The sequence below is a fragment of the Arvicanthis niloticus genome, chromosome X (genome assembly GCF_011762505.2).
Source record: "Arvicanthis niloticus isolate mArvNil1 chromosome X, mArvNil1.pat.X, whole genome shotgun sequence".
Lineage (NCBI taxonomy): Eukaryota > Metazoa > Chordata > Mammalia > Rodentia > Muridae > Arvicanthis > Arvicanthis niloticus.
In genome coordinates this window covers 45,295,272-45,367,360 of record NC_047679.1, presented here as the reverse complement: position 1 = coordinate 45,367,360, position 72,089 = coordinate 45,295,272, and positions in this window count along the sequence as shown.

The window sequence follows — 72,089 nt, the reverse complement described above, 5'->3', positions numbered from 1 at the left end:
AAAGTGAACTAGGGGAGAAAATTATGTACTTTGTCTTACAACTGCCAGGACTTACTCTGTCACCAAGTAAAGTCTGGGAAGAAACTCAGAAGAAGTTTAATCAGAGACCATAAAGAAGTGATGCTTACTGGCTTATACAACAAGGTTTCTTCAGCATGTTTTCTTATACAATCCAGGGACATCCAATTCTAATGGAGGAATTTTCTCACTTGATGGGTTGTTCCTCTTTCCAGATTCCTCTAGATTGTGTGTTAAGTTGACAAAAAAACTAACCAAAAGAGTGGTTCATCTTCATAAATGTGTTGAAGATGTATTATTGTACATTGATGAAAGAGAAAAAGGAAAAGTGAAAAATAGCAAAATAAACACAGGGCTTTTTTTCAAATGTCTTTGCTTAATGTAAATGAAATGAGTAAATTTTATGTAACCTAAAATAAAGTATAGTTTTCATTTCACCTGACTTTCTAAGAGAGATATATTGAATAAATGACTTAAATAGTATTATGATCATTGGTAATTGACATGTACATAAATTTATATACATATTGGTAAAGTAGCAATCAAAAATTTAAATTGTATTATTATGTTTATAGACTACTATATGATTACTAATGACTACCTAGAAAGTATAGGAAAGAATTTTAACTTGCTGAAAATAATTGATGACAGTGATCTTTTATTTTTGGATTAAAAATAGGAAGCTGGAAAGATATGTCGTAATGGTGTCCAGAACCAACTGCTCTTATAAATGACCAGGGTTTAGTTTCCAAGACCCATATGGGGTGTGTGTAATGCCTGCAATTTCAGTTTTATAGATTCTGGTATCAACAAGTACCTACATATATGTGGTACACATACTCAGGCATACATATATACACAATAAATAAAAGGTCTTTTATTGGATATTTTCTTTATTTACATTTCAAATGTTAACTCCTTTCCCATTGCCACCTCCCGAAGCTCCGCATCCTATCCCACCTCCCGGCTTCTATGAGGGAGTTCCCCCACCAACCCTCCCAATCTTGCCTCCAGGAGTTCACATTATCCTACACTGGGGCATTGAGCCTTAACAAGAGCAAGGACCTCTTCTCCCATTGATGCCCGACAAGGCCATCCTCTACTACGTATTCAACTGGAGCCATGGGTCCCTCCATGCATACTCCTTGGTTAGTGGTTTAATTCCTGGGAGCTCTGGCTGGTAGACATTGTTGTTCTTGCTATGGTGTTGCAAACCCCTTCAGTTCCTTCAGTCCTTTTTCTAACTCCACCATTGGGACCCATTTTTCAGTCTAATAGTTGGCTGCTAGCATCCACCTCTGTATTTGTCAGGCTCTGGCAGATTCTCTCAGGAGACAGCTGTATCAGGCTCCTGTCAGTGTATACATTTTGGCATTCACAATAGTATCCAGGTTTGGTGACTGTATATGGGATAGATCCCCAAGTAGTACAGTCTCTGGATGGCCTTTCTTTCAGTCTCTGCTCCACATTGTGTCTCATTATGACCTCCTGTGGGTATTTTGTTCCCCTTCTAAGAAGGACCAAAGCACCTACACTTTCGTCTTCCTTCTTTTTGAGCTTCACGTCTGTGAATTGTATCTTGGGTATTCTAAACTTTTGGGCTAATATCCACTTATCAGTAAGTGCATATCATCTGTGTTCTTTTGTGATTGGGTTACTTTACTCAGGATGATATTTTCTAATTCCTTCCATTTGCTTAAGAATTTCACAAATTCATTGTTGTTAATAGCTGAGTAGTACTCCACTGTGTGAATGTACCATATTTTCTGTATCCATACCTCTGTTGAAGAACATCTGGGTTCTTTCCAGATTCTTGCTATTATAAATGAACATAGAGGATCATGTGTCTTTGATATATGTTGGAGCATCTTTTGGATATATGCCCAGGAGTGGTATAGCTGGGTCCTCGGGTAATACTATGTCCAATTTTCTGAGGAACTGCTATACTGTTTTCCAGAGTAGTTGTACCAGCTTCCAATCCCACCAAAAATGGAGAAGTGTACCTCTTTTTTCACCCTCACCAGCATCTGCTGTCACCTGAGTTGATTTGCATTTCCATGATGACTAAGGATGTCAAACAATTCTTTAGGTATTTATTGGCCATTCGAGATATCTCTTTATAGAAGGCTTTGTTTAGCTCTGTAACCCATTTTTCATAAGGTTATTTGATTGTCTGGAGTCTAACTTCTTGAGTTCTTTGTATATATTGGATATTAGCCCCCTATCAGATGTAGGATTGGTAAAGATCTTTTCCCAATCTGCTAGTTGCCGTTTTGTCCTATTGACAGTGCCCTTTGCTACAGAAGCTTTACAATTTTATGAGGTCCCATTTGTCTATTGATTATCTTAGCACATTCTTAGCCATTGGTGTTCTGTTCATGAAATTTTCTCCTGTGCCCATGTGTTTGAGTCTCTTCCTCACTTTCTCTTTTATTAGTTTCAGCATACCTGGTTTTATATGGTGGTCCTTGATCTACTTGAACTTGAGATTTGTATAAAGAGATAAGAATGGATCAATTTGCATTCTTCTACATGCTGACCACCAGTTGACCCAGCACCATTTGTTGAAAATGCTGTCTTTTTTCCACTGGTTGGTTTTAGCTCCTTTGTCAAATAAAACGCCTTTACAAATTTAAATGTTACTATGACGTTGCCATATCCTATACCAAGTTTTTTTCTGCTTGAAACAATCTATAGATTACAATTATTTAACTACAGATTATAGAACTGAGAATGTACCTCAGTTAGTATAGATCTGGTCTGGTATGTATAAGAACCCATTTCATCCTCATGATTGTGTAAACTAAGTTTAGTCATGAATACCTGTAATTCCAGCACATGGAAAGTAACAGAAATATGAGAAGTTCATCCTTAGCTACATGGTGATCTTGAATTTAGCCTGGGATAACTGAAACCATGCTCCAGAGCAAAAAGTAACTTATATATTTAAAAATTTCAAGGCAAAAATTACACTCAAATATTTTTAAAATGGGCGATGACATTGCTATTATCTGGAGTCAAATGTTCTGCCATGTTTTAAGGTTTACCGTTTTTTAAAAATAATTTGTGAGGTTTTTGAGTAAGAAGTCTATTCTATATTAATTGAAATTTAATATGAAATGAAAATAGTACTATGTATAGTGGCTGTATAATAAAAATAATAGTAACAAATTGTCAACATTTGCAATTTTCTTTATCTCTGTTTCTTTGTTTTTCTCTTTCTCTGTCTTTCTTTGTCTCTCTCTGTCTGTCTTTCTATCTCTTTTGCTAATGTGTGTGTGTGTGTGTGTGTGTGTGTGCGTGTGTGTGCGCGCGCGTGTGCATACATGTATGCCCATAAGTGCTTGCATGTGTGTGCGTTCCTGCATGGAAGTATGGAATAGAGGCATTAATGTTTGAATTCCTCTTCAATCACTCACTACCTTATTTTTGTGACTGGGTCTCTTAATCTGGACATCAATATAAATTATTGGAGGGAAGTTGGCCAGTTAGCCCCTGAGGTACTCTTGTCTATGCCTCCCATAGCTGGGATTACAATTGTATGGTACTACATCTAAATTTTTACCTGGGTGTTGGGGATCAGAACTCAAGTCCTCATGTTTGTACAATAAGCACATTACATACCAATAAATCTCAACAAATGGCATTATTCTCTTTCTTTTAAAAGTATAAATCCAGAAACTATTATCTTAAACACTGTTTTATATTATTAAAATTTAGAAAATAACAGAGCAAAAATTTAATTATTGTGTGTGAATAATTGAGCAATGTCTAGGTAAGTAGTAAAATAAAAATATACTTAATGAATTGTTTATTATATTAAAAATTCATTCCTGCCTTTAAAGTAGGGAATAACTAGGTGTGTTAATTTAACTACATTTTCAAATAATTAGTATTATAGTGTATGAGTATATTAAGTAATTATATTCACAGTATAAATAATTGGAAATATTTTCAGCAAAAGAATAATAAAAATATAAAAATGAAAATTAGTTATAGTTATTGCTTGATATGTAGTTTTGCCTCAATAAATTCAAAATTATCAATTGAGGTAAAAACAAGCTGTACATTTCATCCTGAAAATATCAAAATTATTTAAAGATGCTACAGTTTTAATTTTATTTTTGCAAACAATTACATTTTTATTATACATTTCGTGTTTTATTTTTTGAGGCATGGTCTTTCTATACAGGTCAGGTTAGTTTTGCTTTCATTACATACTGCAGATTATCCTCAATTTTTGTTCCTTCTTTTCTACCATCTTGTGAATGCTGGAATTACGGACATGCTCCACAATGTCTGCCTTGTCCTATCCTGTTTATAACAGCAAAATTACAAGCCATAAAAACTTACGTATGATCTTAAAAGGTATGATTAATTTTTATTTATTTGGAGGTTCCAGAGTGCAAATACCTTGGTTTATTTATTAGTAGAATATATACTAGATTTCTATTGTCTTCAGTGTCTTTTATCATTTTTCCATTTTCCTGTAAATTCTTTTTCTGAAACTGTTTCCTTGATGAACCTTCATCATTATGTTTGGGAAGTGGATGTCAACCTTCAAACATTTCAACACATATAATTTTTGGTTTATACAAAAGCTTAGGAATTTTAAGTGCCCAGGGAGTATATTTAAAATGCATCATTCTAGCTATTCCCTTATTCTCCTTTAGATGTCTCTTATTCTACCACAGTGAATTATTCATAGCTTACATTATGAAGTTCAAAATGATATGAAATCACACAAAATGCATTTTGAGACTTTAACTCAAGCAGAGGGACCAGAGACATATATCATTTAGTGGAGATTTTGCCACAAATGTTTAGATAGCTAAAAGCAGATATCATAAAACAAGACATGTTATTACAGCCCTACAACATGTATAAAACATAATTCTTAAATCCAGTAGACTGGAACAAAATCATTTCAGTCATATATCAATCAACACAGATAGTTATGGGTCTGCATTTTTACTTTGTTTTAACAAGATATGAATTGAGTGTTGTTATCCCTTGGTGGCTTAGCAGGCTTGACAGCTTTAAAAACTATAGAACTTTAAGAAGGACTCTATTCCCAATATTTTATCTATTGTCATGTATGGAGATTTGTATTGGAATTTTCTTCATCCTTTAACACATAAAACAATTAAGAAGCTGTATCTTGATTTTCACATCTTTTCCTAAATGTGATGGTTAGTGTAAATTGTCAGCTTTACATGTTACAATTAGCTGAGCATCATGTATGACAGCAGCAGTATATTTTTACCCAATGTTTCCAAGAAGCAAAGTTTTACTCTGCATTAAAACATTTTTTTTTCTCTTAGGCTATTTTATACTTTCAAAACATTGGCTATGAAGATTATGAATTCTTTTTTTTTTTTTTTTTTTTTTGGTCTTTTGAGACAGGGTTTCTCTGTGTAGCCCTGGCTGTCCTGGAACTCACTCTGTAGACCAGGCTGGCCTCAAACTCGGAAATTCGCCTGCCTCTGCCTCCCAAGTGCTGGGATTAAAGGCGTGCGCCACCACCGCCCTGCACAAGATTATGAATTCTTAGTGCAGTAAAACTATGGCCTTGTTCTTCTTTAATTGTCATCCATAGTGGACTACTGCACACCATATTTGGAGATGAATTTCCATGCATAATATTGTTACAGAGATTAGTATGTTAATCTGTCAATCAAGTATAACCCTTCTTATATATGAGCTATGGGAATAGGACATTTCTAATTTTTACACCATGTTCATATTCTGATCTGCAATTCCCATTTACTCTAACCTAACACAGCTGTCATTGTCTTCATAAGTCAAAAATGTGCTGTTGAAAAGTGCAGAGAACAGATTATATAGCTCAGTTCATTAAATCCACTCCCTTTAGTTCCTGGAATGGAGGTAAGCAAATTGTTAAACTCTGGGAAAAAACAATTGGATAACCATCCAATGAATAAAAAACGTGATGAATAAAAATCATATGATAAAATCTGAGAAACACAAGAAAAAATATGTTTAGAAATTTGTTTCTAACTGGTATGACAAATGGAGAATTCTTACTGTTCAATAACTTTTCTATGGATATTGTAAGGAACTACTAAACTGAGCCAAGGTTACTTACTGTCTTACTTGCTACTTACTGCTCCAAACAACTGTTAATTCCAATAAGATCTTATGAAGCACATAGACAAGGACAGAAATTTAAAAACAATATGATGGTAAAAATACAAACAAGATGATCATAGAGTAGAAACAAACTTACAGAGGTGTTTCCTTTAGTTTTATAAATACAAAAAAGGTGAATACGGGGAAGTTTAGTAAGTATTATTAGGGTATATTATTTGGGAAGCATTATAATACAAAGCTTCTTTTACATTTTCAACTTGTTTAATTTCTATACACAAAGCTACAAACATAAACGGGGTATCACATGATATTTTGATGCATTTATATATCAGATAGTCCTTAAAAGTAGTAGTAATATACTCATCTTTATTTTTAATATCTTTGTATGGAAACATTCAACATCTCCTTTATGTAACTTAAAAACATTATTTTTCAATTTTGTTTATATGCATATAAGTGTTTTTCCTGCATGTATGTTCATGTGTCATGTGCAAGAAATGTCTGTAGATGCCAGAAAAGAATGTATAATTCTTAGGAACTGGATCAAATGTTAAGCCACCATGTGGGTTCTGGAAATTGAACATAGGTCCTCTGCAAAAAAAGCCAGTGACTTTTACCAATAAGCATGTCTCTCGTGCCAAAAACTTTATAAATGTACAGTATACTATTATCTATAGTCACTGTCTTGGCAATAAAAGGCAATTATTGTTGTGTAAATGACAGGAAGGTGTGTGTGTGTGTGTGTGTGTGTGTGTGTGTGTGTGTGTATTACCATTGTCTGAGGAACTAAGAATTCTTCAGATTTGACAATGTAGAAGCAGATTCTTCTTTAAAGAATATGGTGAGCTGAATCTAGGATATGTGAGTTAAATTCTTCCTTGTACAACTATCAACATAGTGAATATTTTGTCCTCATCTATTCATATCAGTCATTGCTGTATTTGTCAGAGTTTAGGAAAGTACTCAAATGGTCCTAATCCTTAAGGGTACTCTTCATAATTAGGAATTATTGAATTATTTTATACTCTATTTCAAAGTAAAGTGAAATACTTACATGGGTTATATTGGTGAGACTACTTACAAAGTAAAAAAAAATGTGTCAGGAATAGGGATATTCAAAGCAGTTGTTAAGTATTATCTATGGAAATTATTATTTACCTACCTCAAACTCTCGACTATAACCTATGTGACAAATGGTTGGAGTTAGGTCTGTATTCTAGTATATTTCATATATATTATTATATGGATATGTAGGAGGGGATACACATTGGTCCAGAAGAGAGTGTTGGATTCCCTTGAGCTGGAACTGTGAGCCCTGTAAAATGAGAGGATGTACTGATTCCTCCTAAAGAGCACAGATCCTTAACTACTGAGGCACCATTTCTCTTGCCCTTCTGATATTTTTCTTGATTTGATAGAAAAATGTTGATGGTCCCAGAGTAAGTTAATTTGGCACCTACTCCTGGATTCATGTTCTAGTAGATGAGTAAAAGAGGGTTTGTTCTTTCAGTAAACAAAGTCACTGAAGAGATTAAATAGTCTTTTGAAATCCTCTTTTTTTATTAGATATTTTATTTACACTTCAGATGGCATCCCCTATCCCCATTCCACACCCCCACGCCTTAGGAAACCCCTATCCCATGCCCCCTTTTCCTTTTTGCATTTATACATTTTTAAAAATAATGTTAATCATAGGCTTTATAAGTTTTGGAATTATTGTTCAGTGGGTTACAGAGGTGTAACCCACTGACCTACCTAGATATAACAACTATCTTTGAATGGTGGAGATACATGAATATCTGCCTCCTTGTCTCCCCCCTCTTTCTCTCTTTCATCACCTAGCTTCTCCTCTCCTTCTTCTTCTCCTCTTCTTACTCCTTTTTTTCCTCTCAGTATTTCTCCTACCTTAGCTCCTCCTACACATCACCCTTCCTGTTAAAATGAAACTTTTCTCTCAAAATACAATTAGAGCATAATAATGCCAATTTGTACCAGTGAGGTAAAGGATAGTCCTAATACCCAGTCCATCCTTTTGTTGACTAAACAGTTCCTCTGTCATCTCTTCTAACTAAAACATTTAGTTCTGAACCTGGCTTTAGGATGAAGGTCATCTGACGACCATCCACTCAAATCTTTTCTCTTAAGGTCAATAGCTATATGTTTTCAACCCCATCAGAAATCCAGAATGACTGAGTTAACTATAATTGTGGGAAGCACAAAGCATAGTTTCTAAAACTTAGCCAATTTATAGAGACCTCTGAACACTTGGACACCCACTCTACTTCAAAACGTTGGAGCATCTATTCTTCTGCCTTCTGGCCCAGGATCATCTGACAGACCTTAGTGCTGCAGAATTATTAAGAGCTGATTACTCTGTCTAGGCAGATATAATCAGTCGACTATTCTGCAAGTGTGTCCTTTTCTGGACAGTAATTTGTCTGTAGAAGGAAAGTGGCAATTCTTGCCTAGTGGCTGTCTCACCACAACTGGAGTAACTCCAAGGATGCTCAATTTCTTCTTAGAATTCAATATAGGAAGCTGTCCGGAGCAGACAGGTCTCTAATGAAAATGAACATTAATACTGAAATGTTTGTCATGTCAATTCTAAGGATTTCTGATGTTTTGAAAACCAGCTATCCATGTAAGGTAATCTGGACTGTTGCCTGTTAACTCCACTCAGCTATTTCTAAATAAAACATAGAGAACACCCTTATAATAAACTCCAAGTCATGAATTTGCTATAGTCCCTTAACTCACAGGCTAACCATCTCAAATCGGTTAAAAAATGTTAAAGAAGGACTGGGTCTAAGCTTTGTATTCCTAAATGTGTTATACTGGTACAATGCCTATGAGAGTAACAATATTCATCTCACTCTTATATCACTAAGAAGCTCATGCCAATGAAAACCTTAAAATTTGTAAACAAAGCAAATTGGTGCCATTTAAGAATTTATATCTTCATCTTGATATTAATTGTACAGATTTCTACTAATAGGTTATGGCTATGCAATAAACCCTAGCTAATCCTCTCTATTCTGACAAAACCAGTACTTTTCCCTAGAGAGACAGCCCAACATTTACCACCTTAGTCCCCAAGCCCAGGGAATAGGGGCGCTGACACATCATTAGGTTCTTCAAGCTGATTATGGGCATTGAGATATTAGAAGAGGAGTGGGGGGGAGAGCAAATTGACAATCCTCTGATGCTATGTCTTCGCTGCCTCCAGATGGAATTCCCGAACCTCAGAGGTTTGAGCAGGTCTGCCCAGCTTGCTTGTTGAGTAGATACCCCAAGGCTGATCATTCTGCAATATACAATTCTCAAAACAAATTTTAGTATCAAGATAGTTTTTTTTTTTTTTAAGAGGGCTGACATTTTATTGAGAATGTTGGTTCTAACCGCTTTTCTATTTTTTCCCCTCTTTTATTGGATGTAATATTTACATTTCAAACTTTATCCCCTTACCATATTTCCCCCACCACCCTGGAACCCCTTATCCCATCCCCCCTCCTCCTGCTTCTATGAAGGTGTTTACCCACCTACCCCCAGCCCCCCTCCTCACCCTCAGATTCCCCCCTCCTCTGTGCTCAGCCTTCAGGGTACCAATGACCTTGTCTCCCACCTATGCCCAACAAGGCCATCCTCCCCTACATATACAGCTGGAGTCATGTGTCTCTCCATGTGTGCTCCTAGGCTGGTGGTTTAGACCCTGGGGAGCTCTGGCTGGTTGGTACTGTTGCTCTCCTCACGGGGCCACCAGCAATTAAGGTTCCTTCAATTTACTCTCTAACTCCTCCATTGGGAACCTTTGATCAGATTAATGGATAGCTGTGGGTATCTGTCTCTGGGTATGTCCGACTCTGGGGGACCTCTAAGGAGACAGCCTTATCAGGCTGCTGTCAGCTTTCCCATCCTGACATCCCTATCAGCGTCTATTTTTGGTGACTGCCCATGGAATGAATACCCAGATGGAATGGTCTCCCTACAACCCCCCCTTCAGATTCTGTCCCACACTTTGTCTCCATATTTGCTCCCTTGGGAATTTCATTACTCCTTCTAAGAAAGACCTAGGCATCCTCACTTGTTCTTTCTTCTTCATGAGCTTCATGTCATCTGGTAGTTGAATCTTTGTTGTTTCAAAGTTTTGGGCTAATCTCTGCTTATCAGTGAGCAAATACCATGTGTGTTCTTTTGTGATTGGGTTACCTCACTCAGGATGATATTTTCTAGTTCCATCCATTTACCTAAGAATTTCTCGAACTCATTATTTTTAATAGCTGAGTAATATTCCATTGTGTAAATGTACCACATTTTTTGTATTCATTCCTCTGTTGAAGGGCATCTGGGTTCTTTCCAGCTTCTGGCTATTATAAATAAGGCTTCTATGAACATAATGGAGCATATGTCTTTGTTATTTGTTGGGGCATTTTCTGGGTATATGCCCAGGAGTGGTATAGCTGGGTCCTCAGGTAGTGCTATGTCCAATTTTCTGAGGAACCACCAGACTGACTTCCAAAGTGGTTGTACCAGCTTGCAACCCCACCAACAATGCAGGAGTGTTCCTCTTTCTTCACATCCTCGCCAGCATCTACTATCACCTGAGTTTTTGATCTTAGCCATTCTGACTGGTGTGAGGTGGTATCTCAGTGTTGTTTTGATTTGCATTTCCCTGATGACTAAGGATGTTGAGCATTTCTTAAGGTGCTTCTCGGCCATTCGAGTTTCCTCAGTTGAGAATTCTTTGTTTAGCTCTGTACCCCATTTTTTAATGAGGTTATTTTGTTGTTTGGCGTCTAATTTCTTGAGTTCTTTGTAAATATTCGATATTAGCCCCCTATCGGATGTAGGATTGGTAATGATCTTTTTCCAATCTGTTGGTTGACATATTGTCTTGTTGACAGTGTCCTTTGCCTTACAGAAGCTTTGCAATTTGATGAGGTCCCATTTGTCGATTCTTGATCTTAGAGCATAAGCCACTGGTCTTCTGTTCAGGAACTTTTCCCCTGTGCCTAGGTATTCGAGGGTCTTCCCCAACTTCTCTTCTAATAGTTTCAGTGTATCTGGCTTTATGTGAAGGTCCTTTATCCACTTGGAGTTGAGCTTTGTGCAAGGGGATAAGAATGGATTAATTTGCATTCTTCTACATGTTGACTTCCAGTTGAGCCAGCACCACTTGTTGAAAATGCTGTCCTTTTTCCACTGGATGGATTTAGCTCCCTTGTCAAAGATCAAGTGACCATAGGTGTGCGGGTTCATTTCTGGGTCTTCAATTCTATTCCATTGATCATTTTGTCTGTCTCTGTACCAATACCATGCAGTTTTTATCACTACTGCTCTGTAGTACAGTTTGAGGACCGGAATGGTGATTCCCCCAGAGGTTCTTTTATTGTTGAGAATAGTTCTCGCTATCCTAGGTTTTTTGTTATTCCAAATGAATTTGTAAATTGCTCTTTCTATCTCTATGAAGAATTTATTTGGAATTTTGATGGGTATTACATTGAATCTGTAGATTGCTTTTGGCAGGATAGCCATTTTTACTAAGTTAATCCTGCCAATCCAGGAGCATGGGAGATCTTTCCATCTTCTGAGATCTTCTACAATTTCTTTCTTCAGAGACTTGAAGTTCTTGTCATACAGATCCTTCACTTGCTTTGTTAGATTCAATCCAAGATAATTTATTTTATTTGTGGCTATTGTGAAGGGTGTCATTGCCCTAATTTCTTTCTCTGCCTGTTTATCCTTTGAATAGAGGAAGGCTACTGATTTGTTTGAGTTGATTTTATATCCAGCCACATTGCTAAAGTTGTTTATCAGGTTTAGGTGTTCTCTGGTGGAAGTTTTAGGTTCACTTAAGTATACAATCATATCATCTGCAAATAGTGAAATTTTGACTTCTTCCTTTCCTATCTGTATCCCTTTGACTTCCTTTTGTTGTCTAATTGCTCTAGCTAAGTCTTCCAGTACTATATTGAATAGGTAAGGTGAGAGTGGGCAGCCTTGCCTAGTCCCTGATCTTAGTGGGATTGCTTCAAGTTTCTCTCCATTTAGTTTGATGTTGGCTACTGGCTTGCTGTATATTGCTTTTACTATGTTTAGATATGGGCCTTGAATTCCTGATCTTTCCAAGACATTTAACATGAAGGGATGTTGAATGCTTTCTCAGTGTCTAGTGAGATGAACATGTGGTTTTTCTCTTTGAGTTTATTTATGTAGTGGATTACATTGATGGATTTCCGAATATTGAACCATCCCTGCATTCCTGGGATAAAGCCTACTTGATCTTGATGGATAATTGTTTTGATGTGAGTAGATCACTGTTCAGTTGCCAAGTGTATGTGGGCTTTCTGTTGTTTTTGTCCATGTCAAAGACAAGTCTTAATCCATGGTGGTCTGATAAGGTACTAGGGATTATTTCAATCTTTTTGTATCTGTTGAGGCCTGTTTTGTGACCAATTATATGGTCTATTTTGGAGAAGGTACCATGAGGTGCTGAGAAGAAGGTATAGTCTTTTTTTTTTTTTTAAGGATGAAATATTCTATAGATGTCAGTTAAGTCCAATTGGTTCATAACTTCTGTTAGTTTCATTGTGTCTCGATTTAGTTTCTGTTTCCATGATCTGTCCATAGCTGAGAGTGGGGTGTTGAAATCTCCCACTATTATTGTGTAGTGTGCAATGTATGCTTTAAGTTTTAGTAAAGTGTCTTTTATGTATGTGGGTGCCCTTACATTTGGGGCATAGATGTTGAGAATTTCGAGTTCCTCTTGGTACATTTTTCCTTTGATGAATATGAAGTGTCCTTGTTTATCTTTTTTGATTACTTCTGGTTGAAAACTGATTTTATTTGATATTAGAATCGCTACTCCAGCTTGTTTCTTGGGACCATTTGCTTGGAAGATTATTTTCCAACCTTTTACTCTGAGGTAGTGTCTGTTCTTTCCACAGAGGTGCGTTTCCTGAATGCAGCAAAATTTTGGGTCCTGTTTATGTATCCAGTCTGATAGTCTATGTCTTTTTACTGGAGAATTGAGTCCATTGATATTAATCGATATTATGGAAAAATGAGTGTTGTTTCCTGTTAATTTTGTTATTGGCAGTGGAGATATGTTTGTGTAGCTACCTTCTTTTAAGGTTTTTGGAAGATTACTTTCCTGCTTTTTCTAGGTTGTAGTTTCCCTCCTTGTGATGGAATTTTCCACCAATTATCCTTTGAAGTGCTGGTTTTGTGTTGAGATACTGTGTAAATTTGGATTTGTCATGGAATATTTTGGTTTCTCCATCAATAATGATTGACAGTTTTGCTGGTTATAGTAGTCTGGGGTGACATTTATGTTCTTTTAGGGTCTGTATGATATCGGTCCAGGATCTTCTGGCTTTTATGGTCTCTGGTGAGAAGTCTGGTGTAATTCTTATAGGTCTGCCTTTATATGTTACTTTGCCTTTTTCCCTTACTGCTTTTAGTATTTTTTCTTTGTTTTGTACATTTGATGTTTTGACTATTATGTGGCGGGAAGTATTTCTTTTCTGGTCTAAACTATTTGGAGTTCTGTAGGCTTCTTGTATTTTTATGGACAGCTCTTTCTTTAGGTTAGGGAAGTTTTCCTCTATAATTTTGTTGAGGATATTTACTGGTCCTTTAAGTTGGGAGTCTTCCCCTCATCTATTCCTATTATCCTTAGGTTTGGCCTTCTCATTGTGTCTTGGATTTATTGTATATTTTGGGTTAGTAGCTTTTTGTATTTTGCATTTTTTTGACAGTTGTGTCAATGTTTTCCATGGTATCTTCTGCACATGAGATTCTCTCTTCCATCTCTTGTATTCTGTTGGTAATACTTGTGACTATGACTCCTGATCGTTTTTTTAAGTTTTCTATCTCCAGGGTATTCTCCCTTTGTGATTTCTTTATTGTTTCTACTTCCATTTTTAGATCCTGCATGGTTTTGTTTAATTCCTTCTCCCGTTTGGGTGCATTTTCTTGCAATTCCTTAAGGGATTTTTGTGTTTCCTCTTTAAGGGTTTCTATCTGTTCTTTGAGAGTGTTAGTTATATCTTCTTAAAGTCCTCTATCATCATCATGAGAAGTGATTTTAATTCTGAATCCTGCTTTTCTGGTTTGATGGGGTGTTCAGGGCTTGCTATGATGGGGGAACTGGGTTCTGATGATGCCATGTAACTTTGGTTTCTGTTGCTTACGTTCTTGCGCCTGCCTTTTGCCATCTGGTTAAATCTAGTGCTACCTGTACTTCTGTCTCTGATTGTAGCCTGCCTTTCCAGTTGTCTCGCTTGTGTTTGGTCTTCTAGGGGTCCAGATGTCTCTGTGATTTTTTCCAGATGCACTGATTATGGTGGTATCTCTAGGATGCCTCAGGATATGGTGCCTCCAAGGTAGCAGTCCAGCTAGTTGTCTGCTGTTCTGGGTGCAGTGTATCCTCTTTGATATCTCAGGATATGTTGTCTGACACTCTGAGTTCAGTTGTTCTTCTGTGGCTCTGGGTTGAGTGGCCCTTCCAGTATGTCTCAGGCGGAATCTGGGGTCCACACAACTGCAGACCTGGCAGAGGTCTGGTCCAGGCCTCAGACCCGGGAGATGGGCAGAAAGGGGGTGCTAGCCAGCAGGGGCGGGGGGGGTGTATATGATGGAGTCTGAGCACTCAGGGCACCCAGCTATGAGCTCAGGGTAGTATGTGGGTTTTCCTACCTAAAGCTGTTTGTGGGATCTGTGGAGCCCCCAGAATGTGTCTGGTGGCGGTAACCAGGGTGCACCCACCAGCAGGCCTCAGACTGGAAGAGGGGTGAGTGGCGGAAGGGGAGGGCTAGCGCTGGCTATGGGTTCTATGGATCCCCCAAAAGTGTCTGGCGGTATCCGGGGTACACTCACTAGCTGGCCGGGCAGAGGTCTGGCCCAAGCCTCAGACCGGAGGAGGAGGGACAGAGGAGGGACAAGTGGCAGAACGGGAGTGCTAGCGCTGGCTATGGGTTCTATGGAGCCCCCAGAATGTGTCTGGAGGTATCCGGGGTTGAAATCCTCTTTTTCAAAAGATACATAAACACCGATTGTTCTAAAATTGTCATAGGCTCATGTGCATTGCATATATTATTATACTGTGGTAGGTGGTATCTAATTCATTGATAAGAACTGTTGAATATTTTCAATTTCCAGTAATGTATATTCAGGGTTTAAATGTTTTGTGTCAATTTAATTTTAAAATTTTGGTAAATTATTTTCTCCATAAGCACATCATAACCCCATTTATTTTATGTAAGCTATTCCCAATCAAATATATATTCCCAATCAATATAAAATTTGACATTGATCCCTAAGCACTCAAAATATATCCTGTTTAGTTATTTTTCCTGCCTTTATTTTTCATTGAAAAAACCTTGCAGACCCTGAAAGACAGTACCAATACTTATATACCATGCATGATTTTACTTAAAGTAGCTCAGATTTTATTGTGTGAACTATAACATATTAGAGACACAAAATTAGAGGATGGAGAAACCTTTAGCAGCAGGAATACACCCTAAATGTATGATAATTGATACTGTAATATCTAGGAGGCATATTATTTTACAAAATGAAGTTGATAACAAAGCAAGCTAAAATCAACACAGCTGATAGTATTTGTAAATTATAGAAAATGCTACTTTACTCATCCTGTTTCTTGAGACAGTAAAGAGGATGAATTAAGCAGCTTAGAATATAAAGCAGGTAATGTGCATTTGATTTTTTCATAAAAACAATGCAGCTATCTTAAAATATACGGTATTATATATTCTATATTTCTGCAGGATACAAGAAAGTATGAGAAATATTTAGATAATGTTTTCATGGATTCATTCCTATGTGGGATTACTCAATTTTATATGAGATTCATTCTTCTTATTTTCTAGAACACTGTTCCAGTAGTCTCCGTGGTTATCATTATTTTTCATAAGAGTGTTCTAATAGGGTCTAAATCTCTTGAACAGGACCTACGGTTATTTAACTAAGAATTATTTTATTTATTTCTGAGTTTTATTTCATTTTCCCATTAAACACTAAGCTACTCTGACAGAAGCAATATGCAGTTCACATGCTGCATGTGAACCACATGTTTTTTAAGTTAGTGTAAGTTATCTTCTACACATTTTACCACAAATAATCATAACTTCCTTGCTATACAGAATTTAATATTCTGTTTTAAGCCCAACTTCTGTAGTTCTTTTGCACAATTATGTTTATTAATTTTTCAATATGTAGTTCTTTTTACTTTTTGTTGCAATGCTTATTCACTGTGTGTTAGGCAACACTTAAAGATAAAACCAACTCCACTAAAATAATGCATTGTAAAACTGAGCATAATATAAATACTCTAAACTCAAACTTAAAATTTGAAGAGCTAAATCAATTATAATATTAATATGATTAATAAATTACACCATAATTATTGGACTCTATAGGAAAATAATATTGTTCATATGAGTTACAAAGAATGATTTAACATAAAACTCTTGATATTTTTCCAGTAAATTAATAGATAAATTCAGTATATATTTTAATTTTTTGTTTTTGAAAATAATATTTATTGAATATATTATTTTTATTTTTTCTTAAATTATTTTATTTGTTTACATTTCCAAAGTTGGCCCCTTTCCCATTCCTCCCTCCTTGAGTTCTTCACTACATCCTCCCCACCTCTGACAGAGTGCTTCCCCACCTGCTCACCCATCCCCATCTTACCTACACCAGCATCCCTCTTCCATGGGGCATCAAGTTTCCATAGTATTAAGCCCAGCCTCTCAAACTGAGGTCATGCAAGGCAGTCAGTCCTCTGCTACACATGTGCCCTGGGCCATGAACCAGCCGATGTATGCTCCTTGGTTTTTGGATTAGACTTTTGGAGCTCTGAGGGATCTGGGTTAGTTGCCATTGTTGTTGTTCTTATGGGATTACAATCCCCTTCAGCTCTTTCAGTCCTTCCTCTATATTTTAAGCAGTTATAATGTTATTTATTAACATTTCAAGTAAAATACTTTATTTTGGTCTTAATTTCTGAGAATATAATTTATTTTAATGTTTCTTATTTACTTAGATATATGAATGAGGAACTGAGGAGTGTTACAAGAATGTTGCATGTAATACTTTATCATAATGATCACAAGAAACATTGATATAATGTCATAATAAAATAAAATACAAGTAATTTCAAACATTATTCTTATGAATAATATAAATTGTGGACCATTATTTCATATATTACTTTGCTTAAATATCTTTTAAATGCACATAGTTCAGGAGAACTAAAGCCAGTTTAAACATATATTCATATATATATATATATATATATATATATATATATTCATTCTTGGCTTTCTCCTAAAATTCAGAGAAAGCCAGCATATAAGAATTCAGGCACAGGAACATTAGAGACATGCAGGAAACATTCCCTTGCTAGTGTTTTTGCTTCTCTATCTGATTCACTGTTATTATCCTGAACATCTTTTTTTCTCTCCAACTTTTTACAAAATAAGACAGAAAAAGCTCTTTCTCTTTTTAAGATTTATGAGTCCCTCTATCCTAGCCTTCATGGAGCTGCATGGCAATTTCACATTCCTAAGAGAGAGAGAATCTGATTAACTCAGCTCAGGCCTGTGTCCCACACTGGTCCAATCAATAGTGAACAGAATGACATTTTGCACTGTTGCTATGGTTTCTGCCGCCCACATGACTAGATACAGGGATGGGGCAATGTTTTATTTAGGCAATGGGTTCTCTTAAACTGAACTGACATCCCCAAAGTTATAAGCATGCCTCTATTGTTATCGTTGTTAATCAGAAGGAACAATGATACTGAAAATTTGACAAGCATTGAGCTTCTGTCATGTGCCAGGAACTATGGTCAAAAGCATCCCATCCATTATTACATTTTTTTCATTGCTAGGGCTTTATCTCTATTTTATAGATGAAGAAACTAAGAATTCCTAGAGGATAAATATTTTGCAAAGCTTTCAGAATATTATAAATGAATGTAACCAATTCATGGGATGCATATTTCTTCAATGGATGAAAAGAAAATAAACTAAATCTAAGCAGAGTATATAAATGATACCTCAAAGGAATTTTACTTCCCAGGTCTCTGAACATTCTTTTTAGGGAGGAAAAACTGCCACATACACCATTGGAGTTACTAGTGTCATTCTCTGAGCAATTTTATAGTATTCATATCCCTGGTAATTATTAAATATTCTTCTGATCCTGTTTACATGTCATTACATCATTAAGACACAAAACAGTTAATATGAAATAAACTACTACATGTATACCTATGTGCCCAGTGAAAATTTGGGAGAAACAATAGGCAGTTTGTCTTTGAATGTTTAATAGTCCATCAATAGGATTTTCATGTTAAGGGACTTAATCTCCTGCCAAATGTCAACCTTCTCTTGGTAGAAGTATCAAAGCTTATAGCAACAACAAACCAATGTTCTGTTATGCAATACAGGTTTTTGTCTAGCCTACAACTTAAAATAAAAGAATGCAGAAACCTTACAGCTAAATTTAATTATGTTGTCTGATAGCAGATTGTTATATTTTGTCATCAATTCAATTTTGCTTCTAACAACATAATACTTGATTGTCCTGTATTGCAAACTCTTCATTATTTATTTTTTAAAGACTCAATAGTTGATTTTGTACTCTGTCACAACAAATCATTCCCACACAGCTAATGTAACATTAAGCTGAATTCAAGCTTGCAGTATTCTTCAGCCATATCTTTTAAACTGTTTGGGTAGGTAGCTCAGACCTAGGATTCCAGAAATGTCTAAAAGCTTGCTTTACATTGAAACATATTTATTGAATGACTCAGGCTTTATAAGGCTATGATAGTATTCTGGTGCTGTAAATGGTAGAAAAATCAGACAATAAATGTGTGTGTTCTTTATATATTTTGTGGGGTTTTGCTTGTTTTCTTTTAGATATAGTCTTGCTAAGTCAAGACTATAATTCTTTTGCCTCAAGATGACAGTCATATGTACCATATATGGCTTAAAATTTTCAACACTATCCCTAAGAGCCTACATAAATTTGCTTAATTTTGGACTTGAAATTACAATAATTCACTACCTTTTGTGTAAATTTGGTGTTACAACAAGCATTAATATGTGCTTACTCTCACTTTTTAGAAAACAGTCTACAATGAAACATATAGATGGTGCATGATTTTCAAGATGCACACATACACAAATACACACACACACACACACACACATATATATATATATATATATATATATATATTTACTATAGTAAAAGAAAGGGGATGCTCAACATATTTGACAGGAAAATATTTTAAAGTAGGATGATTAGTTTACTAGCATGGTGATAGTCATAGAATTAAAATAATTTAATATTTATTTTGAAAGTTTGAATTTGGTATGTTTTTGAAGTACATAACACTGTAGTGCGAAAAGCCAAATTAAAGCTGCTAGGATAGTCTATTTTAATTTGCCAAAAGAGTCTATCAAAAATATTAACTTATTGCAAAGGGGTACTAGAAAGTAATAGTAGCCTTAAAAACATCAGGCTGAAAGGATAGCTCTGTTGCATTTCATGTAAATTTATCATCAATCTGGTTTCATGATGCAATGTAAAGGAATCAAGAAGTATCATGAATTGCAATTGGGCTTAGTTATCACTGTTAAAAACTGATGAATGGGGCCTGGAATACATGTTCTGTTGTAATTGACTTAGAAAATGTGTTGTTTTGTATTTAATGAGGTGGCTGGAGGAAAGATTAATACCACTTTTAATCTATATTGGAGAGACTAATGATGTCATTAATGTTTTCTCTTGATTCTGTACTAACTCTACTATTCTCTGTTATAATAATGTTTGAATATATCTGGACAACCACAACTAACATATTGATCAAAGAAATTCATGCTATCATAATTAAGCAGGATGATTACAACCAATACAATGTTAAGACATGTCTACTCTAATACAAATTTGAGGTATATTCATAGTAAAGCCATCTCTAAATGATTTTACATTGTTTTATATTTATTTATCTACCCCGGCACTTATGTATGGGTGAGCATGTTAATGAAAGTTAACAACAGCTCATGTGTAGGCCAGAGGACAATTTTCAGGAGTTGATTTTGTCCTTCTACTGTACGGTTTGTAGAGTTAGATCAAACTCAGCTCATTGACCTTGGCACCAAACACCTTTAGCAATTAAGTCATGTCACTGGCCCTCTATATGATAGGTTAAAATTTAACTTTATGGCATTTATTATATATTCATTTTGTGGATGTTTTCATATGCATGGAATCACAGTATACCACAGGCATGTTTGGAAGTCAGAGAATAACTCTGGGGAGTTGGTTCTCACTCCTTCCAACTTGTGGGTCCATAGAACTAAGTCATGTTATTTGTCAGCATGTGCCTTAACCAGACAAGGCAGCTCACTGAACCCACTAAAATTTTATTTCTGTACTCTATGATTGAAAACCTAATAGGAACAATGTATGGTGGGTACCCTGTTATGAAAATGGGAATATATAATCTAGTGAACTTTTGCAGATTCTATAGGAAACATATTTCATTCAAAAGAACATGGCATTGACTTGCATAATAAGAGATGCATAATGGTGCACAGAGCAATACTTTATTGTTCAGCAACTGAAAACTAGTGTATAGACATCTCGTTTTCTAGAGTTTTATGGTTTAATGGAATCTATGAGATATGAGATGCCACTAGTGGGAAAAGGTATGTAAATGAGAAGAAAGGCATGATCTTCTAGAAAAGAAGTTGAAATGTTGCTAGTCTATAAATAAAAAACAGATGCTAGAAATAAAAGGGCAAATTGATATCCTGTATTGGAATCACTGCTTGTTGGAGATATCTGACTTTCGATTATTTTATAGCTAAAAGTCAAAATGTTATTATTAAATGTGTGCTTCTGAAAAGTTCAAACACATTTGAACATAACTTGTCAAAAAAGTTTTATAGGCATATATAAGCAAATAAAGTTTAAATCAATATAAATTGTAAACATGTATTTATATTATGTGCAAGGGTAAATGACTCTGTGTGTGTATGTGAACCACATGAATGTGCTTGGAAACCAAGGAAGACAGAAGAGCAAAATTCTAATAAAAACAAAACTTTTATTGATTACCACATTTAAGGTTTTCTCCCAGACTGTGAACAGAACCACTGATGTACATACATGTCAGATGAGAATATTAAATTACTAAGTTCCTAATCACCTAATTCTATAATATTCAAAGATCTACATACATCATTAAAAAGTCTTAAAATTTTATGAACTTCAAAAATCAGTAATATACTAAAAGTCACTTTTAGAATTTCATCTTTCATATCCCACATGTCCAGCAATGTTATTTCTAAAATGAAATTAAATCATGTATGAAAACTGTTTTAAATTTTCTGCTATAATACTTTATGAAAATTATATTTTATATAAGAAATTTTCATAAGACATTTTATTGCTAAGTATACTATTGTTGTTATTTCTGATATTATTGTATTAAATTATTTCCTGTGGATTTTCTTACTGTCCTTAAGTGATGCAATTTCATTTCCATGTTGGCCTTTACAACAGTGAATGATACAATTTTACAAAGAATATATTTTTTGGAATTAATTTTTATAATTTGTTAGTAAACTTGAAAATTTCATAAATGATCCCTAATTTAGAAATATCTTTTTTTATGTAGGAAAATTATAAAAATTAATTCCAAATTCAAAAAATGGGAGTAGCAGAATGATTTGGTCATTGTTGCACTGTCGTTTAAGAATAGGAAATTGAAAGTTAAATTATTTAAGATGGTATAAAATTTTATCCATAGTATACAAAGGAAATGTGGACATGACTTCTGTTATTACTAAATGTAAATCTTAAACAAGGTTATTAGTGATTTCTGATCACAGACTCCAACTCTTTCTATTGCTTCTTTTATATTAATTATCTCCTAAAAAAAGAACATACTAATTGTAGCTGCAGCATCCTGGTTTTCATGCCCCCATTAGACAAAAGATCTCTGTTCATACCTTTGGGGAACTATGCTAGTGAAAATGTACTGGCTATGTTTGACCTGACAGTAATAGCTCAAACTGCTATTATTGCACAAGAAGTAGAGAAAAAAGTGTTAAAACAGAATTGGTTATGAAAATAATTTTTCATAAGGAAATATAATTAATAGTAATTATTATGAAGAAGAAAAGTAAAATTCTGAAATTCTGAACAAGTGAGAAATAAAAGCCAAACATGTCTTACAGTACAATTCAGAATGCACCATTTTTCTGTGTAAGCTGTGGAATAATCTTCAAACCACATTGAGTAAATATCAAGACAACAGTGGAATTAAACTCCGTTTTCATTCCAATAGCATAAAAAGGTGACATGTTTATTCAGAGTAAAACCATCAAAGTTACAGGTTGCTATCAGAAATCTCTAATTTCTAACAAGGACAGTTCCAATTAAGGGAGTTCCTCTGTTACTTTGTAACAGTTTTCCACTCACCCACATGAAAAATAAATGCATATTTAACAGGTTGGTAGGAAGCCTGCTCATGTGTACTCAATTATGGCTTGTGCAGATCTATGACCAATCTTCAATGTGAGAACATGTGGAGTATATGGATATGTATGGGCTTTACCACTCCCCTGTTTATAATGTTTTTCTAAAGAATTTTTCAGTTATTATATATGGTGTTTTGACTCACATGCTTTGAATACTTTCTTCTGTGAAATCTTAAAAGCTATAAACTGAATCACATGATATAGTATTTTCAGTCAGAAATCCATGGACTTCCTGTATTTGATTTGCAGAAGAACAATATATTTGGGAAAATAAATATGACAAAAAGAGTATTCCACTTTCAAAATCTTTTTGTTATTAATGCTGTTTTTTTAAGGTTTCTAGTTTTTGTAAATCATTACAAAAGTTTTCATATTCTCAAAATATTCAGTTGCCTGCCACCTAGTGTATCATCTGCATGTTTTAAGTGATAATTTATTAAATATTTCCACTTAGAGACTTTTGAAGGACACTGCCTTTTCTAACTTTTAACAATAAAGAGAATACCACTTTTTATGAAACATTAGAGTTTCATAATTATGTTTAGAAATGCCTAAAAAACAATTCTATTTCAAAAATGTAAAATACAGTCAACATTTTAAAATAAAACAATTGTACACAACTCCTATCATTTATACACCTAACATAGTAACATTATTTATTATATTATGTTCTTTGTAATTATCACAGAAAATTCTTAAGTGCATCCTTTTATATCACATTTAGTTAGGAAGAAAATTATGCTTAGAAAAATAGCCAATATAATATATGGAATCAACTTTAAAAATAAAACTATTAATAAATTTAAAATTGCATATATAATAACTCCAGAGCAGAGGATTTTATTTTTTTTAAAGTGAGCACACTAAGTAATCAGTATCCTTGTAGAATTTTTATACTTCCTTTGTTATGGATCTTCCCTTTTCTATCTGCCTGCTCCTCATACTGACAGCCCTACACTCTCCTCCTGTTCCTCTTATTGCTAGTCACTTTCCTCCATCTTGTATCACCTATCAGATTTCATATCACTTTATAGAGACATTTATTTTCTGTTTATTATGTTGAAATCATTCTTATGATTTTTTAATATACAAGAAAGCAGATGCAAATAATAAAATAACATGACATGATGAATTATAGTGCATGGAAGAAACAGACTAAGGACACATTTTTTTCTCTCTTTTTTAGAACACAATTCATTTAATGGGAGATAATTAAATGCAGCTTGGACTCAGATTACTTGTGAGATTATGAGCAGATTATTTGGTGTCCACAAAGTGCAATGTATTGTAACTAACAAAATGAAAATAATAATGAAACTTTCCTAAATAGTTTAGATACCTTAGATACAGAGAAACTCTTTGTTATGGTTCAATATAAACAGAACTCCAGGTGTGCATGTCCCAGTAGTCAGAATCTTGGTGCACAGATGGATACTTTGTGCTAATTAGAAAAGACATTGCCTACTCCCAGAATACACAGATCTTTCCCAAGAAGCAATGACATTTAGAAGAGCTTGGAATTGATTTCATTCCCCACTTGCTTTCTTGGCTTTTTGTCATGTAAAGTGAACAATTGGAACACATGTTCAGTACCTAACCCTTCTATTTATTGTGAGTTCTATTAATACTAATGAAAAATGAGAGGCAAATTAATAGTGCTTACTTTATCAGCTTTATTTATCACTAACTTAAAGGGATAATCCATTAGGGAAAAGTATAGTTTTATTAGTAACAACCAAAATCTAACAACAAACCAAACTAACCTAAGAAAACAACTACCCAAAATAATTAAACAAATTTATAGCTTTTGTATTCAGTGTTGAAATATGAACCATTTAAACCTGCTGTGTTTGGATCAGAATTATATACATATATACATAGATAGATAGATAGATAGATAGATAATAGATAGATAGATATTTGCATGTATATAGGTTTATACATATATATGACAAAATTATTTATGTATAAAACTAGATCTGTATGATATAAATAAATTTCATGTAAAATATTTCAGCAATAAGCCAAGGTCATAATGAATATAATCATAAATTTCTTTATTTGAGTTTTTATAGAAATGTAATTATAACACCATATCTTTAAATCATCAAACAGAACAAGAGTTTTCCTGCAGCATTTCCTTCAAATAATTTACTCATGAAAACACTTCCTACCTATGAATGTTTATTCTAAAAAGAAGGTGAATGGAAGACTAGAATACAGATAGATATGCAGACAGGCTTTCCCAATTTTAGGAGCTGGAAGTTTTTCAAAAAAAACCTTTTCCTTGTTTGCAGCTTTAGTTTCAAGATCAATTAACTAGTCAGAAAGAGGCAGAGATTTATCAGCAACTTCACATTCTCATAAGAATAAGTTGATCCAGGAGTCAGAATAAAAATATTAAAAAATTAAAAGAAGTTATAGAAGATTTAGAGCTGATTTGTACCAATGGTACTGCCAACGTTCAGTATTTGTAATTACAACTTGTTGAGAAAATAATGCTTTAGTAGCCTACCCAAAATCATATAGATTGACTGTCTTCTCTAGAATCCAAAGCCCAGAAATAGTGAGAGAATGGTAAAATTCTACTGTGTAAAATGACGGGAGGATGAGAAGTGGGAGAGACAATAAAGAAGACAGAGATGAGTCAACAAAAGACACCGGAAATGTAACTGGAATAATATTTAAATAAAACTATCACATGCAACATTCATGTTCTAATTTGAATTTCTGAGAGAAATGGCACACTAAACTGCAGATGAGTTAATGTTCAAGAGAAGACAGAAAGACATTTTATAAAAAAAAAACTTAATCTTTTGTTTATACTCCAGATTTTATCCCCCTCTTGGTCCACCCTCTTTTTAATGCTAGAAAATAGATAGTCCATAATGGGTGGCAAAGAGATGTCTAAACAGTGCATGCAGGAACCTAAAGTTGCTTTCTCTTATTAAACTTTGAATAATCTGAACAGGAAATACTAGTAATAAACGTGACCCATGGAATGGAGTAAAGATCTTAGAGTCTTTAATTACATGCAGTGTAGTAAGTCAGACATTGTGAAACATACACAATAACAAATTATAGTTACATATATCTTACCATAACCATAATAATGAATAGAACCTAGATCTGTTTTTGGTAGATTAATTCTTTCTCTTTAATGTAACATAAAAAACAAGTACAAATAAACTATAATGTTTGAGAATGTGTGCTTATGAGATGAAACCATAGAGAACAAAGAACACTATAAAATATAGGCTTTTTTTTTTTTAAGCAAAATGTTGTACCTATGAATCTGAGGGAAATAAATATGTTTTTAGTTTTGTTTGATTCCTTTTTCTGGAAAGTTTATGATACTTTAATTAAAATTTCTTTTGGTCCTGGAATAAAAACCAGGACCTTGAACATACTGGGTAAAAGGTCAAGCACTGAGTCAACCCCAATCTCTAAGAAGTATGAGAAAGGATTGTACTACACTCCCTTGCTTTGTAAATTTACCTCAACTTACCATAAAAACTTAAGTGAAATGAAACACAGTTGGTCAAACATAATTCTATATTATTAGGATATATGTTTGCTTAGAGCAAAATATTATGGATGTACTTGCTGATGAAAAAAGACAGGCCTCACTGACAAGTTACTGAAATACAAGCTGTAAACTAGAATCCCTTTGCTCATAGTACACTCTATATTTCATTCCAGTTCATTTTGGGAATTTATAAAGGGGTACCTCAGTTTCAACAGAGATACAAAAGTGCCCAGACTCTTTCCCATTGCTGTTTAGAGACAACAAAAGTCATGGGAATGACAGAATGAATATTTTAGTGAGGTTTGCTATGCATTAGGCTGTGGTTATCTAATAGAAAAATATATCCATGGCACAAGCTCTGAGAAAATAGCAATATAGATTGAAGCACATATAACCCTTTTCCATAAATCTTGTATGGGGGCTGCCAATTAGATGACGCTCTAATAGTGAAACGTTCAACAAGAAAGTTGCCTCCTAAAATGAAGGAAGAAAAACCTTTGGCAGTCTTTTGAATATTCGAGACTTTTTTGCTAGATGTTTTCTATGTACAGTTACTTTAGTTATCTCATTCAATATTTATGATCAAGCAGTGGAATTGGAATTCTTTCCTAAGCTGCAGAGATGAGGCTATTGAAACTCAAAAATATTAGCAAATTTTCTAGCTGCATACTAATAAAATAATGTATTTGAAATTTAGATACCATCTTTCTGGCTATAAATCCATTTGCTTCTAAGCCTGTGTATTCTCTTTAAATACCAAGCTAGCTATCAGGGATTGTCAGTCACAGCATAGTCAGAAAAAAAAAACAGACCCATGTACCTTCAATGGGAAGAGAGTTTTCTATAGCAAGTTAGTCAGAAACTGTTAGAATAGCTCACAAAATAGCAAGGTAACAGTAGATAACAATGAGGTCATCAAATGTAAGAAGTTACTACCATTACTGGGCCTGTAGAAAAAATAGCTGAAACTGTTTTGTACAATACAGCCTGCTACTGTCCTTCACAGGAGCTGATAACTTCAAAGATAATCTGTTTGAAAGAATACTCATCTATCCTGGGATGGGGCAGAAGGGATCTACAACTAACAAGGAGTGTCCATTCTGCTGGGACACTTGTTGGAAGAACTATTTTTTGGACTGGATTCAGTTTCTATAAATCGTAATAAAGATTACTCCCAAGGCAGTTACATGAGAATACATATTCTAGCTCCTCAACCTCAAACTCTAGTCATCACTTCCCTGATGACTAGATGCAAAGGAAGGGAAATCAACAGGGCTCTAGTAATTGCAGTTTGAAGGATGCATTACTCAGTGGTATGTAACACAGCAAGGAAGGAAAAATAAAATTCAAACCAAAGAGACAAATGATCAAATGACAAAGAAAACTTAAAAGCCCACCTAGACAAGTCTAAACAATTAGCAATGCACTAAAATGAGCAGAAAACAAGCCAAAATTTAAGAGACAAAGAAAACTGCCTTCTATGATACAAGACAGGCAGAAAGTAGAGGAATGAAGAAATAAGTCTAAAAATAAAGCTACATCTTCACATTGCCTATTAATGCTCATAAGGGACACTGATTTGAATGATAATTCCAATTGTTGGTTTTTCTTACGTCTGAATAGCGCTTTCAGAAATCAATTCCTTTGTTATATAAAGTAGCAGCAGCTTATAATTAGAGAGGGTAACACACATTTTAAACAAAAGAATTGATGTCTAATTCTAGATAGTGAGAAAATAGCACCAAAAATGCATGACCAAAAAAGAGGGGGAATAAAGACAAATTCAAAGGAAATAGGAAAAATACACGGCTAATATAGTCATTAGACAATGTAAGTAATACAAAATTTGTGCCCTCTTTCCTATTATGTTTCTGTAATTATCAGAAGATTATAAAATCTAGAAAGAAGGATATCAGAGATGTCTGGCAAAATTTTAAAATATTATGCTCCTTACAAGTCTCTAGTTAAGGCTTTTGAATAGAATTTTCTGTAGTAGAATAATTTTCTTTTGTTAATGCTTTATTGAGAGAGATTGACACACAAAGTCCATGCATGTGTAATGGCCAAGATGGCTCATCTTGTAAAAGTAATTGCTGTTAAGCCTCAAGACCCGAGCTGCTTTCCCAGGATCCAAAGTGGAAGTAGGTACCTGACTCTGAAAAGATGTCCTCTGATCTCCACATGTGCACCAGGGAATGCATACATGAACACACACAAATACAGAGAGAGAGAGAGAGAGAGAGAGAGAGAGAGAGAGAGAGAGAGAGAGAGAGAGAGAGAGAGAGAAAGAAAAGAAAGAGAGGAGAATCACAGAATCTCCATACTCAAAATGTTTTCAACACTCTCAAGGTATCTTCTCTTCCTATTTTGTGATTAACAATTTTCCTTTTTGCTTCTGGTGTGTATATGTCATAAAGATGCTTAATAGTTACTATTAACAAATTTTAAAGAACAGGATATTGTTTAGTATAGGTACTACATTATACAGATGACCTTCATAACTTAGAATGATTGAAATTTCATATCAATTGAATGCCCACTATTTATGCCTCATAATTGGGGCAATTGCTACAGTATACACTTTCTGTGAGTCTATCATAGGTAGCTTCTATGAATCTCCCTATATATTGCATATTTCACTTAGACTAGTATCCTCTAGATTCTTATATATAGTTACAAATGTTAAAATTTGTATATTGTTCTGTTAACTAACATGAGCTGTTTTCTCCTATTTACTATTTTGAATAATGCTGTACCAGTATTGAGGTGGAATAATCTTTTTTTTGAGATTCATTTATTTTGGTTGTGTATATAGCAGAAGACAGGTGGGTCATTTGGTAGTTTTAATTCTTACATTTATTAATAGCCCCATGTTGGTTTTTTGCAATAACACTGCCTGTTTCCCTTCTGGGTGTATTTTTTTATCCATTCTGTAGGTAGGTTGCTTTCTCTTCTTGTTGAGTACTTCTCTGTGAAAGCTTTTTAGATTGATACACTAATGCTTGTCAATTAGTTGCTTATGCTTATGGGGTAATGTTCAAACATTTTTCACCAAAACAAATACTAAGACGCTTTCCTTTAATTTTTGTTTCTAGGAGTTCCCAGTTGTATTTTACTTATGGCAGCATAGTAAGCTTTCCAATATATAAATTTATTTTTAAATTTATTCCCCTTTTAATTTACTTCATCATTATTTTGTATTTTTCAAGTGTATGTCTTAGCATTTTAATTTTTCTGAAATACTTTCTTATTTTGCTGCGAATATGAATGAAATTCTCTTAATTTTATTTTCAGTAGTTCTTTTTTAAATGGTATATAGAAATAAAATAAATTTCTATGTAGATTTTTTGTCTTGAAATTTCAAAAAGAATGTTTTTCTTTAAAGTTTTATTCATATAACATCAAAGCAAAATTAATTAAAAGGCAGAGAGAAAGAATATCCAAGTGACCAAATTAGTGATAAAAATGATATATAACAACACAAGGCAAAGATATCCAGAGAATCATAAGAATATACTTTTAAATATCTGTACTTCAAGAAATTGAAAAACATACTATTCACCAAGGTAAATAAACATTAAATAAGCAATTTAAACAGGCCTCTAACCCCTAATGGGATAGAAGCAGAAATTAAAAATCAATCAACCAAAAACCAAGGAAAGATGGGTTCAACACAAACTTCTACCAGATTTTCAAAGAAGAATTAACATCAATACTCCTCATTTTTTTCTGTAAACTAGAAGCAGAAGGAAAATTGTCCAATTCTCTTTGTGAGACCATAATTATCCTGACAACAAAATCACATAAAGATAAAAACACAAGAAAGAAAGCATGTAACAGACCAATTTCCTCTGTGAATATAATTGCAAAAATTCTCAAGAAATACTTGCAAACTGAATCCAAAAATATTTCAAAAAGATCATCCACCATGATCAAGTAGACTTCATTCATCCCAGTGATAGAGGGATGGTTCAATATACGTAAATAAATAAGTGTAATCTATGATATAAACAGACACAAAGGGAAAAACATTGATTAGCTCACAAAACATGGAAAAGAACTTACAAAATTCCACATTTCATGATGATAAAAGTCCGGGAGGGACAAGTGATACAAGGAACCTACCCAAACATAATGAAGACAAAGAAAGATCATCATAGAAAACATCAACTGAAATAGAAATAAACTAAATGTAATTCCACTAAAATCAAGACCAAGAGAAGTTTGCCCACTTGCTCCATATCTATTCAATATAGTACTATATAGCTAGAACCATGGGACTGCTGAATGAGATCAAGAGAATACAAGTTGGAAGAGAAGAAGTCAAAGTAGCTGTATTTGCAGATGATATGATTGTATTCCTAAGTGATACTAAATTCCCACCAGGAAACTCCTACATCTTGTTTCAGCAAAGGAACTGGAAAAAATTAACACACACACACAAACACACACACACACACACACACACACACACACACACACAGCCCTATATACAAACAACAAAAGGGCTGAGAAAAAAAATAGGGAAACAGTGCTGTTTTTTAATTGGATATTTTATTTATTTATGGTTTACATGTTATCCCCTTTCCTAGTTTCCCCACCAGAAACCCCCTATACTATCCTCCTCACACTGCTTCTTTGAGGGTGCTCCCCCCACCCACCCATCTGCCCACCCCACCTACCCACCCTGGCATTCCCCTACACTGGGGCATTGAGCCTTCACAGGAACAGGGGCTTCTCTTCTCATTGATGCCAGATAAGCCTATCATCTGCTATATATGCAGCTGGAGCCATGGTTCCCTACATGTGTACTCTTTGGTTGGTGGTTTAGTCTCTGGGAGCTCTGGAGGACCTAGTTGGCTAATATTGCTGTTGTTCCTATGGGGTTGCAAATCCCTTCAGCTCCTTCAGTCCTTTCCTTAACTCCTCCATTGCTGTCCCCATGCTCAGTCCAATGGTTGACTGTGAGCATCTAACTTTTTATTTGTCAGGCTCTGGCAGAGCCTCTCAAGAAACAGCTACATCAGGCTTCTGTCAGCAAGCACTTCTTGGCATCAGTAATAGTGTCTGGGTTTGGTGTCTGTATATGGGATGGATCCCTAGGTGGGGCAGTGTGTGGATGGCCTTTCCTTCAGTCTCTTCTCCACTCTTTGTCCCTGTAATTATTTTAGACAGGAGCAATTCTGGATTAAAAATTGGAGGTCAGAGGGTGGCCCCATTCCCCAACAGGGAAATGGGCCTAACCTCTGGATATGGTCTCTACAGATTCTCCCTATCCTTTGTTGAGTATTTCAGCTAATGTCCTTCTCATGGGGTCCTGAGAGCCTCTAGCTTTCCTGTCATCTGGGACTTTCTGGTGGCTACCCCCAGTCCCCATCCCCATTTCTACACACATCTTTTCAATTTCCTGACTCACTCTGTATCTCTTCCCATCTCTTCCGATACCTGATCCTGCTCCACCTTTTTTCCCTAGCCCTCCTTTCTTCCTTCCAAATCCCTCACACAATCTACCTCCTGTCTTTTGTTTCCCCTTCTAAGAAGGACTGAAACATCCACATTTTGGTCTTCCTTATTCTTGAGCTTCATATTGTCTGTGAGTTGTATCGTGGGTATTCTGAGCTTTGTCTAATATTCATTTATCAGTGTGTATACACCATATATGTTCTTTTGTGTCTGGATTACCTAACTCAGGATGATATTTTCTAGTTCCATTCATTTACCTGTGAATTTCATGAAGTCATTGTTTTTGATACCTGTTTTTAATAGTACTTCATTATGTAGATGTGCCACATTTTCGGTATCCATTCTTATGTTGAGGGACATCTGGGTTGTTTTTCAGCTTCTGGCTATTATAAATAAGGCGACTATGAACATAGTGGAGCACATGTCCTTGTTACATGTAGGAGCATCTTTTGGGCATATGCCTAGGAATAGTATGGCTGGGTCAAATTTTCTGAAGAACTGCTAGACTGATTCCCAGAGTGGTTGTACCAGCAGCCTACCAACAATAGAGGAGTGTTCCTCTTTATCCACATCCTCACCTATATGAGATCATGTGAAAGCATCACATAAACTAGAAGGGGCTGTGTACAAGTTTGATATCACTTCCATAGTTGCCATATCTTGGGTTATTGGTATGCAAAAGCCAGACAATGCACTGGATTCATTTGGACTGTAATTATAAGAAGTTGAGAGTCAGTGTGAGTGTTGAGAAGCAAAATCGTGATCATCTGAAAAAGCAGTATGTTTTCTTAAACAATGAACTAGCTTTTCAGCCCCTCTTACACTATCTCTATTTTTTAATGTAATATCATTTTCAGAAGATAAATTTCAAATTAATGAATCATTTTCCATTTTGTCTAGTATGGTTCCAATGAAAATCATAAAGGCATGTTTGTTTCTATTTGATGTCTAACAGTATTCCCCTTTCAAAATGTGTTCACAGTAAGTTAGTTGCTTTTTGCTAAGAATGATTAATTTTGCTTATCAAAATACTATAAAATATACTCATTACTTATAATAGATGCATAGAAATAATATATAATAAATGTGAAGGTGGGAAATATGGAAGACAAATGCATTAAGTTTTGAGTCCATTTTTCAGTTGGAATGAAAATGAAAATGATTGCCTTCTGGTTTCCATGCACACTCTGGAGTTAACCCTGTTAACCCTGTACCACAACTCTTTCTACCCAAATCCTTCCCAGAGAGACCTGGTCTCCCAGGAGTCCTGACACACTTAATTAAGATCACAAACTCAAAGGTTCAGAGGCTCAGAGGCTCAGAGGCTCACAGGAGGTACAAGCTCCACTGAAAGACAGCAAGGCCAGCTAACACCAAAGATAACTGGATGGCAAAAGGCAAGCACAAAAACATAAGCAACATACACCAAGGCTACTTGGCATCATCAGAACCCAGTTGTCCCACCACAGCAAGCTCTGGGTAACCCAACACACTGGAAAAGCAAGATTGATTTAAAATCAATCTTATGATGTTGGTAGAGAACTTTAAGAAGAATATAAATAACTCCCTTAAAGAAATACAGGAGAACACAAGTAAACAGGTAGAAGCCCTTAAAGAGGAAACAGTGCTTTTTGCAATATCCTCAAATCATATAAAGTATATTTGAGTAACTCTACCCAAGCAAGAGAAAGACTCCTATGATCCTATGATGAAAAAATATTTAATACATTAAAGAAAGAAATAGAAGATGTCAAAAGATAGAAAGATATCCCATGCTCATGGATTGGTGGGACTGACAAAATAAAAATGGCCATCTTACCAAAGCAGATTCTACAGATTCAATGCACTCCCCATCAAAATTCCAACACAATTCTTTTAATCTTCAAAGGATAATTTTCAGCTTTATATGGAAACACAAAAAAATCTCTGGAGAGCTAAAAGAAAGCAAAAAGAAAAACAGAAGCATAACAAACAAATAAAACTACCTACATAGTAAAAGTAGCAGAGGTTTGACCATCCCCAATCTCAAAATGTACTACAGAGCTAAAGCAATAAAACCACCATGGTATTGCTATAAAATCAGATACATTGTTTAGTAATATCTAGTAGAAGATCCAAAAATAAATCGAATGATATTTTGAATTTATTTATTTATTTATTTATTTATGTCCCAAATGATGCCCAATTTCAGGTTCCTCCCATTATAGAGTTCCTACATTTCTTTCCCTCTAAGACAGGGGTTGGGGCATAGGTATCCACCCACCCTGTCTCATTAAGACACAGCAGGATTATGCTTTTTTCCTGCTGAGTCATGACAAGTAAACCCTCTACTATATATGCCAGGGGCCTTTGTCTAGCCCATGTATGCTATTTGGTTTTTGACTCAGTCTTTGAGAGCTCTCAGGGATCCTGGATAGCTCGCACTGTTGGTTTTCCTGTAGAGTTCCCATCCCCTTTAGGGCCTTCAGTTCTTTCCTGAACTCTTCCATAAGGGTCTCTGACATCAGTCCAATGTTTAGCTGTAGGAATGTGCACTTATTTCAGTTAGCAGCAGAGTAGAGCCTCTCAGAGGAGAGTTATGCTAAGCTTCTGTCTGTAGGCATAGTAGAATATTATTAATAATATCAAGGATTGGTACTTAGCCATGAGATGGATATCAATATGGGCCAATTATTGGTTGTCCATTCCTTCAGTCTCTGCTCCATCTACTTCTTTTAGACAGGACAAAATTTGGGTTGAAAGATTTATGGATAGTTGGTGTCTTTATCACTCAAATGGGGAACCTGCCTTACTTCAGGGGATGGCCTGTTCAAGTTCCATGTCCCTATTGTTAGACTTCTTGGCTAAGAACACCTGTATTGACACCTAGGAGCCTCCCCCATCCCATGTCTCAGCAACTGCCTAGAGATTTCCCCCACAGCCACCCCTACCACCTAACCCTAACAGCTGAAGATTTCCATTTATTATGTGGGCCTAACAGGCCTCTCTCCTATCTATAAAAAAGCCAAAAATATACAGCATAAACATCATCTTTAATAAATGATCCTGTTCAAAGTTGATGGTAACATGTAGAAGAATGCAAATAGATCCATACTTATCCCTCTGTACAAAACTCAATTCCAAATGGATTAAGGACCTCAACATAAGACAAGATATTCTAAATATAATAGAAGATAAAATAGAAAATAGTCTTGCCCTCATTTTAAAAGCAAAAGATTTTCTGAACAGATCACTTACAGCACAGGCACAAAGAACAATTAATAAATGAGACCTTATGGCTCTGAAAAGGTTCTATACGGCAAAGGATACTGTCATACAGAAAAAGTGTCAGGATACAGTATGGGGCCAACTTTTATCAATTACACATGAAGTAGAGAGTAACTAAAATACATAAGAACTCAACATCAAGAAAGCAAATAACCCAATTAAAAACTGAAGCATAAATATAAGCAGAGAAATCACAATAGGGGAATCTTAAATGGCTGAGAAACTCAAAGAAATTGCAACATTCTTAGTCATTGTAGAAATGGAAATCAAAACTACTTTGATATTTCCTCTTATACCAGTCAGAATGTTCAAGATCAATCAAACACGTGCCAACTCATGCCTGCAACGGTGTAGAGCAAAGGGAATACTCCTCCATTGCTGGTGGGAATGAAAACCTGTACTGGCATTATAGAAATCAGTATGACAATTTTTCAAAAAATTGAAAATAGATCTATGTCAAAAGACAACTATACCATAACTCTTGGGCACATACCCAAAGGACTCTATAACCTACTATAAAGACACATTTCCAAGTTCATTGCTGCTCTAATTCATAATATTTGGAAATTAGAAACATCCTAGGTGTCTGTCAGAGGTTAAATGGATAAAGAAAATGTGACACACTTATACAGTGGAATATTATTCAGGTGTTAAAAAAATCAATGATATGAAATTCATAGGGATGCAGCTAGAAAAAAAAATCATCCTGAGTTAGTAACCCAGATCCATAAAGACAAATACTGCATGTGTTTGCTTATATATGTAGATGTTATCTTTTCAAGCCTTTTATCAGTAGGCTTCAGTCTGTATAATTGCAGATATTAGGTATAAAATAAAGGATTGGACAGGTAGAATAAATAGACCAAGGAAGAGAAAGATTTGTATAGAACAGATGGGAGACACCAAGGAAATAAGAATTTCTAAACATTATAAAACTGATGCATATATGAACTCACAGATATCAAGAAGCATGCACAAGGCCTGTAACAGGACTAATCCAGATAGGGTCTCAGCAGCAAGACAAAGCCAGATAAGGTCTCAGTACTGAGAGGAGAAATAAATAGAAAACCCTACACCTAACACAGAAGTTGTCTCCTCTTGACAACTACTCTCAAAGAAAAACTGATATTTCTGCAATATTTTGCTGAGTATTCAAATCATATTTAAGGGCAGGCTCCATGCCCAACAGTAAATCACCAACAAATTTGACTATTTTTGCCTTTTTGTGGTTCTAAATTGAGATGGATATCAAAGGATAATAATTACAATAATAGTTTCAGCATGTAAAATCTAGTGGGCAAATGCTGACCATTGTGGAGGGAAAGTATTTTATACTATGAGAACAAACATGGGAGAAAGTTACAGGACTTTAGAAAACATATGGGAACTGCTGAGAGATGGAATGAAACAAAACTTTGTCAGAGTCTCTGTTCAAAGGATAAGAGGGACCCAGTTCTGTGTCCTTTCCCAGGAGCAGACTTGGCACAGGAAGTCTAGTGCTGAGAACAAGGGCATCAAGGGAATTAAGGTTTTGGCTCTTGTAAACTTGAATCTCCCTTCCCCCTAAAGAGACTGAAGTTAACAGTCTCAAGGCCACTATGTACTCAATCCATAATGGTCTTAAGATACTCTTTGTTCTCTTGATGCAACATTGTTTAATTACATTCCTGCTGACTTTGTCATTGACAAACATTGTAAAATTGATTTTGCTGTTTTCTATTCATTTTTCTCTTGGAAAGAGTATATAAGATGCTGTACTTCTTAGTAAACTTGTTTGGCATAAGACATAGTTTGTGCAACACCTCCCAATCCCAAACTTCCTTAATCTATTTTCTTTTTCTTCTAATCTCCTGATATTCTGAATCAGGACCCTGTACAGGTCAAAAAACAATTATATTTATTGAGGTTAATACAAAAAGTTGTCTTTAGGTTTTGGACCAGTTTTATTCAGAGATTGAAAGCTTTCATTCTGTAGAGAAGATCATTAAGCAAAAAGGTAAACAACTCAAACTAGTGTTCAGAAGTCCCTGAAACTTAATACATTCACTAGGGCCCTCCTTATTAAGAAGATTCTCAGACAATACAAGCTACAAAAAAAATTTAAAAAATAACTGAAATCAGACCAGTTGCCTGGAAGACACAGACACCAGCCAAGCTTACCTGAAGAGGTTTCAAGAAGACCAAGATATACACCTGGAAGGGACTTTATCTAGCATTTCAAGCTGACTTAAAGTTTCCAGATTTTTCCAAGTTGACACCTGTGCTGGCATGATCTGCAATTCTGCTGTCTTTGAGTCATTTTTGCTCCTGTAAGTAACCCTTCATCCATATTCCTTTAAGTAATTCCATTCATTGATTCATAACAAGATAATAACCATAATAGTTTTTCATTTCTGACTTTTATTCTAGAGAATATCATAAATATGCAGACAAAAATCATAAGGAAATAAAAATATGAATGAATCATTAAAGAAAGGAGACTGAACATAGAGCAGCACATGTCCTTGTTACATGTTGGAGCATCTTTTGGGTATATGCCCAGGAGTGGTGGATCTGGGTCCTTAGGTAGTAGTACTATGTCCAATTTTCTGAGGAACTGCCAAACTGGATTCCACAGTTGAATCTGCTTGCAGTCCCACAAGCATTGGAGGAGTGTTCCTGTTTCTCCACATCCTTGCCATTATCTACTATCACCTGAGTTTTGATCTTAGCCTTCCTGATTGGTGTGAGGTGGAATCTCAGGGTTGTTTTGATTTGAATTTCCCTGATGACTAAGGATGTTGAACATTTCTTTAAGTACTTCTCAGCCATTCAAGATTTCTCAGTTGAGAATTCTGCATTTAGCTCTGCACTCCATTTTTAGTAGCCTTATTTGAATCCAGAATCATCTCTGTAGTCTAACTTCTTGAGTTCTTTGTATATATTAGATATTAGTTCTCTGTCAAATATAGGTTTAGTGAAGATTTTTTTTCCCATCTTGTAGGTTGGCCTTTTGTCCTATTGACAGTGTCCTTTGCCTTATAGAAGATTTTCATTTTCATGAGGTCCTACTTGTCAATTGTTGATCTTAGAGTCTGAGTCAATGGTGTTCTGTTCAGGAAAATTTCCCCCTTGCCTATTTGTTAAAGGCTCCTCCCCACTTTCTCTTCTATTAGTTTCAGTGTATCTGGTTTTATGCAAGGGCCTTGATCCACTTGGACTTGAGCATTGTAAAAGGAGATAAAAATGGATCAATTTGCATTGTTCTATATTCAGACCACCAGTTGAACCATCACCATTTGTTAAAAATGCTGTCTCTTTTCCACTGGATGGTTTTTGCCTCTTTGGCAAAGATCAAGTTACCATCTGTGTGTGGGCATATTTGTATGTCTTCAGTTCTATTCCCTTGATCTACCTGTTTGTCTCTGTACTAATACCATGCAATTTTTATTACTTTTGCTCTGTAGTACAGCTTGAGATCAGGGATAATGATTCTCCCCAGAAATTCTTTTATTGATGAGAATTGTTTTCACTAAACTGGGGGGGGGGGGTTGTTGTTATTCCAGATGAAGTTGATAATTGCTCTTTCTATCTCTGTGAAGAATTGAGTTGGAATTTTGATGGGAATTACATTGAAACTTTAGATTGGTTTTGGTAAGATGGTCATTTTAAATATGTTGTTCTTTCTAATTAGTGAGCATGGGAGATCTTTCCAGCTATAATAGCCAGAAGATAGAAACAACCCAGATGTCCCTCAACAGAAGAATGGATACAGAAAATGTGGTACATTTACAGAATGGAGTACTAGTTAGCTATTAAAAACAATGACTTTATGAATTTTGCAGGCAATTTGATGGAACTAGAAAATATCATCATGAGTGATGTAACCCAGACTCAGAAGGACACATATCATATGTACTTACTGATAATTGGATATTACCTCCCAAACTCAGAATACCCACAATACAACTCACAGACCACATAAAGCTTAACAAAAGGAAAGACTATAGTGTGGATTCTTCAATATTACTTAGAAAGAGGAACAAAATAATCATGGGAGGTAGAGGGAGTGACCTGAATGGGAGAAAAGATGGAGAGAGGAAAAAAAGAAGGCAGGATCAGGTATGGGAAGAGACAGGAGAGAAGTCCAGAGGGCCAGGAGAATTAATAGAAATATGTAGCAGTTGTGTTGGAGAACAAGGGAACTACTAGACACAGACACCAGGGAATCTAGAGGATCCCAGGTCCCAACAGAGGAGAGATAGAATCTAAAGAGTATACCTCCAGTAGATAGGCATGGTCCCCAGTTGAAGAATAGGGACACCATCCATCTCAAATTTTTTAAGCCTGAATTATTCCTGTCTAAATGAAATGTGTGGGGAGCTGACAGAAGACAGCTATCATCCTTTCAGCCATCTTGAGCCATATATCCTGACAATAGACTTGATTACAATAGCCTACAACAACTGAGCACACTCTGATAGCATCTTGTTTTAGATACCCAGGATCTTCCCTTGGGTTTGTGAGATTTAAAGATGTGATTTAGAGATAAAGACCTAAGGGCATGACTTAAGGGTGTGACTTAGAGGCATGGCTTAGAAGTGAGACATAAAAGGTGAGAGGCAGACAGAAGAAATCACTAGGAATTAGGCATTGAGGAAGAAGACACTTGGAATAGAGAACTCGGAAGAAATTATTATTAAGTATTAGGCACTTGGTAGTAGACACTTGAGACAGGCAACTTTTATTAGGTATTAGGCACTTGGCACTTGGAGGAAGAACTTGGAATTAGACATTAGACACTTACATTAGACATTAGGCACTTAGCACTTGGAAGAAGTAACTTGGAACTTGGAGGCACTAGGGACTAGGAAATAGGGACTAAGAACTCAAGACTTGGGACTTGGACTAGGAAGAGAGACTGAAGAATAAACGGGATTGAATCATACTCTGTCTGGTCTCCATTTCTCACATCCGTACTCACTCTGTCTCTTGCTGAACCCTGACCCATGAACTGGAGCTGCTTGGAGCAGTGCAGGCTCTGGGCTCTAACAATTTAGCCCCCAAGGGTTTTGGCACTGCGGGTTCCAACATTGACAGAGTGGTCCATGACATTTTTGGCCCCCAAACGTGGGATAGCTCTGGCCGCAACAGAAATGCAGGCACAAAAAAATAAGCAGATACTTAAGGAAAGGCCATCCAGAGAATGCCCGCCTGTGGACCCATCCCATCTGTAGATACCAAACCCCAACACCATTGCTGATGCCAAGAAGCACTTGCTGATAGGAGCCTGGCATAGCTGTCCCCTGAAGCTCTGCCAAAGCCTGACCAAAAGAGATACAGATGTTTGCAGCCAAACATTGGACTGTGCACAGGGACTCCAATAGAGGAGGTAGGAGAAGGATTGAAGCAGGTGAGGGGAATTACAACTGTTAGCATTTTGTCTAAGCTCTGCCCCCACAGTTACCTGACAGCAGCCAGGTATGCCTGACTCACTATAAAAGGGGCTGCTTGACCCCTCTGCTCTCTCTTGAGTTTTTGCTCTTGCTCTGTCTTCTTGCCCCTTCCCACTCTCTCCAAATTCCTTTCCCTCCCCTCCAAGTGCTCATGGCCAGCCTCTACTCCTCTAGTCTCTCTATCTCTCTGCCTCTACTAGAAAATATACTGTCCTCTTCTTTCCCTGCCTTTCTTCTTATTTTCTTTGTTTCAGTCTCTTAATTCAGTATTTTTCAAGTTTATTTTGACTTACATTTGCCTAATACATGACTTGGCCAAGAAAACAATTAGTATGTGTTTACTGAAGCTGTATATGATTGTATTGTTGAATAGACTTCTGTGTATATGCCTGTTTGGGCCAATCTATCAGGTAGTGTCCTTCTGCTACTAGTTTGTTGTTTCTGTATTGATATTCTGTCCACTTTAGATATCTATTGTTGAAGTCATTTAAATTACTGCATTGCAGTCTTTCTCTTTAGCCCTATTCATTCTTGTTTTATATATTGAAATCCTTCAAACTTAGCTGAACATAGTTTTGAAATTGCTAGACATAAATGATGACTAATATTTTTATTATTATACAATGACTACATATATTTATTTCTGGATACTTTTAATGAATTCATTCAGCTAATCAACAGCTTTTGACTAAACATGTATTTATACTGAAAATAATCATTTACAAATAAAGGATATTGTTAAGTTATAATGCTGCTGGTTTTTTCTTTATTATTTGGCTTTAACCTTTTGTAATTGGTAAAATTGTATTGGTACATTTTATCATTTATTTTTAAGTAAATTTTCATGTTATGGTTACAAATCATAACAGGGTATTTAAACTTATAACTACATTAATTTATTTGTGCTTATGTGTTGTATGTTTTTACTTTATCTGCCTTAACATATCAGAATTCTAATGTCATTGTTTACATTCTTTTTATAGTTTGTAGTTCTTTATAAATTATTGGAGGAATTATTGTTTTAACTTTTAACATTTTTTACTAATGAAATAAGTTATTTACATGTCACCTTTGTAATATTAAATAACATTGTGATATGTATTTGTTTACCTGTCTATTTATTTTATTTATTATAAACTGATTTCCTTCATGTGTTGTCCACATACAAATGTCTATTCTTATAATTTCTCATATTTTTAAAATCAGATTTTTGAAAAAGTTTTATTCTACTCTAATTTTAAAATGTGTGTGTTCTGTGTATAGGTATGTGTATGTGATCACAGTTCCCTGGAAGGTCAGAAAAGAGTGGTGGAGCCTATGATTTAAATTCTGCTTCAAATGGTTCATATTGTGTGATCCTTAGCAAAATGGTGACACTGTAACATTCAGGACAGCTTTGAAGGCTGTGGAAAAGAACTCTGAAAACATGATTTAGAGAAATAAAAAGGCAAGGAAAGGACTACTCCTAAGGTATGATAGAGGAGAAAGTTTATTTTAGATGTGTGTGTGTGTGAGAGAGAGAGAGAGAGAGAGAGAGAGAGAGAGAATCCAAAACCAGATACATCTGGGAAAGTCCATAGTGATCATGACTCTAAACCATGTGGTAAGAGGGGGAGGGAGAGTGGAACCAAGTAAAGCAGCCAGGAAGTCAAAGGTAAAAATAAAAAAAAAGTTTTGGGTAATCAAAATTTCAGAATTATAAAAAGAAATTCCTCTCGGTGAAGGAGAGCTTAGCCCCTGGACTTGAAAAAAAGAATATATAAATGAGTGTAAGAGCTATTCTTTACGGGATTTCTAAACTATGCAAAATATAAGAATGCAATATGAATTGTATGAGGAGCTCCATGGACCTGAATGAACAGAGGCAGCTGTACTAATAAATCAGCTTACTCAGAGCAATACTAAGGACAAAGACATAATTTAGTCAATAGAGGAAAAAACCTGGATCATTAAAGAAAAAGGAATAGTTAGCAAGGATCAGATAGATAATTATATAATATTGGTGGTAAAATGGTGGTCTCCTGTATAGAAGCCATCAAGAATGAAATTTGATTCAGATATTCTACTCCCTAAAGGAAGTAGTTACATGTGTGATTCAAATTGTGGTTGAGAATGAGTAAAAGTCTAAAAACTAGATGATGACTTAATGATATTCCTAATTTCTTGAATCACTTTATACTTCCCAAAAATAAGCCTTGAAGTTCATCCCATGCATGTTCTTTTGAGTCTGGGTTACCTCACTCAAGATGATATTTTTCTAGTTCCATCCATTTGCCTCCAAAACTCATGATGTCCTTGTTCTTAATAGCTGAACAGTATTCAGTTCTGTAGATGAACCACATTTTTTTGTATCCATTCTTTGTTTCTGGGATCCCGTGTGTGTGTGTGTGTGTGTGTGTGTGTGTGTGTGTGTGTGTGTCTGTGTGTGTGGTGGTTGGTTCTAACCTCTGGCTATTAGAAAGAATGCCTCTATGAACATAATGGAGCATATGTCCCTGAGGTATGGTGGGGAATCTTTTGAGTTTAAGCCCATAGCAGGGTCTTTAGGTAGATCTATTTCCAATTTTTGGAGGAAACTTCAGATTAATTTTCAGAGTGGTTGCGCCAATTTGCAATCCCACCAGCAATGGAGGAGTGTTCTTATTTCTTCACATCCTTGCCAGCATGTGCTGTCACTAGAGTTTTTGATCTTAGCTATTCTGATTGCTGTAAGGTGGAAGCTCACTAATAAGTGGATATTTGCAAAACACGCACAGAATACCTAGGATATAATCCACACAACTCAAGAAAGTTAACAAGCAGAAGGACCCAAGTGAGGATGCTTCAATCCTACTTGGGAAGGAGAAGAAAATAATCAGGAGAGCCAGAGGGAGGAAGGGACCTGGGTGGGAGAGAGGAGGGGGAGGGGAAAAGAGGAACATAATTAGGTATTGGGGGAGACAAAAGAGAAGTTCTGAAAGCCAGCAGAATGAATGGAAATGCACAACCTGGCAGGGGTGGGGGAGGTGGTGTGACCCTCAAGAAAGTACCAGATACTTGAGAGTTGAGAGACTCTCAGGTTTCAAAATAAGAGACCTTAGTTAAAATGCCCAACAGTGGAAAGAGGAAAATCATAGAGTCCAACTCCAATAGAAAGACAGGCCATCAATTGGAGGCATACAGTTGCTATTCCACAGTCAATAACTTTTGTAAGACCCCAACCCTTTGTCAGTGGTACCTACTTTGAGATGCCCCTGAGTGAAACCCAGAGACACAGATAGATTCAAAAGCAAGAAGTTTATTTTCTACTGTACTCAGTTGACTTTCAATTAGTCCCTCAAGGCAAGTGACTAGAAGGCAATCCTGAATGGCTATCACAAGCAGATTTTATACATTTTGTGGCACAGGTTACATCAGCAAGATTACAGTTCAAAGTTATTGGCTAGTAAGCATGACACACATTTGAACTCTACCTGGGACTTTCCAGTGGGCCAAGTAACTATCAGTATATTCTGTGCTTTTTCTGAGAACATTTTTACTCAAGAATGTTCCTGTCAGTGGAGAATGGAACTTTGCCTAGCCTTGACTTCAGGAAAGAGAAGGAAGTTATAAGGAGGGAGTGGGACTGGAAAAAGCCCTTAGGGTACTTCACTCTGACCCAGAATTGCTTCTATCTAAAAGAACTGCAAGGACAAAAATGGAGAAGAGCCTGAGGGAAAGGAGATCCAATGACAGCCCAAATTGGGAGCCTGCTCAAAGGGAGACTCCAAGGCCTGACACTATTACTGATGCTCTGGTGTGCTTACAAACATGAGGCTAGCATGCCTGACCTCCAGTAACTGCATCTGACTCAACAAGCAGCTGAGTCAGATGCAGTTACTTACACTCAACCAACATATGTATAGAAGCTAGGGACTCCTGTGGTTGAATTTAAAAAAGCTGGAAGATTTTAAGGAGAAATGTAACCCATAAGAAAACAAGCAATCTCAACTAACCAGGATCCCCAAGACCTCTCAGACACTGAGCCACCAACCAAGCAGCATATTTGGTCTGGTCCAAGTCCTCCTCCACAACACATATATAGCAGAAGACTGCAGCATCTGTCCTCAGTGGGAAAAGAGCCAAACCCTGGATGGTTGAGGTCCCAGAGTGTTGGGATGCCTGGTGTGGGAGAGGACACCCTTTTGGAGAAGAGTGGACAGAATGGGATGAGGAACTGGGGGGCGGGGGGTGATCGAAAAGTAGACAACAGCTGCACTGTAAAAAAATGAAAATAATAATAATAAAATATAACATTCAGTTAGCAAGAGAATGTTATTATAAATTGTGTTTAGCAAGAGAATGGTTATGATAAATTGTGCTGAGACAAAAAAAAACATAAGCCTTGGAGTTGTTGATATAAAAAAAATCCAAAGATTAAAAGAATGTACTGATATAGCTAGAAATTATAAAAATGACCTTCAATACTGCTTGCATGGGCATAAACAAGAGCTCTTTAAATTGAGAGAGAGAGAGAGAGAGAGAGAGAGAGAGAGAGAGAGAGAGAGAGAGAGGTATTATACTTAAAGCTAACTTTCTCACATAAAAATAGTTTCTATGCCTAGACTTGGCAACCACAAGCACTGTGTCCACTGAACTGAATAAGATTTGCTATGTTAAAACAAAATGTACTTGCTGTCTGGTTCATTTGCATTGAACATGTTCTGTATTTCACTTTCTATTTCAAAGAGTCAAGGGGCTAAGGTCATAAAATGCTGATTCCTAGAACTATCAAAATGGATCTTGGGGTAAATGATTAACGTTAAGAAATTTCTGAGAAAGTATCTTATGCAAATCAAAGACCAGGCTTTGTTCTGCAAGAGAGAGGGAGCTATCTTGAACAGATATCTTGATATCTGGAGCAGATCAGCTTGCAACAATCTCTGACTTTAATTCATTCTTTAGCTGGTCCACTTCAGCCCTTCCTCAAGACCTTCTCTCAAGCTGGAACTGGTCCTGCAGTATTAGTTTTAATTTTACTAGATAATTTATATATATGTTTCTTATGTTTCTCTTTTGTTTTATTACAGTACTTGTTATAAAATCAGAACCCTGTGCTTGCTAGGCATACACTGTACTACTGACCTACAATTGCTAATGATCTGTAGATTTTTATTATTCTTTAAAAATATTAGGACATTTTAAATATTCATTTATTTAATGGTATGTGTACAGGTGTGTGCTCATGTACAAGTTAATACAACATACATGAATTTGTTCTTTCCTTATACCATGTGGATCTCAGGGATAGAACTTGGGTTGCCCAGCTTAGTGACTGTTCTTTTATCCATTCTAAGAAATCTTGATAGTCATTCTTCTTTTATTTAGTTATTTTTAATAGATTGGTTTGTGTGTATGTGTGTATGTGTGTATGTGTCTGTGTATGTGTGTGCGTGTATCTGTCTATGTGTGTATGTGTGTTGTTGCCTGAAGAGTCCAGAAGAGGTTCTTAAATCTCCTGGAGCTGGAATTACAGGTGGTTCTGAGGCATCTGGTATAGGTGCTGTGAACCAAATTTGGGTCCTCTGGAAGGGCAATATTGTTATCCACTATGCCCATGTCTCCAGGCAATTTTAATTTTTTGAGATACAATTTCACTAAGCTCTCCTTGAAGGCACTGAACTTGCTTTTTAGCCTATGTTGGCCTGGAATGTACCATCCACCTGCCTCATCCTTTCAAGTAACCATGACTATAGACAAGAACCACAAGGCCTGACCCAGGTTGTTTAGCATTCTATATCTACAACAAATAGAAAATCACTACTGAAGGCAAACTTTTTTTCCTATTTTGTTTTCTGATTTTTTTCCCAAAACCTTCATGGCTATCTACAACACAGGAAACAGTTTATAAGGAGTGCTAAATATATTAACCAGTGCTTATAATTCATAATAATTTTTATGCTTATGTGGAATGATTTTTTATTATTTATTTATTTATATGAGTACACCACTGCTCTCTTTGGACACACCAGAAAAGGGCATCAGATGCCATTACAGATGGTTGTGAGCCACCATGTGGTTGCTGGGAATTGAACTCAGGACCTCTGGAAGAACAGTCAGTGCTCTTAACCGCTGAGCCACTCCTCCAGCCCCATGTGATATGATTTTATGTATTGATTTTGTTAATAAATATATTTGATCACTAATAAAACCTGAAAATTGCCAAGTTAGAATTTTTTAAGGAGAAATAATAGAAATTTCCTTTAGTAAATGTTAATTTGTTTCCAAGTATATTAATAATGACAAAAATCCTAGATATGTTCAGTTAGGCCAAGATAATGATATTAGAGAAACTCTTAACACTTTATGCCCAAGTCCTTATATTTCTAATTCTATGACTTACAATACTAAAATAAAATGTATGTCATATTTAATTTTCAAAGCAATTTTCAAGCAAAAAGAATGCATCCTTAAAACAATTCCAATACTAGTTGAAACCCCATTCTTAGAATGCTGGTGTGGGTCAATGTAGCTTAGAGTACCCCCAACCTTTGCCCTGTGCACCTATTTCCTGAGCCTTTTTATCACACTCTGTTCTTGCCAAGTTGCTTATATTGATTTCAGAGTCCCAAGGCAGACATAGTATTTTCTGAACACTTGACCACAACTGACAGCTGAGGAAAGAGAACTTGCTGTTTTTAGAGTCTCTGCTTGAGTGTACATTTCTCCACTTTATCCCTCCTTTCTTTAAAGAATTATTTTGCTGACAAATTTTAACTTTGAGCCAAAAATAAACCTTTGAATTTATTTTCTGGCAATTGCTTCCAAGCTAGTTATTTCTGATTATGTAGTCATGAAAATTATGTTTTAGTCTTAAAATTATTCTATACTTATCAATCTTAAAATTAGCATTTTCTTGTCTAGCTTTGAAGGTCAATTTCAACTCTCCTCTTATGGATAAGCTGCACAATGACCTTGATAAAGTTAGCATGTCTATCAAAATTATTAAGTCTAGAATATTCCATCTCTCTATACCTATATGAATATAAACCCTTGGTGACGTGGTTATGTTTAATTCATTTTTATACTCCCTACAGAATTTAGCAGTATGTGCTCCATTCTTAGCTAGTACCAACTTGTACTTGTTCCTCATTATTTCTGAAGTGTATTACAGCTATAACCTTTAGCAAGTCAACCTGACCCTGGTTACTTCATAACTCTCCTGGACCAATGACAGAGTAGACAGATTACTTGTGAGAAGTCTGAAATATAAGTAGTTTATATCTACAAATACTTGCGCCACTCCTTCCTGAGATGCCCTTCAGCAACTTCTGCCTGTCTTAGTCCTGTCTATCCATACAGATTCTATTTCTATATATCTTCTCTTCAAAGTTACCGCTGATGCCTCAGAATGGCTCTATAGCCTTGTGGTTAAGAGCTCAAGATTTAAAGTGAGATTTCTTGTGTTGGTTGCTTTTGTCTTTTACTAGATATGTAACTGCAGTAAAGTTATTTAACATCTAGGTATATGTAGTCCCTTAGTTGTAATGAAAACAATGGTATGTACTTCATGGAACTATAACAAGGATTACCTAGTAACATCTAGAAACAGCATACAACAAGCACTCGATACACTCAAGCACTTATTTGTGGCATAACCGTCTTTATGACAATGCTTGTTTGGGCACAGTCATTTAAACTTTTTCAATAGAACTCATTGCATAATTTTATTATTGCTATTTATCATTAACAATATGTAGTTGTATGTGCATGTGTCTATATGTCAGTGTTTGTGGAGGCCAAAGGTCATTGTGTTTTCACAGCAAGCATTGTACCTCCACCTACCCAGAACTGGAATTGCAAGAATGCTTCTTGGTTCCTAAATTTTAATTTTTTAAATACATGTGCTAGGGATTGAACTCACATCTTTTTTTTTTGTACATCAAGCATTTTTATCAACTGAACAATGTTTCTAACACTGAACATTCAGGGTTTTTTTAACTCTTTATTAAGCATGAACTAAGGATAAGTAGCTGGTCAGCTATTAGTTGGACTTAATGCAGTACTTCATAGTAAATAAAGTACAATAAATATTATTAGAATGACTGAATAAGCCAAACTATCTTTTTTTAAAAAAAAATGTATCAACATCTCTAACAATTATTTCCTAAAATATCTGCTCAAAGAAGTTTGTCATAAATTTTTATATGGTCACACAGCTATGTTGATAGCTAACATGCATCAGTAGCAAGATCTTTGTTGCCCACTGTACTCAAAAGTATAAGTTCTCCCAATCTAAAACTATAGTCTATCGCCAGAACATCTCCATCCCTTTGGGAATTGTCTTACTGAAACAGACCTAGAGATGCTATAGTTCTTTCTCACCATACCCTTTAGCCATCCCTCTCATCCCATCTTCACTCCTGCCAAGCCTATGTACTGCTTACTACCAGGGAACTTCACAACTGTTACTACTGGCTGTCACTCAGGTGAGCCACTTGTTTCCTTGTTTGCCTCATCTATTCTAGGCTCTTCAGAGTACTGGTAGACCTGCTGCTACCTGTCTGCCTCAGTCTTTCCTTCTAGCCCATATTATTCTACTTTAAATTCATTGCATCTTTAGTCAGAATTTAAACAGCCCATATTCTGCCTCGGTGGCCCTTATGAGAACCATATGGCAAGTCCTGTTTAATAAAATTCCAGAATGAGTCCCCTTCCCCAGATTGATAACCTCTTACCCACCCCATCTACTTCACTAATCTGGGACTGTTGGGAATCTAAATCTAGAGTTACAACCAGAGCTTTGTATCTGGAACTGGTCAAAGTTGAAACCCTAATACCCAGAGTTATTCCAAAACTGAAAACTAAGTATCACTCTTCAGATACACAACCTGTTATATAGGGACAACCACAATCAAAGAATAGAATACTTACACAACAAGTGCAGGGCCAGATAGATATCTATACCAAAAAGTGTCACAAACTTCACAACTGCAGTTGCTTAAATTCCAGCACAAAACCACAAACATGAATACCACAAACAATATGCCTGTTCTAGATATCAGGATTCCTATTGTAACATTCCTCAAGAAAAGCATTTTAGCTGAAGACAAGGACTCCAAAATGGCAATTAAAATTATGTTCAAGGACGTTAAAGATGATATAAACAAATACATCAGTGAAAACCATAAAAGCACAATCAATGGAATGAAATAAGAAATAGATTCAAGATGTGAAAGCAGAATTTGATGAAAAATTAGAATAACTAAAGAGATGTCAGGCTGAAATAAAACTCTAGATGAAGGCTAATTTTAACAGCATACTTCACCAGCAGATTTAAAGAAGGAAGAAACTTTTGCAATATAGAAAGAAAAAAAAAGACTTAAAAGAGAATCTCAGGCATGGAAGACATGATAGAAGAAATAGAAAGCTCAGTCAAAGAAAGTGTTAAATATAAAATAAAAACAACGAGAACAAAAAACCAACAACAAAACATTAAAAACAGTCACAGAAAACATTTTTATAGAAAAAAGTTCTTTAATTTAAGAAAAATGACAACTAGTGAGGTGTAATGTGTGAGATATATACAGAATGCTAACTAAGAGTGTTGATTCTCGGGCTCTGGCCACCAGGAGTAGAAAAAAAAAGGTAAATTTTTCTTTTAGTATCTTTATTAAATTCTGTATCACGTTTTAAAATGCTGAGATTGATTGTAAGCTTTCCAACATTAGAAATGCTCTGTCTTCTGAACAGTGAAAAACTGATAAATATAGGTTCTGTAATATCCCAACTATCTAATGTTTCATCTAAAGCTCATCTTCTTACACAGCTTTATTACATTAACCTTCCTCACTGCATGTCTCTGTCTTCCTTTCTCTTTTTTTCCTTCACATATTTTTGACTATTGATAAAATTATTTCAGTTTGTAGTTCAGCTTTGCCCTGAACTCTGTATGTAGCACAGGAGCCCAGGTGGGCTTTCTTTATCCTCTGAGGTGCATTGGTATTATGAATACCCATACATTTTATAATACTATTAGCAGTATTTTTCTGTTTTGTGATATTTGAGACAGAGTTTCACACTAGCCTAGGCTGGTCTGGAACTCACAGTGTCAGAAAACTTTACGGAGTCATACTGTCTCTTCTTAAGTGCTGAAACTACCAGTGTGTATGTATTATGAATGTTCACCACTATATTTGATTCTATTTCTCATTTTGTAGTAAGGTTATTGTAATAAGGCCTAGAGTATATGGCTACACAAATATGTTGTCTGCTTTACTGGACTATTGCACACCATTATTTACCTTTTTTATCAGAATTATATTCTTGTCTCTGTTTATGGCCATCCAAGAGATACACATACAAACTCATGCTGCAGAGCAAATAGCTTGTAACACAGGCTGAACATGGCAAACATGATTTTGTCTCCTCACATCTGACCATTATTTTAATTAGTTTTACTGTATTTTATTTTTAGGAACTAATACCATATATTTTATAGTGTGACAATCTAGAGAATTAAATTTAAACTAATTTATGGCTATAACAGAGTACATATTTGACAGAAAAAAATGACTGGACAATACATTAGATTCATATTTTATCTTCAACTCTTCAACAGCCAAAAATGCTTAGAGGACATAGTCTTTCATTCAGGGAATATTATCCACACATTAAAAAAAATGATTTCTTAGGAAAGCATAACTATTCAAGGATTAAAATTAGATGTATCTCTTTCTTTAGATTACAGAAGTTTTCTTCTATAATTTTGTTGAAGATGTTTACTGGCCCTTTGAGTTGGGAATCTTTGCTCTCTTCTGTACCTAGGACAAACCAGCAACCTACAGATTGGGAAAAGATCTTTACAAACTCTTCATCTGACAGAGAACTAATATCCAATGTATACAAAGTACTCAAGAAGTTAGACTCTAGAGAAACAAATAACCCTATTTAAAAAATGGGGTACAGACATAAACAAAGAATTCTCAACCGAGAAATTTTGAATGGGCATGAAGCATCTAAGGAAATGTTCAACATTCTTAGACATCAGGGAAATGCAAATCAAGTAACCCTGAGATTCCACCTTATATCTGTCAGAATGGCTAAGGTCAAACACTCAGGTGACAGCAGATACTGGCAAGGATGTTGAGAGAAAGGAACACTCCTCCATTGCTGGTGGGATTACAAGCTGGTATAACCACTCTGGGAATCAATCTGGCAGTTCCTCAGAAAGTTGGAAATAGTTCTACTTGAGGATCCAACTATACCACCTCTTGACATATACCCAAAAGATGCTCCAACTTATAACAAGGACACATGCTCCACTATTTTCATAGCAGCCTTATTTATACTATCCAGAAGCTAGAAAGAACCCAGATGTTCAGAGGAATGGATACAGAAAATGTGGTACATTTACACAATGGAATACTACTCAACTATTAAAAACAATGACTTTATGAAATTCACAAGAAAATGAAAGGAACCAGAAAATATCATACTGTATGAGGTAACTCAGTCACAAAAGGACACACATTATATGTACTCGCTGATATGTGGATATTAGCCCAAAATCTTGAATAGCCATGATACAACTCACAGACAATATGAAACTCAAGAAGAAGAAAAACCAAAGTGTGGATGCTTCAGTCCTACTTAGAATGGGGAACAAAACACTCAGGGAAAGTAGAGGGAGGGAGGGACAAGAGAGGGAGAGAGAAAAGGGAGGGAAAATGGTGCAAGATTGGATGTGGGAGAAGGCAGGGGAAAAGTACAAAGGGTCAGGAAATTGAGCAGAAGTGTTCCGAGCTCCTCAGTGTCCCCTTTGCCCATGAAAAATGACACGTGAGGCAATGTTCGGGTGGTTACTACAACGAGGCTTTACTTCTTGTATAAGCAGAAGCGGAAAGACGGAAAGACTGGAAAAGGCATTGCTTATATACACCCTAGAGTGACGTGTTCACTTCTGATTGGCTGTTCACTCATTACCCTTAATACGCCCTGGCAGTGACTTTTGGCGCGCTTTTTGCCTTTTGCACCTGCGCAGTCAGTTGTTTACTAGTGGGAGGACAGGATGCCCGCGCCATCTTGGAATGGCGGAATGTATCACCACTAACTGCTGCTTCCTACACAGAAGTATGCAGCAGTACAGACAGGGAGCAGGGGTAGCCACCAGAACATCCCAGACATCAGGGAAGCAAGAGGTTCTCAGGACCTAATGGGGATGACATTAGCTGCAAAAGAGGACAAAGGCAAAGTAGCTCCTGTAAAGATCATATCCAGTTGTTATGCATGGCCCCAGGTTGAGGGATGGGGAGACCCACCTATCTCAAATGTATTAACCCAGAATTTATCATGTCTAAAGGAAATTGAGGTACAAATTGTGGAGCAGAGACTGAAGGAAAGGACATCTAGATACTGGCCTGCCTAGGGACCCATCCAGTCTGCAGACTCCAACAAAGACACTATTCCTGATGCCAAGAAGTACTTGATGACAGGAGCCTGGAATAGCTGCCCCCCCCCAAAAGCTCTACCAAAGCCTTACCAATACAGATGTGGATGATTGCAGCCAAATGTTCCAAATGTTGGACTGAGCAAGGTGACCAAATGGAAGAGTTAGGGGAAGGACTAAAGGAGCTGAAGGGTTTTGCATCCCCATAGGAACAACAACAATATGAACCAACCAGACTCCCAGAGCTCCCAGGGACTAAATCACCAACCAAAGAATACACAATGAGGGACCCATGGCTCCAGCTGTGTATGTAGCAGAGGATGGCCTTATCTGGCATCAATGGGAGGAGAGGCTATTGGTCTGTTGAGGGTTAATGCCCCAGTGTAGGGTAATGTGAGGGTTGTCGGGCAGGAGTGGGTGAGTAGGTGGGAGAGCACCCTCATAGAAGCAAGTGGTAGGGTGATAGTATATGTTCAGAGGGAAAATAGAGAAGGGGGCAACATTTGAAATGTGAATAAATAACCATTAAAAAAAAAGAAAACCAAATGCAATCCTCCATGTTCAAATCTTGACCAGCAGATACCACAAATGTATTACAGAAAACAGAGAGGTATTCAGGGAAAATAGTTATCTGTGCATGTGGGATAGAGCTATCAGCACTCTATTCAATTTAAAGCCTTATGAAGAAGTAATAAAGGCAAGAGTCCAGTGTAAAAATATCTTAAAGAAATTTTCAGAAAGGCTGATGAAGGACCTTTGAGCTAAAATTCTTTTTTAGATAACTCCTGTATTTGCAAAAATACCTGATGTTTGATACCTTGCTGTTCATCATTGCCCATGAGGTGTTTGTGGAAAGAGCAGTTGATAAATGCAGAAGTCAGCATCCAGGGTCATTGCTCAATTATGCTTTTCACAGGAGAAGATCTAAGCATCATTTTCCTAGCCTGCTATGCTCCACCCTTGTTTTCATGATTTTGAGGAGATGATTACTACAAAATGTAAATGATTTACATGAATCAAGCCCGGAACTCTATGTGTCTTAGAGACTGATACTTCCCAATTATTTTAACCTTCATGGCCAGGTGGATTTGTCCTTTCTACGATTATACCAGCAATGAGCTTTATAAATCTTGAACTATGAGAATCTATGCCCCGAGGAATTGGCATTCTAGTGAAGGTTATAGACATGTCAGCAATGATATATAATGGAAGGTGAAAGAAAATGTGTGTTTAATAAGGGTATAAGCAATGTGTTGTGGAGGAGCAAAGAAGAATGCAAGATTCCATTGTTGATATTTCATGAGAGGTTTTACAGATAAACATTTAGTTGAGAATAACCAAGTTTTTCATTTATTATTTAAAATTATATACACTAATTATAGGTTTCAAATTTTGTACATACTAGAATCATCACTAAGGCTTGTTAAAATATTATTATTGAGTCTATAACCATCTGAAGAATTTCTGAGTCAATAGTGGTTTGGAATAGAGCCAGGAGCTTATTCCTCTATCACGTGTTGAGGAGCTACTGGACTGGCTGTTTTGAGTAGCAGTACCAAAAAATAAGCAAATAAAGCAAGAATTCCTGTTGTTGTTTAAGAATATGAATTGATGAAGCCATTGCTCCTATAGCCCCTCTTTAATTAACTTTAAGCATAGTATCCAGACCTATTGAGAGAAGAGGTGATTTGGTATCAAGCTGTTCTGGATATAATCTGAGACACTTAGCCCCATTTTGTTGTGGTGGTTCTTGTTATTTAATTTCTGTATTTATCACTTCCTCTAACCTCGTCCCTTGAAGTTTTCAGATTGAAGTTACACAGTGAATTCCTGACCAGTTGAGGCTAGTGTGAAAGTCTGTTTCAAACAATACAAAACAGAGAGAAAACTATTTCTAATGTCTTCAGATTTTTCTCCGATTAATATTTTCAGCTTTTTATAGTGTTTTGAAAGGAACTAAAAGAAGAGCCACCCAGATAAAGTTAGGTAGGCACAGAAATATCATGTATCAAGTCCAAAACTTTATAAATCTCCATGAATCTGTTTTTTAAAGTAGCCATTCAAGTGAGCCTACAGTCATATTTCACTGTCATTTAAATGTGAATTAATGACTAATGATGTAGTTGTGAGGTCATGTGCACTTCCTTCAATACTTTTTCTTTTGGAGTTTTAGGACTTTTCTGTGGCTTGGTGGAAATCCATTGTTCTTCTTTAAGTCAGAGTTTCCTTATTGATATTTAGTTCCTACTTTTAAAGACATTCTATTATTTTATGTGTTACATTCTATTATTTTATGTGTATAAGGGTTTTACGTGCATGCATGTCTGTTCACCATATGTGTACCAGTATTCTCAGAAGTCAGAAAAGGTTATGTGATTTTCTGAAACTAGAATTACAAATGATTATAAGACAACCTATATGTACTAGAAATAAAACCTGGGTCCTCTATGAGAGCAACAAAAAGTTCCTATTGTGCAACCTACATAAACATTATGCCACAGACTGGAAGGTATTTTAAGTAGTTTGCAATTTGACCCAACTGATAAAATATTCACATTTTTAAAGAAGTGAATCATGTAAAAGAAAAAGAGGACATGAAGTTTGCTGGCCACAGGAGTGGATGTGGGTTGGGAGAGTTTGGGGAATCAGATAAATGTAATCAAAATATGAAATACTCAAACAATACATTTTTTAAGACTTCCTTTTATGAAACTCAGAATTCAAAATTAGACTTCATCAAAGAATAGGTTAAAAGTAAAAGAAATTATATTCAAAGAAGAGATACCTATGAGCATTAAATTCAGTATTAAAATTTCAATATAAAAATGTATATATAATTATAAAAACCAGAAACGCTGAAGTTGCAGGTGCAGAAAGGAAAGATAACCATGAAATATTAGAGAAAATCTTAATAAAAACACGACTTTTATTTTAAGTTACTTATAAATGTTAATGGTGATACATTTCATTTGAAGTACCATAATTAAATTTTTAGAAAAACTTTTATAAATTTTTAGTGTTAGCATTTCACATCACAGTTACCTAGCAACAACCAGGTATGCATTGCTTACTTTAAAAGAGGCTGTTTGCATCCTCCTGACTCTCTTAATTTCGTACTCTCTTTGCCCCTTCTCTCCCTGACCCCTTTCTTCCTCTCTCCCCTTCCCCCTCCCCATAAGACATGTTCCTGGCCAGCTCCTCCTCCTCCTCCTCCTCCTCCTCCTCCTCCTCCTCCTCCTCCTCCTCCTCCTCCTCCTCCTCCTCCTCTTCCTCCTTCTCCTTCTCTCTTTCTCTGTCTCTCTCTGTCTCTCTCTCTGTCTCCCTCCTCCCTTCCCATCTCCATTTCCCACGCTCTAAATAAACTCTATTTCTTACTATAACCTTCATATGGCTGTTACCTAAGGAGGAAGGGATGCCTCAGCATGTGCACACAGAGGCACCCCCTCCCACCTCAATATACCTGGCTCTATCAAACATATCCTTGGCTCTTTATTTTTACAAAACACAACAATGATGCTATGAAACTCAGAGTAGCAACTCACAGATTCACATCTCCTGCTGCCACATGAACTTTCTAGCTATCAGATCACTTGCTAGACCAATCCATCCAACATAGGCAAATTGGTAATCTCCCTCCTTACAATGGTCAGTGTAAATGTACCATGGTTCCAGGGGAGGGCTGCTGAGTTTGCAGTCATCTTAGAGTCCTTGGGAGGGATGAGATATTTACAGTCTTTTTGACTGGCCTCCTATCTGACTACTCGTTCTAGGACCTCTTCCCTTGAGTGAGACCTTTCCCTCTTCTCTGACTTAGTTCCTTTTATTACTGTTGGGAAACCTGAGTGAACCATCTTCCCCCATTGCTCACGGCACTAGCCTTGAGCTCATTCCCCATGTTCACCGCATGAAGACCTGGTGATCTGGCCTGGCTATTTTTTCTAGCTACCACATTTATCCTCTTGATAATGGAACAGGCAAGTCACTAGCTCCTACTCTTACCCAAAAGGAAATATCTTCACTGAAGCTCTCAGGCTCCCTACTGAGATGCCTCCCAGTCTAAAAGGCTTCCAAATTCACAGGGTAAAATGGGCCCCGTTATCAACAACAAAATAACTCTAAATGTCTACTTACTGGTGATTTAAAATGAAAAAAGTTTACAATTCTTATCAGTGATCCATAAACTTTTCCCTTCCACCACATTTTCCTACCCATTGCTATTTGCTCCCAGTTCTCTGCCCCCTTGATTCTGCAACTATCATATGCGTTCCACCCAGACCCTAGCTCTCTTGCTCCTTGCATAGTACTCTGTTCTTCTGAGCCACTGCCTATGCTTCTATATACTTAACAGCTAATGATGCCAGCACTCACTCAACCATGCCACCCTGCACTTCATTGCATGGGCTCACTATTCACCTCAGACCTGCCTCTCTGATCAGGTCAGTGACATTGGCTGCCTGAAGTGACAGAAGAGCCCACCTATCAACCAGAAAATACGTGGCCATTTGTCTCTTTATGCATGCCTTTTTATACATTTTTCTCTGCTCGTTCTTCTTACGTTCTTCTCCCATTCTAAGATATAACAAATGTGATATTCCTATAGGTGGAGCAGTAGCTTCAATGCCATTTTTGTTGTGGATAGATAAGGTTTTCTTTTACTATTTCTTCAGTACCATCTTAGCTAAGGGCAGTCCCATGACCATCCACAATCTTCATTATAGATAGTTCCCACCTCAGTGCCTCATCACCTTAAGACAGCCTGACTTAAGGTCTCCAAAGGCACTTTCCAATTAAGATAAAGGTTTTGTTCTATCCTGCCTTGGTAAATAATGATTTCAATATTAATTTAAAGATTTACAGCAGTAAAAAGGTTAAAGACTACTGCCGTAAATATATGTTTAGCCTTGCTTTTTGCTACTGCCTTTAAGTTACAATATATTCTCTTTATTTACTAGATACATTCTAAGACAAATAGTTAAATAAACACAGGATATATATGTAAGATATGCTTAATAGATACTGGCCCTCAATCTTGTCAGAAAATGTGGTAAATATAACTTAAAATGTTTAAGCTTATTATGATGCCCAAAGCCTAAAAATGACCCCCCACCCCCAAGATCTCAGAAGAGATGGGCACAGAAACAAGATTCTACCTGGATTGTGGTATGGTAACCACTGAGAAACACTACTCCATTGACTTGCCTGCTACCAGGGCTTGGCCTACACTGTGGACAATCAGAAGATACCCAGAGGGGTAAATGTCCCATATTGTCTATGTCAAGGTAGGTAAGTTTTTTCCACATTCCTACTCCACAGGGAAAAAAAAAACTTCTCATCTTTTGGGCCTGACATCCAGAGTGACTGCCCAAGCTGGAGACCACAGGGACCTGGAAACTGTTTGGGTAGTGAACTATACATCAACTTCTGTCATTTTAATTAACATATGACTCTTAGATTATAATGTATTTTTCCCAGATTTCTGATTACACTGACAGCTAAGCTTTACAGCTAGAAAACAGACCTAGTTCCTTACCCCAAGGTAATCCACCACTATATTAACTCATTAGTCAACTTGTTAACTAGTTCCAAGACTACCAGATCTCTTATCAAAAAGACAGACAGGTTTGCCTTGCTCATAGGGTTCACAAATAAGGGTACACAAGTTCAGATATAAGATTTCAAAGATGTAACCTTTGGTTACTTCCTTATCTAAACTCAGTTTCCAGTGACTGAATGCTTCATATTTTCTCCCCTTGTTATGCCACTGTCTTAACACTAATCAATGGAGTTCTTATAAATTAACCTAATTCTAATAAAACATTCCACTATACAATCCAACTTTTATAATCACAAATTTAAATTTTAACTTTCCTTTGATTATCTTTTAACTATTGACTTAAGGTTTTTCTCATGCTAAACCATGCTTTTAACAAATTTATCTCTTTTATAAACTTATAAGCTCCAGGAAATGCACTCAAATATACTTCTCATGGATCAAATAGACTCTATCCAGATAAGTATACCTGCTAATCAATAGCCTAACTTCCTGTCAACTATTCCAGAGGATGGGATTCCTTTCATGTTCCTTAAGATTGGGACTCCTCTCATCCCAACCACCAAGACCTAAGGGTTTCAAATGTACACCTAAGAAAAAATTTTCTCCCAAACACACTTAACTTTATTTAATGTGTATGTGTGTGTATGTGTGTGTGTGTGTGTGTGTGTGTGTGTGTGTGTGTGTGTGTGTTTTAGCATTTTGTCAAGTCCAGGTGTTTATTAAAAATATATATCCAGTACAGCTCCAGAGAAGCAACCCACAGATGCTCCAATCTACTCTCATAGACACAGACAATTCTACTGGATTTGTTTCTTTTTACCGACAGATGGATGGTTCCACAGAACCTGGAAAAGGAAACAGCCAACTCTCCAAAGACTGGACCAACATCCCTATATTCATTTTCTTAGGTTTCCCAGAAACATGTTACCCCAAAGTCAGCAGGAAGTAGTTAAATGTCAAAACAACCCCATTCCTGCTTAACCATCAACTCTTTATAGTTTTTCTCCTTTTTAAATTGAATCAAAACAGAGGAATGTTTGCATTCCTTCTAGACTCTTCCCCATAGTTACCTGGAAATAGCCAGGTATGCCTAGCTTACTATAAGATGAGCTGTTTGCCCCCTTCTGGCTCTCTTACTCTCCTACTCTCTCTGACCCTTTTCTCCCTGACACCTTTCTTCCTCTTTCCCCTTCCCCCTCCTTCAATCTCCATGTGTTCCTAGATGACCTCTCCTACTTCTCTTTCTCCTCCTCTTCCTCCTTTTTTCTCTCTCTTTCTTCCTCTTTTCCTACCTCTCTGTCCTTCTCTGTTTCTACTCCCTTCCCAACTCCCCTTTCCATGCCCTAAATAACTATTCCATATTATGCCATCTTATTGCTAGTACCTCAGAGGGAAGGGTTGCCTCAGCTTGGGCCTGCAGAGTTACCCACCCCACCTTACCATACCTGGCTCTACACACATATCCTTTGTTGAGAACCGAGCTGGCCCACATTTGGGTGGCAAAAAATGTTGGGAACCGCACTAGTCCCACATTTGGGTGCCAAAAATGTTGGGGCCTAGGCTGCCCAAATTTGGGCAGCCTAAAATGTTGAGGCCCTCTCCACTCCGTGCTTGGCGGCCACTGTATCCAGGCCCAAACTGTTGCTCGGGTCTGTGGGTCAGGGTTCAGCAAGAGAGAGAGTGAGGACGGACTTGAAGAATGGAGACCAGACAGAGTGTATTTCAATCCCGTTTATTCTTCAGTCTCTCTTCCTAGTCCAAGTCCCAAGTCTTGAGTTCCTAGTTCCTAGTTGTACTCCTCCTAGTTCCTAGTTGTACTCAATCTCTTCTCTTCCTAGTGTCTAATGTCTACTTCTACTCCTAGTGTCTGAATCTCTGTTACTCCAAATTGTTCTCTAAGTTGTACTCTCTAAAGTGTCTGATTCTCTTCCTTTTATATGTCTCACTTCTAAGCCATGCCTGTAAGTCACGCCTTTAATCATGCCCTTAGGTCTTGTCTCTAAATCTGATCTCTAAGTCAAACAACTTTAATCTTACACACCTTTGATCTCAGGCACCTTTAATCTCACACACCCAAGGAAAATCCTGGGTATCTAAAGCAAGATGTTATCAGAGTGTGCTCAGCTGTTGTAAACTATTGTAATCCAAGTCTCATGTCAGGGTATATGGCTGAAGATGGCTGAAAAGCTGATAGCCGCTTTCTGCTGAAAGTCGGCTCCCAACAATCCTTGGCTCTTTCTTTCTTTTCTTTTTTTTTATTTTATATTTTTTTATAAAACACAACATATAAGATCTGGATATAGTTGCAAGAAAATGTATAGAATGAGCAAAATATGCAAAGTTTTTGTAGAGCAATTTCCAGTTGCATTCTCATTGAAACTATTGTAAAACTCTTTGGCTAATCTTACTGGTCTTACATAAATGCAACAAATATAGATGGCCCTTTGCCTACCACCAAACCTCATGCATACATTTATTATTATAAAAGCATAAATAACATGTAGGCTGACTAAAGTTAAGTGTAATGGAGTGGCATGATAAAGCTAATAAGGATTAATGTGACAGAGGATTGATTAGAAAACACCTATCAAATGATTGTTTGAACTACTTTATTGTCTCATGCACATCAGAAAGAGAAGATAAAATGAAATATGTGCTGGGTGGCAAGGGGTTTAGGTCATTAATTCATGTTGGAAGCAAGTATTTTAAAACTATCTGTACATAAAAAATCTGGAAAAAGGTAAAATACAGTTATGTATGAGCTTCAATCCAAGAGAAACTGAAACGATTTACTAGGATTTAGAGGTTGATAGTTTATATTGTTAAGGGACATCTGTAGCAATTCTAATTTGTAGCCAGTTGACAATCAAATTACTTCATAATGGTGTAGATGGCATGTGTGTCTCTCTGAAAATCTGATGAAGCTAAATATATCAAAATTAATACACAGCACTGATCAGTTATTGTCACCTGTACATTTTAGTCTAAAAATAGTTTGAAATTGTTTTACTTTTGATCAAAATCTACAAGAGCTTTATCAGGATCTATAGAAGAATTCCTTACTTTTTCAAAAATTATAATATTATAATTTTTAGATATATAAATTATGTGACTTCATTTTAGATCCCTAGGAAATTTAGAACTCAATATAGCTTTTTAAAAACTCTCTTAAAATAATGTTATGCTATAGAAGATAAAATTTTGGGTGAGAATATGGATAGCTGATTATAATTAAGAAAAAAGTATAAGCCTGGGAATGATGGTAACACATTCATAATTCCAATAGTCACAGGCTGAAACAGGAAGATTAGAGTTCAAGGCCATGTTGGGCTAAATAGTGAGACTCTGTCTCAAAAAAAAAGAAAGAAAGAAAAAGAAATGTGATAATATGTGAACCTATTTTATTCTGTTTCATTTTTGTTTGTTCGTGTCTGTGGTTGCCCTTCTTACTGAAGCAATAAAGACAATGTAGTAATAAATTTCATATCAGTGTCATTTACCAAACGTAAAACAGAATATGTATTTACTGGCTAAAATTAATTTGACATTTTCTTAGTTAGTTCCATAATCTTGCTCAGACCTTCCTAATTTCTTTGCTGTTTAATTTCTAATATTTAACAGATTAAATTGATATAAAATTCTATTCTTATTACACACTTCTGACAGGAAATTCACAAGGTATTTCCTTATTCATATTAAAATTATCAATTGCATAGAAAGCATGATTTCAGGATGAAAAAATAATCTATTTAAGCTCTCTGATTCATTATTTTCATTTCAAATGAGAAAAATAGATTTAACAAGGCTCAGTAACTTACACTTATTGTTTACCTGAGTTTTCTTAATTATATTTTGATATTTTCTCTTTTATGATGGATTAAATACAGTTATGGAATATAAGTATCAAATACTAAATTCAATAATTTAAGTATTTAATTACTAAAATATGTTTTGTTCATCATTTCAGTATTACTTATTGAGTACCTGCACTGTGGAAGACACTGATGGAATTTAGGGTATACACATGTTACTGGCACAGTTGAATTTTTGTCTTCTTGTGCCTTTAGGAACTGCAGTTCAAATGCAAAGAAATTTGATTAGAATGAACAGAGATTAGGTCATTCTGAAAATTCCAAGAACATAAGAGTGTTATATTAGTCCATCAATCACACCTCAGCAGGAACAAGAACAGAATATGCCATCATGTGTTAGATGACAACATTAAAACATAGTAATTCAATGGAAAAAAACAGTGTCATTGCAATTGGATAGAAGAAAGAAAATCAAGATTCGAGAACTAATGCCTCATCTGATTAAAAGTTAAAAAGAAGATAAAGAGATAAAATATCAAATTGCTTAACATATTTTATAGAACATCAGGTGATTTTATCTAAATTGATACAAATTACTATGAACTGGCCAATAATAGTTAATATATATTCTCAATGCCAGAAACACAAACACTATATTTAACTGATATACGACAATTGTAAGTTTGGTTGCAAAGTTTTTCTAGATGACAATAATATGAAACATTCTGTGGCCAAGGAGATGGCTCATTGCTACTTGTCTTTGAGGCTGACAACTTCTGTTGATCTCAGACTACTAACACAAATGGTGAGAACTGAGTCCTACATGTTATGCTCTGACCTCTATATGCAGGGTGTGGTGTGTACTCAGTCTTCACCACAATATACAGAATAAAATAAATGTAGTACTTTTAAAATACCTCCAAACAGAAAACACTTTTAAATAATAGTTGTAAGAATCTGAACAATGAGGGTAATAGTTTTTGCAAGTAGTTATTTTTGTTATTTTCACACCAATAATAATGAAAATACATTTATAAAATAGTTTCCAGAATAACTAAATTTTCTGTCTCCTTTAGTATTGTCTAATTTTATATAAAATATTTGATAAGTCATGAAAGAAAACACAAGAAGGCAAGAAAATCAAACCAGTAAATGTATCATCCTGATTTATGTATTTATAAATATTTCTCCTTGGGGAAATGTTTGACTATAATAAAAATACTTTAAAGACATTATACCTGAACTAGAAATAATTCAAGGATATAATTATATACTTAGGTAAAAAAACAGTGACATTTACTGAAATCTTATATTTTTCTCATCAAATACATTTCTAAATATTTATAAACAAAGATTTATGCAACAACTGCTAGTAAATGTACAATGTAATATATTTTTATTCTTTCATATTTGAAGAAAATAAGAACATCTTAGATAAGAATTCTTTTTTGCCACCAACAATCTTTATTGGATATTTTATTTACATTTCAGATGCCATCCCCTCTATTGACCTATTTGTTTAGAATGTAAAATAATTATGTAATATTCAAATAATTTGGCCACATTCCATAAGACATGCTTCTAAAGTATTATGTATGCTGTAGATATGTAACACGATTAAACTTTTAGGTAGTCTAGGAATAAAACTTAAAAGGCTCACTTTTTCTTTCAGTAACTGAAGTGCACTAATTTTCAGACATCCATTTTCTCCTAACAAATATATTGATCACATCTTTTATGATACAACTGCCACATGTCTAGTAAATACAAATTTGCCAAGGCAGTGAGTATATATCCAAGTCATTTATGAGAATTAAATGCTTATCCAATAGTACATATATCCATCTCTACAAAATTCTATACAACTGTGTAGTATATTTATTTCTAAAGAACTCTATCAGTTTCATACTAGATTACAAAAAAAATCATGACAAACATTTATTACATTTTTATAATTACATATTTTTCTTATAAAAAACCTATGTTTTGTATGTTATATGGAGTAGCTCAAATGTCAGAGCTTTGGGTGCACCTGAGTGAACCTAAATATGGAACACAGGACAAATTCAGGAGTCTTCAAGAACCATTAAACGTAGTTGTTGGTTTTGGTCATTTGTTTCTTTGGTTGGTTTGTTTTGGGCCAATTTTGTTCCTTAACTCACCAAGGAAGCTTCTTTTTGTAACCGAGACTATTAAAAAGATACACTAGTGGTGAAAATGTAGAAAATAATTGACTGTGTGGTGTCTAGTCTGTGGTGTGTGCAACCAAAACAGATATATCTACTGTTTAATTCCTATACCTGAGGCATAAGGTAAAATCTGGCAAGAGGTAAAATCATGAAAGACGGAAGGAATGATCATAAAACCTAAAGGACCAGGGATTCTGTTGTTAGATAGCATCACCGAGACATAACAAGAAAAATCTATGTAATAACTGTCAACCATAAGATTGTCTAAACATGACCAGAATAATAATGGCACCAGTTACCAAGTAAACATGAACAGAGAAATTTTCACATGGTTCCACTTCTAAATAAAAAGCTACAGTAGATGATTTTCTGCTGAAAGAACTCAGTTTTCTAGAAGAGATGAGCTCCCTAATAGGTTATCTACCTCCTAATCACATCTGTACATACATATTAATAATAATTAATGTGTATAGCATAAATTTAGAAAGTTGAGAAACATGGGAAGAGTTGAAGTTTAGATATAGGGACAAAAGTGGTTGATAAAATGTTTATGTATGATATTCCCAATAAAACCACATAAATACTTGTTTTAAACTACTGAGGATAGACCTTAGTTTCTTATGGATGCTAAGCAAAGAATCTCTCTACATGATAAGATAAAATTCCAGGTTTTTTTTTTCAGTTTTTAGTTTGTGAAACAATCATTAAATTGCCCAGAAAAGCCTTTAACCTGCTATCTTTCCGAGGCTGTCACATTTAATTAGTATTCTGGCTTATCAATTAAACAAATCTTGTAAGTGAATGTTCATAATATGTGCATTATACTGTGCTTTTTTATTTATTTCACCAGTAATAATAATAATAATAATAATAATAATAATAATATTTAACCTTAATCCTGAATAAATTCAGCTTTCATATACATACTTCCACACTTGATTCTTTCACGTAACCGAGAAAGAGAAATATTAGGCCATTATAAGTGGATTAACTGATTGGTTAACCTTAAAATTTCAATGCCAGTTATAACTATGTAATATATATATATATATATATATATATATATATGTGTGTGTGTGTGTGTGTGTGTGCATATATATGTATATTCATGCTACATGATAATTTAGCTAAATTTTTAATAGGTCTTCATTTAAATTTCTTCATTTTAACTTAAAATGCAATGAACTTTCACCTAATCCTTTTAACTATAGTACCAAGAGTTTTTCCTTGACTTTGAGATTGTCAAGTCGCATAGTAATATGACCATCTATATATTGCAGTTTTACTGTTGTTCGGCAAATAAAAATATAAACAGGCAATAGCTTGTCTGAGACATTTTTATGATATTATGTTTTTCCTATTTTTAACAGGTATACGTTATCATTGTGTTTTTGCAATTTATAGTTATCAAATGCCAGTAGAAGAATTTGACTTATGCATCATAGATAAAACTTGAGGAAAGATGCAAAATTGTGGTAAAAAATCAACTCAGCAGAAAGTGACAGAATTTAAAATGTGTAGTAGAGTATAATTATATAACCATACACTTTCAGGGTTTTGAGAGAAACTATCATATATTTTCTGTATCTGTGAACAACTGATAACACAGTGAATTATAAAATAAAATTTGGATTAAAAATTCTTTGGAGAAAATATACTACATATTTATGAAAACACTTAAAATACAATATTTAATGATAAATGATAATTTTGTGAGACAGAGAGTATTGTCTCTGTCTTTTTATTCCTTTTCTTTGAATAAATAACTGAAGAAAATACGTGATACTTGAACTTTCTCTTTTAGACATCAACAAGAGTCTACTATCTCCAGACAGGGTAACCACTGAAATCAGTGTACAATTCCACCAATTAGTATATTGTACTCATTTACTGAGTATAGGTGAAGGTTTTCTTACAATAACATAAGTCATTGCTCAATGGCCAGAACACCAGAACTCTCACCCAGCATAGATGGAATCTCTATTAAATAAATCTTACACAGTTGATACTCGTGTATACAACTGCATACTCTAGTATCTCAGGGAACCATATGGCTACATACAATTCCAGCAAGATGACATGCAGGTAGCATGGTAATACAGAGTGCACTTGTTAAAAATTAACATGGGGGTCAAATGACCCTATGCACTTCCTTCTATTAAGGAAGTTTGACAGTAAATAGAATGAATCTATTGAAGATGATAATGGGTTTCATGCTAAGAATTATATTCTATGCTAAGTTTCAATATGTGTAAAATATATGAATAGGCTGGGGATCTAGACCAGAGGTAGACCCTCTTGCCAAGTAATCATAAGGTCATGGGTAAGTTTGAATATGCATACTACTTAGAATTTGTCTCTTTACTTTTAGTAAACAACATTATTCACTAAAATATTGTATAGGTATAAGGATTAGCTTCTTCTTTTCAAAATGTACAATTTTTGTAAAAGTAAAGATATTAATTTTTAAGTTACCACTGTTACCAAATTATGAAATCAATATAAGAATAAGCTCTGACAGATTAGAGACATTCATTAATGTAGAGGCAAAAATGCTTCTTGCAGTCTATTTTGAGAATATAATGATCCCACTGTATATCATTTGAACAATTTTGGCCTTGATTTTTTTTTTATTTAGAGAATAGTTTATTAGTTTTTGTAATCAAACCCACGTAGATAAGACCTTACATATTTAATACAGTGCGTTACCCCTGTACAAATGGAAAAAAAAATTAAGTTCAACATTTCTAGACCAATATGGCTGTTAATTTCTGTACAATGCCAACTCAACACAATAAACTGGGATACTTTTTTCCAAAGTTGACAGCACAGCTAAAGTTTCCAAAAATTCAAATTATATATGTATATATATATATTTATATTTATATTTATATAAAAAGACCAATAATAGCAGTATGTTATGCATCAATAGCAGCAACAGCTTTTCAAGGTTCTGCAGTCATTTGAACAAAATTGTAGAGACATCCAGCACACTCCATTAAAAAAAAAAAAAAAGTAAAAAACAAAACCCCAGAAAACAGCACAGTTCTGTTACGCTTGTGGTACCTGGCACCATTTTTTTTTTAATTAGTTTCTCAATCATCATCTGGAAAGAAAACATTCTGAGCAACATCATTAAAAACAGCTCTGATAAAGCACAGTCACTACTACGTATCATAAAGCAGGTACAAGCTATTTTACATTCACAGAGGTATGATACAGTACTGTCCTACGTCTATAATACTAGAGGATACAATTTAAAAGGCATTATTTGAGACTTGATTCTACTTTTCCAGCACAGGGCCCAGAGGATGGTGTGACACAGCTCTGTGAAGAAACACACTCTTAGATAGGATTTCCTTTCACTAGTGGCACAGTTCTAAGGACTCATTCTCTCCATGAATGTCAGCTAAAAACCGTTATTAAAAAATGAAATATCCCTAAAACAAAACTGTATAACCACTGGATTCATGTGAAGATGACCTAGCGGAGACGAGCTAGACCTCACCTTACCAACACGTTATCAAATCTGTTATGTGGTGAGACCTCCAAGGAAGGAGATGCCAAGTAGGACTTCAAAGCTCCGGACCACAATCAAACAGCATCATTTTAAATAGAAGTAGAAGCCATATGTTGCTCATCTGAATATACTCAAGAATGATGACATCAATATTTAATCATCTGCTCACTCATCCGGGAAGAAGGGGAGATCAGTTACTACTGTACTTTATTGTGTTCAACCAAATCACCATGTTACAAAAATAGCAAACTGCCATAATAAAAAATAAGGCTCCTCTATCCAGCACCAGTTAGCATCACTTTACTTTCAAGCCTAGAAATGCCACAGACACATCCAAAGAACATGAGGGAGCAAAAGAGCCACAGCTGATGTATTAATGGGACCACCCAGTGTCCAGCTGAGCTACTCTGTGGTATCACTCTCCTCCACTTCTGGTGTATCCTGCTCCTTAGGTCTAAACTGTATGCACTTAACAGACTGGTCGCACACTTGTATATAAACCGACTGAAGATGCAAATGTTACACAGGAGGTGCGAGCCTGTGGAGCCTCATTGAAATTGGTGTAGCGGCTCTGTCAATGTTTGCCATCTGGTTAACTCTAGTGCTGCCTGTACTTGCTGTCTCTGACTGAAGCCTGTCTTTCCAGTTATCTAGCTTGTGTCTGATCTCCTAGGGGTCCAGATGTCTCTGTGATCTTTTCCAGCTGCACTGATTACAGTGGTACCTCTAGGATGCCTCAGGATATGGTGCCTCCAAGGTAGTAGTCCAGCTAGGTGTCTGCTGTTCTGGGTGCAGTGTCTCCTCTAGAATATCTCAGGATATGTTGTCTGACGCTCTGAGTTCAGTTGTTCCTCTGTGGCTCTGGGTTGAGTGCACCTTCCAGTATGTCTCAGGTGGAATCTGGGGTCGACACAACGGCAGACCTGGCAGAGGTCTGATCCAGGCCTCAGATCTGGGAACTAGTTTCTAAGACACTGTCCAAGTTAGAGTGCCTGGGATCCCTGCTTCCTCTGGGTTCTTGGAGGTTGGGGACAGAGCTGCCACCCAAGATCTGCTCAGTGCTCTGGCCCAGACTGGAAGGAACCAGTGTTCCAGGCCGGGAGTGACTTCCTGGGTCCTTTTGGTTCCCAGTTACTCCCTGTTTAGGGCAGGCCCTGCTGTCTGCTTACCTAAGATACTGCCTGAGTTAGAGCACCTGGGATCCCTGCTTCCTCTGGGTTCTTGGAGGTTGGGGACAGAGCTGCCACCCAAGATCTGCTCAGTGCTCTGGCCCAGACTGGATGGAACCAGTGTTCCAGGCCGGGAGTGACTTCCTGGGTCCTTTGGGTTCCCAGTTATTCCCTGTTTAGGGCGGGCCCTGCTGTCTGCTTACCTAAGATACTGCCTGAGTTTGAGCGCCTGGGATCCCTGCTTCCTCTGGGTTCTTGGGGGTTGGGGACAGAGCTGCCACCCAAGATCTGCTCAGTGCTCTGGCCCAGACTCTTGGCCTTGATTTTATACTTTCCTGTAAATAGAGTTCTTATTCTCAATACAGTCATTGTTAGACAAGAATCCTCCTAAACTAAGGTCTGGAAATGAGATAGTTTGCGGATCAAGGCACAAGGCACAGCTTATAGGAAAGCTTAACTAGATTTTTATAACCTACTTATTTAATGTTAAGATATTTATTACTATTTTAATCAATTCATACAAGTTGAAACCTTTTCATGTACTAATGATAATCCATTTCTAACATGCCATGATGATAAAATGTGTCCACATCTGATGGGCACAGTATCACATGACATTAATGACAGAACTCTAGAGGTAAAAGCAGGTTGATCTCCATGAGTTTGAGGATACTTTCATCCATATCGAGAATTCCAGGCAAGCTAGGACTAGGTAGAAAGACCCTGTCTTGAAAGAAAGAAAAATAAGAAAGAAAGGAAGATAGAAAGAAAGAAAGAAAGAAAGAAAGAAAGAAAGAAAGAAAGGAAGAAAGAAAGAAAGGAAGAGAAAGAAAAAAATGAAAAGGAAAAAAGAAAGAGGTAGAGATTGGCAGAAGCAGAAATTTGAAAAAGGTAGGGACAGTGTGAAGGCATAAAGAAGAGGGGAAGGTGAGAGGGAGAGGGAGAGCGAGAGTGAGAGGGAGAGGGACAGAATAATAGAGACAGAGATAGAAATAGAGACAAAGATAAAATATGAGAGAATGAGAACACACCCATATTTACAGGAAATATGTTTCCTTGTAAAAAAAAATCCGGTTATAATCAAAGACAACTAAAGTAATTGTAATCAGTGCTTCTTAAGTGGAAGGAAAGATGGATTTTAAAAAATGAGTATGGATTCTTTTTGGAGGCAGGTTCCTGGTTTATATGAATACATAAATATACTTACTTTTATAAACCAGTAAATTAATTGCATGAATTCTGTACTAAATTTTAATGCCGGAGTGTTAATACCATACAAACTTTCTATTCTAATTACTGGGAATTCAATACCTATGAAATAGAAATGAAAATATATAAGTGAATGGAAAATTATTTTATAATCATTTAAAATGTAGAGAGCTTTATTTTTAATGGTGATCTAAAGCACCAATTGGTTAAATAGGGTGTACTATGCCCAGGGTCAACTGTATGGTACTTGATGGAATGAAGCAAATGTAGTGGACAGGCAGGAGACAGTCATTGTCTTGAAAGTCAGTTCAGTAAAAGTACCTTCTAAAGATTATTTCAGCCACAGGGCTAATAATTTGACATAATCATTCCACTGCTCACTCAATATTAGCTAAATTTTACTCAAAGACAAGTTGATTGTTGCGTAGGTAAACTTCAGAAGGACAAATTTATCTGGTGAAAGACCCCTTTTCTGACAAATGTGGAATTGCTATTATTTAATTCACTCTGAGTAAACAATCTAGTGATCTCCTGTTGCGATTTCTAAAAATTTCTTAAGTATATATGAGAAATGGCACAGCTGTTAAGACCATTTTCAGAATTCAATTCCCCATGCCCACATTGAGCCACACCCTGTAACTCCAGCTCCAGATGATTTGATGCCCTTTTCTGTCTTCTTTAGACACATACACAAACACAAAAAATGAATAAATTTTAAAAGTTTTTAATGCTGTAAAGCCTCAAGTTTTTAGTCAAAATAAAATATACCAGGTAAAGTTATTCTGTATTTTTACTAAAGGAAGTGTTATAAAGATATGTCTTCCAATGACATAATTTTCATTTATACTTCAGGTCCATTTTGCAATACAAAATTACATTGGACAACTCTATGTCTAGTCCCAAGTCATCCCAGCTCTAATATTTATACTCATTTTTACTTATAGATGTCAATAATTTTTATCAGAGGATACACAATGATATACATATATGTATACCTACATGCACACAATGGTAGATTTTTCTAGAATTGATTTATTATGTCACAGTTTTTGCCAGTTACTAAATATTTGTGAATATTCCTAGAAGTTTTATGGTCTTCTGGTGCATAACTTGAAATTTGATATGCATAGTTTACATAGCTTTTCTACTGAACACAAAGAAATACAAAGCCTCACAGCTGAAATTATTTGTTTTCACAATATTCTACCTCTCTAGGCCCAGCAAAATGTCTAGTTTCTTTGTACAGCCTTTGAATTTTGTTGTCGACATGTGTAATTTTCACTCAATGAGTTACTGGCTGAAGTGACATATTTCACTGTAGGGCTTAGGTAGTTAATTGCTAGTACATGACCCTCCATGAGTATTTTTTACTGACATGACAAGCAAAGGAACACTTGTCAATCTGAAGTCCCTATCAGCAAAGGGTTGTGAAAATCTACAATGTACACAACTCGTCACCCTGAAAGCATGTAGTTTGTGCAAGGATAAAGCTTTATTATTTCAAATGGAGGTTGGAAAATACTAAACTTTAGTATAAAATCAGCACCAGTAAAAACAGAAGATAGACTAACCTAAACTACCTAGTATTTACCATTACTATAAAATTTGTACCTCATTTTTGCAAATACACATACCAAATTATTTTTAAAATTATTTTCTGTAGGTGAACTATTTCTTGATTAAATTAAAATTGCTAATCATTAAAGATACTCCTCTTTTTTGGTTTTTTGAGACAAGGTTTCTCTGTGTAGACCTGGATGTCCTGGAACTCACTTTGTAGACCAGAATGGGCTTGAACTCAGAAAACTG